This window comes from Quercus robur, chromosome 12, assembly GCF_932294415.1.
Source record: "Quercus robur chromosome 12, dhQueRobu3.1, whole genome shotgun sequence".
Lineage (NCBI taxonomy): Eukaryota > Viridiplantae > Streptophyta > Magnoliopsida > Fagales > Fagaceae > Quercus > Quercus robur.
The window spans coordinates 33,630,508-33,702,100 of record NC_065545.1 but is presented as its reverse complement, the minus strand read 5'-3'; the positions used below and the strand labels follow the sequence as shown (position 1 = coordinate 33,702,100).

Sequence of the window (71,593 nt, the reverse complement as noted above, 5' to 3'; positions counted from 1 at the left end):
ATTGTTGACTTTTCCCCGTGAACAGTGCACCTGTGCACTGTTCACAAGGCCCACAAACTTCACTTTTCAGTAACTTTTTCATTTAAAATGGGTCCCATGATACTATTCATACATTTAAAAATTATTTTGTTAGAGTGTTTTTTCAGCTATATCCAAACAAATCCAAAGACTACTAAGAAAAGACCCCTCTTGGACTTTTGGGAGCCTCATCATGACAAAACTTTTTTAAAAATAAAAATAAAAATAATAATAGGGTTAAATACTATTTTGATCTTTAAATTTTATTAAAAATTTTTTCTTCATTCCTAAATATTAAGAAATTCATTTTTCATCTCTATATTATTGAAAACTTCATCTTTCATCCCTAAACTATTGAAAATGGTTTATTTATATCCCTAAACTTTACTAAAAATTTGTTTTCCATCCTTAAACTATTAAAAAAAAAAAAAATTTATCCCTATTTTTTGTCTCTAAACAATTTGAAAAAACTCTTTACAAAGTTTAGGGATCAAAAAAGAAATTTTTAAAGTTTAATGACGAAAAACAAATTTTTGTTAAAGTTTATATTTTACTCTAATAATAATAATAATAATAATAATAATAATGTATATCCACCCCTTTTTACTTTAAATTAGTCTTTTCTTGCCAGAAATAATCTAATCTTCCAGTCATGCGCAGATAACTGTCAAGCAAGCCTGTGCTGATTTGATAATCGTATATCGTCTTTCAACTAAGCAATCAACCCGAGACGAATTTCACCAATGGTGACATCATGATTTTTCTGACCCAATGAATAGTTGAATACACAAAAGCAAGTTTTTTTTTTTTTTAATACAAATACAGAAAAGCAATTTGCACTACGCTGGCAATTCAATTTATCTTTGGGCCCAATTGAGATTTTGGGTAGGGGCAGCGGGTAAGACGTATCACTCCGAGCATGACAGAATCTTTTAAAAAACGGTAGAGATAAAAATATCTCTTCAAAGATCCGTTAGGTTCGTCTTCACCTTGCCAAGGTGCTGTAGACTGTAGCATGGATACCGCATCCAATTGATTGGAAAAAGTTTAAAGAAAATTATTAAAAAAATTTTATCTTAAAAAAAAATAATAATAACTATTTTTTCGACAATTTTTTATATTTCTTATAAAAATGGTATTAAAAATTTACTAAAACACTAGTTAACTAGACCTTTAAAACAATAGACCCTCAAAAAATAGGGAGGTCAATGACAAATATACACTGGCAATGTTCATTCCCATCACTTGAAAGGTTTTTTCTTTTTTGAAAAAAAGGTTCCTATACTGGACCATTATGGTCACCCGGCTTAAGACTGATGCGAGAATATGATGAGCTTCATGAGTCGAACTAAAAAGTCATTCCCTGCACTTTCTCTATCTTTGGTTATTTTCTCAAGTTAGATAGAATGGAAGCAAGGCATATATTATATTCCCTTGGGAATGTAATATTGGCAATTATCCAGCAGGAGCTTATTGAGACCTTAATGAATTCATCAAGTGAAAACTGATAATCATACAAAAACCCACACTTAAAAAATCAATACAACCACCACCCCCCCCCCCCCCCACCACAAGAACATAATCAAACAAATATCATGAAACACCATGAATGAGATAACTTGAGCTAGAAATAATTCATGCGAAAATCACTTTTTTAGTCATATAACAATGTGTATATTCATTACCTTGCATAAGCAAGGGTGATTCCACAAGTTCAAAACCTAGGTTCCCAAGCTTGCGTCTCAAGTCTGTGATGGAATTGCTTGCTCCAATTCATCAGGGCTATTCAGAATGAGATTTCCAACTTTGAGATAAGCATGATTGTCTAGAAATAACGATTAATTCCAGATGCTTTCATTTCTATTGCTGAATGCAAATGAATCAACATTGTTAGAAAGAAGAGCAATAGAAAAAGGAAACATATCATCATTTTAATAAACGAAGTCACTGTCATAAGTTTCTAAACTTATCATGTTTGGTGTAAACAGCAAGACCAGGCCAATAGGAATCACAACTGAATTTCCAATAAATGTGACTCAACAAAGACAGGATTCAGGTAGAGACTTAATAAATGGTATTTGATATCAAACTTGGAAAAAAAGAATGAGGAGACCGGGGCAAATATCCCAGATTAACTGTGTTATTATCTTAGGACTGGCTGGAAAAAGGTAAGTGCTGTGAATTATTAACGAAGGAGACTGGGAAGAACGCATCACCTAAGAAAAATGAATAAGCATAGAGTTAAATATTTCAACCATCAGATCTTAAATTACCAAATTCAGGTATATATATACACATACATACATATATATGTATGTATGTATGTATAGAACGTTTCTCCACATGGAGATTTAATTGTTGAAATTACGTATTTCACCAGTCAAATGCAATCTACGATCTGGCATCACTATACATACAATCTATATGGCACAATGGTTAGTTCACCATTGCAGGTAACTCGGGCAAAAAGAGGCCAACATACACAGCATCATATCCAACCATGGATATTTTGACTAGGGACGGGTAAGAAACTAGGTAGAAAGGCAATACTTTGCAGATAAAAGACCACCCCCAACACCCCCAAAAAAAATGCCGAAACTTCGTTCAAGGAAGTCAGCCAGGAAGGAAACCAATGAAGATGATGTTCAATGGTGACACATGAACTTAGAACCAAGTCTTCAAGTTTTAAATGTTACCATCATATACTAGCAGCAGCTAGCTAGCATCTTGCTTGGTAAAATTGTAATAGCGAGAAAATCAAGCATGTAGACAATAGTTAACGGCTTCAAGGGTAAAATATGGACCAAAAAACCATATTAATCAAAAACAATGTAAACATCATTAGGTTGATAAAACTAATGAGCATTTATTTACTCTAAACTTAAAATATATAAATATATATATATATATAATTGCTTACTCAGAAACTTGAAATCCTAATCAGGAAACAGTACTTACCAGATTCAAGCCTAGAAGTTTTATAAAAAAAATACTACCCCTGGAAGATGCCATCCCCAGCATGATAAACGTACAAAAACTAGAACAGAAATCTATAGAAAATTTAATAATAATTTTCCCACCTTCCTAAACATCAGAATTCTTTAAACCCAATATATGCCTGAAATGTTAATCCTTTGACCAATTTTAAACTCTTATTATTGCTCAGAATACTTCCAATCAATGTTAACAGTGGATGTGAATTATGTGATTACCAACATGAAATATGAAAGAATAGAAAAGAGGAATGCAGTCAGTCAACATATAAATATTCAACCTCTTGATGAAGCCCAATTGAAAGGGAGATGGCTCTTCAAGAACCAAGGAAGCAAGCAGTGCCTGCAATAATAAATCTTGTATGGGAATTACGGTTCTGCAAAAAAACTACACCCTTGATACTCTCTGCCCCCCAACGATGTAGGGAAGCCTGTCAAAAGCAACATAATCAGAATTCCTTCAAACAAAAGCACAAATCTCCCAAAATCAAAATTCCATCATTCAGAACGCTTTACAATTTTTAAGAAAAAAGCACTAAAATTCACGCTATTCATTCCACTATATGTTCATGTTTTACAACTTAAAACTACCAACTAAAGCCTGCACCAAATACAGAATAAAAACTTTTATAAAAATAGAGAAAAGAAAAAGGCAAAGAAATTAGGCATTTCTTTTCTTTTTCTTTGTTCATTTTCTTCTATTGACATCTTCATTTCCCTTTTTTTATACAAAATTCAAGGCATTATACCTCAAATCGAGGTGTCAACTTCGCAGGCGCAATTTCTTTCTCTAACCTTACCAAGCTTTCAGAAAATCACAATTTTTTTTCTGTCTGTGTCATATCTACCCCTGCAAGGCCCATCATCAAACCATCAACTCCCATAACAAACATAAACCCAGAAAATTTCCAAAAGAATTGAAAAAACTTTCACACAGAGAGAGAAGGAGAAAGAGTGAACAAACCTTTGTATGAGGAATTTAAGTAAGCAAGCATGAGCTGTGAGCATATCTACCTCTGCAATAAGATAGATACAAAAACCATTAGCATCCAAACACCAAAAAAAAACCAAGAAAACCAATTTCATAGTAAAACTAAAATAAAAAAAGCATGAGATAGAAAGAGACAGAACCTTCGCCGGAGCTTCGGCCAGCCGGTAAGAATCGGCCGTGGTCCCCACCAGCCACAACCCCGGAAAAACACTCTGAAAATCAAAACCATTCAAAAAAAAAAAAACTCAGCCACCAAACCAAGAAATCAAAACACAGAGAGAGCGAGAGAGAGAGAGAGAGTTTTAGTGTTAAATACGTCGAGCTGTTTCTGAACATTCTTGGGCCGTTTTCTGGGGCGGCGAGCTGGGCGGGAGCCAGTCATGATGAAAACGTCTTCCTCAATTTCTTCCTTAGAGAGTGCGATCCAGAACTTGTTCTTCTCCTTCTTCTTCTTCGTCTCCGTACTCTGCGACTGATCTCCTCTCAGCCTCATCGACTTCGGATTCTCGTTCTGCGCCTGTGGAGCTGGAATCGCAAGCACCGTAGTCACCGTCGTCGTACTCTCGATCTCCACCATCGCGCTCCTCTGCACCGCCTTCCTCGGCCTCAACTTCCACGGCTTCTGCACCCCTTCCTCCGCCTCCGCCGCTGCTTCCACATCCGCCACGTCATCGGCCCCCGAATGCTCTGCCGCCTGCTTGTTGCTGTTGTTGTTGTTGTTGTTGAAAGAGCAAGGAGAGAATCCGAATCGGTTGCGAGCGGACCGGGATCCGACCCTAGACGGCGGGTCCGAGTCGTGGTGGTAGTCGGAGTCGGGTTCGGACGAAGCAGGAGAAACCGTGCGTCGGCAACGGGTTGTGCTGTTGGTGTGGCTCTTTCCTCCCCATTTCAAGAAGGGGAGCGAGAAGTTGTGAAGTGGCTGAGACTTCACTGGTGCGGTCGCCATTGCACGAACTCAAAACCAAAACAAAACCTTCCTTAGCTTCCTATACTCACTTCTCTTTCTCTCTCTTACCTAGCTACTACTAGTCTGAAACTCCTATGCTACCTTGAAAAGAAAAGCCCTAAACATCAGAGAGAGAGAGAGAGAGGTGTTGTGGATGTGGAGAAGAAGGGTATAGAAACTAGAGAGAGAGCCAAAGAGGTTTTTTGTGTGTGAGAATTACTGAATTTCTCTCTTTCTTCAGGCAACTACTGCTTATATAGTACAGAAAAACAAAAAAAAAAAATCAAAAAATGGGCCAAGGAGTTGGTTTATACTATTCGTCTACGGTTTCGCTCATTTTTACCCATTTTGCCCTTGCTTTCTTGTTTATTTCCATCGCTGTCCTCCACCGGGGGGCGTGGGGGGGGGGGGGCCAGCAACCGTCAAGTGAAACACACAGAACCCTGCTTCCGTGTATTGTACGTTTGAAGCAGCCCCGGCCCTTTTTTATTTTTAAGTTGTGGTGGGGTAACTTATTTTTTGTCAAATTATTTTACTATTTAGTTTATTTTTGCTATTATTTATGGATTTTATTGTATTTTTAATACTATTTATGGGTCTCGCTATACTATTTCAGCTAACTTTTATCTTTATCTACAGTACTTTCAACAAAAAGTTTTCAGTTGCAGTAAAATAAGCGAATCTCAAACAAATCTTAGTCGTCTCTTCATCCTTATTGCACTTTTTAATACTATTTATGAGTCCCGTTGTATTATTTCAGCTAATTTTTACCTTTATTTACAGTACTTTCAGCAAAAAAATTTCAGTTTCAGTAAAATAAGCGAATCTCAAACAAACCCTAGTCGTCTCTTCATCCAAAATTGGTATGGAATTTTGGCATTCCTTTTTAAATCAAATTATTTGTAATTTACAAGCTAGATATTATGATATGTATTTGTAAGGACTCAATTCACGACGGCCCCAAAATAGTGTTGGGTTCGCACGTTGAGAGCCCAAATAATATAATTTGTAGAGCGTGGGTTTGAAAGGTTAGGCCTTGGTCACCGAACGGTGGTTAGTCGTGGTGTTCATACAGAATTAAACCATGTTCACTCGAGGAGTCTTTCTCCTCGAGACGGTCTGAGAGGCTCTAGTTCTTGACCTTTTTTCCCAACCCCTTTCTTTGGATTGCTTATTTTTCCTTTTATACTAGCCTGTACCCCTCATCCAACGTCCACGTGTAGGTTCGACTTTCCAGGACTGATACTTGTCCCATCAGCCCATACCCAAAGTGGTTGGAGGCGGTTGTAAAAGCTGAAGAGCATGGTTCTGTCGAGTGCAGAGTATTCAATAGCAGTAATGGCAGCTTTCCCTTTGTCCTTTGTCGCCATACTGCCCAACGGTCCTTTCTCTATCAACGCAGATATTTTAGGTTTTTTCCGAAACCGTTCCTATACCGTTCTTGCCCTTTCTTTCAAGAGGGCCACGAGGATGCCGAGGACAGAGTCATCCTCGGCTATGTCTCAAGATTACTTGGACTTTTATTATATGTTCTCGGCTGTATCCCTCCTCGGCTCGGACCTTGGGCCCCAATGTAAAAATGGGCCAGGGTTACAAATTATTGGGCCCCACAGTATTAATCTATCATTTCTATTAGCATTTGTTATATTCTGCTTCTCAAAAAAAAAAAAATGTTATTATCTTATTGTTTAGTTCCTTTGAGAATTGCTTATTATTTATAATTTATTTGCATAATTTGAGAAAAAAAATTAAAAACAAACTTATTTTTAAAAAGTTGAACCTTATATTATTTAAAATAATGATCCTGTTAATGGATGGCCTTAGGATATTTATAAATGTACTATACCATTTATAGGAATTTTTTTTACCATTTTCATGGAGAATATAAAAACTTGTAAAAAAAAATCAAAAAAAAAATTTCCTATAAAATTTTTTAAAAAACATTTATCTTAAGGGAAATGTTAATGCCATAACATTTCCCTTAAAAATAAAGTTTAGACAAAAAGTAGTGTAAGACCTGCAAACAGCAAATAATTTAAGCAAAAACTAACTTTTAACTGGTTGTCAAATGATAATTGATTTTAATCTAGTTTTTTTGCTTATTTGATGTATTGTTTGTAGGTCCACACTGTATTTTGTCTTATCTCTATTTTAAATAATTTAGGTTTCCACCTCATCTAAAAAAAAAAAAATCAATCATTTGAAAATAAGCTAGCTATTAGTTTTTTGTCTAAAATTATGTAAATAAGTTACTAGAAATAAGCAATTTCCAAATGGGCACTTAATTTATCTAAAATGACATCGTTATAAGCTTCGTTTGTTTTAATAGAAAATTTAATGTGAAAATATTTTTTTTTGCATTTTCCCATGTTTCATTCTATGTCCACAATATTTTCACAACAAATTTTAAGTAGTAAGTTGTTATTGGTTGTTATAGGTGAGCAAAAAGGTAATTTAAGTTGTGGATTCAAATTAGAACCAATAACAACTTATCCCCTATGATTTGTTGTAAAAAAAAGTTGTGAAAATGTTGTAGGGCATAACACTTTTTTATAATAAAAAAATGAGTCAAAGGAAAATTATCTCTTAACTTTCTTTATTTAGTTTGATATGAGATAGAGTTGTTTTCCACTAAAATTTTATGGCAAAACAACTCTATCTCATACAAAACTAAATAAGGAAAATAATTATATTTCACACCAAGCTAAATAAGAGAAGTCAATATATAGTTTTCCAACTCATTTTAAGGTCACCGCAAAATATAGAAAAATGAGATAGTTTTCTATAAAACAATTTTTGAAAATTGATTCATTTTCAAGGGATGTTAACATCTAAACAAACGGGAGTAGAAAATAAGAAAGGAAAAAAAATGATATCATTTTTAGGTGGATTTAAGGTAAAAATGTGACCGAGAGTATAATGAAAGGGGCAAATTGACATTATCATTGTTATTTGAACATTCGCATCAACTCGTGTAAAATTTTATATCTATTTTAGCATAAGAGCTTACTTTTTTTTATTTTACACAATCACTTCTCAAAAACACTTACATCAGATTATCTATTTTACACTCCATTTTATTTAAATAATCATTTATGTTCCTTTTTTTTATTTTTTTATTTTATTTAATCTTTCTCTAAGTTTTATTTAATCTCTCTCTCTCTCTCTCTCTCTCTCTCTCTCTCATCCCAAACCCACAGCCTCTCACCTCTCAGTCTCAGTTAGCCATCATCAATGCTCTGCTTCTTCTTTACACATTTTTCTATTAACTGATGCAAGTGCTAATAGTGTAAATTGTAGGTTTTCAAAGTCAATAAAGAGATTTAAAAACAACGAGGGTGTAAAGTATCTTTTAGTTATAAATAAATAAAGTCTGATACAATTTTATTCTCCAAACAATAAGATATTGATCGGTGTGGATGCATGTGTCGTGGTCGTTGTTCAATTAGGCCGAAGAGGAATTGTACCTAAAGGCCGCAAGGACTTGGGCTTTCTCTCATTTTGCTTGAACATAAATCCGACTGCCCTTTGATTATCTAGGGATTTATACCAAGCATGGAAATCAAATTGATGGGAGACACGTCGAATTTCGTCAAAAGTTGAATTTCATAATGTTTGCAGAGTTGGCTATGTTACAATCATGATATAGGAAATCATGTGGGTGAACCCAATGAGAGAGATGAGATGTACAAGCAAGACAAGTAAAGGATTCAGAGTTGTAAGTTGTAACCATATTCACATAAAATAATTTTTTTTATAAATAAATTTAATCATATTTTAAATTCCTAACGCGATACATATACACAATATAAACAATTAAAAAAGTTCCAATAAAAAAAATAAAACAATTAAAAAAGTATCAACATTATTCAATATCTTAATCTAATAAACCATTAAAATAAAAGTTTACTCTCACCACACAGTTGGGCTAGTTAGTACTAGGGGTGTCCAACCCATCCACCCAACCCAATCGTACACAACCTGCCGCCACTTGATTCGATTGCTCTGGCAGTCAGACATGGGTCCTGACCGACCTCCAAAAACCCGACCCCAACAAGTTGATTGCAGATCTCTTCTTTCAAAACCCGTGAAACTCGACCCGCCTGAAATACATCAATTCTGAAGATTTCCCAAGCTTTTCGGTGATTTTTCAGCTTCATTTAATGAATCTCGGCAAGCAACACAACTAGACCGATAAAGATATGCCAAATTTGGAGAGCTCTCCGCACGATTTGGTGAAAATCTCACCAAATCCGACGAGATCTCCACCAAATCTGGCTAGATCTCACTGGATCTAGTGAGATCTCGCCATTTTTCGGTGAGTTTCAACTTCACCCAAAACTGATCACCACTCGACGGAAACCTGACCCATGAAATCTAACACTCTTATGGGTTAGTTGTGGGTTTGGGAACTCCCTACCTGTTCTGATTAGGTTGGTTGCGGGTTAGGCACAAACTCGACCTGAATCAACCCATGGACAACCATAGTTGGTACCTCCTAGAACAAGGGAGAGAAGTGGGTTTGAACTACTGGAGTTGCATCATATATATCATACAAGTATTTTTAACCAATAAAAAAAATAGTCCATTCTATTTTTTTATGTGCTTGGGAAGTCGGCTTTCTTGTATATTATCTTGTTAGCTTCCTTGTGCCTCTAAATGAAGCTACATTTGCTTCTATTTATAGGCGGGTATTTACATGAAATCATAACTTTTAGTTGTTAAAGATCTGATGACACTCATTAGCAGATTTAAGGTGGTCATGTGTCACAAAGATACACTTATCAATTATTACCCATTTTCTCACTCATTCAATACCAAGCGCACTAAATAGCGCAAAAATCCTATAGACCAATGTGGGTACATTTTAGGGTTAATTGGGAAAATTTACAAAATTACTGTAGCTATGTAAATGTGTTAGGGTTATATTTTCTATATAATTGGCTAATCATTTGACAAAAAGCACTTTACTTGCAATTTGGTAAATCTAAGTTGGGTTTAATATATCAAGGAGTATGTTGTTCAAATATATCAAGTGGTAGTGTTAAAGACATGAAGATTGATCCAAGAAACAAGTGAATAAAAACTTTTCATTAAGTCTCGACACTAGCTCGATTGATACTATTATTGAAGATTAATGGAGAAACTCAATCTATCAAGATCTACAATTTCAAAATTTCCAGATCTGAAATTTGGTCCATGATGACTTATTTGATTAGGGTTTCTTTTCTTACAACCCTAGTCATATATAAGGTTTATTTTAATAGTCATCAAGTACGAAAACAGAGACCTGAAACTACTGTGTTTGTACGCCTTAAGATTTTGTAACCAAGTGTTTCCTGATCTTCATCGTTTATGAAGTAAATAACTTTGCAGCCAACTACAATCATTCAAGTTGTTGAAGTTAGTCACATACCGGAATCCATATAAAGGAGTTAATCACAGATTGGAGATTTGTGCAACAAAGGAAAGAAGGCTGCTACAAGATCAAGTCCAATTGGATATTGAAACAAAGGTTCAATTGTAGGTTGGTATTTTGGGATAGGTTAGGGTAATGGTAAGATTCCTCATATTTGTAACCGCTTGATTATTGATTAGTGGATTTTTAGAAGTGGTAACCTTAAATTTACCCGGTGGAGTTTTTTCCTTGTGAGAGGTTTTCCCCATTTGTTAATAAATCACCGTGTCAATTTAATTTCTGCTACATTTAGTTTATTTGGTAATTTGTTAGTGTCTCCACGATTTGCACATAATTTGACCTAATTACTCAACTTGGATAATTGAATTTATTAACTGGGGTCAATCTATCTTAATACAACAAAATGAATGTTTTAGAAATTATTTAGATTGAAGCTAGTGGTTTTTGGTTGAGAAAGAGAGAGATGATTTGAGATAATAATAAAAAAATTTGATAAGGAAATAGTATTTTGATGAAATGTAATGTAAAATAAATAATTTGATATGGAGTATTTTGAAAGTAAGTATATAAAATAAAATAAAAAGTAGGTTATTATGGTAAAATAGACCAAAAAATAAAAGAATTGCATAAGCTGATGCAAATGCTCTAATGTAGTAAGTAACAATATTTTGTGTCTTTGTCTTCATTAGTAGATGATTGCATTATAATGTATTATGAAAAAATAAATTTATGTATTTGTTTTTGTTGATAGTTTGTTAATACTAAATAAATGTTTATTTGAAATTTCATGATTATTTTTACTTATACTCTAGCCCCCCTAATTCTAAATCCTGGATCCGTCCCTGCTGGTTATAAAATTGAGAGAGTGCGTGGTACCCGAGTCCATCAAGCTCGGGTACCATTCTGTATTGGCCGGCCAATTTTTAAGGAGTTAAGTCCATACGCAGGCAGTACAGAATGGTACCCGAGCTTCATGGACTCGGGTACCATGAACAGTACTCGAGCTCACCAAGCTCGAGTACTAAATGGCCAATTTTTTTTTTTTAATTAAACTTTCCATGTCAGCAGGCCACAGTGGATTAAAAAAATATGGTACTCGAGCTCACCAAGCTCGAGTACCAGAAAAAGTGGTAGATTGCTACATTGTTCGAAAACAGTGTTTATGGGCAAAATATTTCCAAAATTAATGGTAATGGGCCATTTTGCCCTGACATCCACTCTCACAACTACACGTGGCAGTGTGTGAGGAGTATATCTACGGTGATGAAATACAATCGATGAGCGGTGATTTACTATTTTCATTTAAAATTTATTGTTTGTTTGTTTTTGGGATAATAAAAAAACAAGTATTAAATAAAAAGCATTCGGATCATTTTTTTTAAATGTTTATTATTTAGTTATTTTCATGCTAATTGTTTATATTAATTATAAATAGCATGCAAATTATATAATGATGAATTTATATGTTAAATGCGTATAAAACGTAAATGATTATTGGTATGAAAAAAGGTTCTAATTATATATAGATATGTATATATTTGATGGGTTTAATTTTATGATGATATATACTTAAATCCATGATTATTTCTTAGTCAAGTTAAAAGACATGGTTGTTGCTACTTGGTGCAAATGTAATCGTTACAAAGTAAGTCCCAATATGATAATAGTAATTATATGTTTATATCATTCTTGGCATATGCATATTGTTAAAAATGTTGGAATGAACACAATCTAATTAAGACGCTAAATTCTTTGCAAAAAATATATAAATCATTATGCTAAATAAGAGAAAAATATCAAGAGTTGACTTGATAAGTGGTATGGTTGAATTCATATGGTTCTCCCATCCATAAATTTTCGTGAAATTAAGTTAAACTTTATAATGGCCAGTTGTAACTATGGATGGCCATACTCATTGGGTAATGGATATCCAACCCTACCCGATCCAAATATTTCGGATAATACCCGATTCTTCATGTGTAGAGCTTAACCGGGTAGGGTATGAATATTACCTAGATTATTCAGGTAGGGTATGGATATTATCCAAACCCAACCCGTATTTAAAAAAAAAAAAAAAAATCTAAACTTCTCTCACTCACCATCACTCACACTCTCTCTACCTCTCCTCAGTCCTCATCGACACTCTCATTCTCTCAGAGCTCTCCAGTCTACGGCTCTCCTCGTTGTCACTCTCTTTGTGTTCTCTCTCTTTTCCATGGTTAAGCTTTCGAACCCCACAGCTACCATGGACAACCAGAAGAAGAAGAAGAAGACGAAGTCTTCAGGACCAAAGGCCAAATCCATGAAAGTATCGGAGCCTCCAAAACCAAACCCATTCGAGAACATTTGGTCTTGAAGGAAATTCGATATTCTCGGAAAGTAGTGAAAAGGTGAAGAGCCCTGCATTGGTCTCGCTCGCTCTCTCGGCATCCAGAAGAGGAAGCAGACTCTGCTCAAAGAGTACAAGCAAAGCACGAAGTCTTCAGTTTTCAGCGCTTCCCAAATTCGATAAAGCCCTTCTCCGCTCTTAGTGCCACCACCAGGTTAGGGTTCTTATTTTGATGATCGAAATTGAGACTTGTTTGTAAAGTTTTCAAATTTTTGGTTTGGTTTGGTTTGGTTTGGTTGTTGCAGTTGAAATTGGGGAAAATGAGCAAGTTTAATTTAGAGGAAGAAGATGGTTTTGGTTTAATTTAGAGAGAGTGAGATTTTTGGTTTTTATCTAATAAAATTTCAATCTCTATCTCAAAAAAAAAAAAAAAAAAAGAAAGATGCAAACTAATCAATAATTTTTTTTTTAAATTTTTTTATTGATTAGTTTTTTTCTTTTTTAAGATAAAGCTATTGGTTAGTTTTTAAGTTAAAATGATTTGGATTAAAAAAAAATTAAATGGGTTTTGGGTTTCAGGTAGAATATGGATATCCATGGATAATAAATTTGGGTAAGATTCGGGTATGGATACTAATGGATATTGATATTCGAGTATCCATGAGCAAACTTTTCAGGCAGGGTATGAGTATATTCGATCCATACCCTACCCATGGACATCTCTAGTTGTAACGAGAGAGATGACTAGGAGCATAATGAATTTTCAATATATCATGCTACTTGAACTTTTTAGATTGACGCAGCAAAATTTATGGGAATGTGTGTGCATACTACATATTTAATAATATTCATGTACGCATTTATATGCAGTGATATGGCTTCTATAGGAATTATTGCATTCTTGGTTTTTATTTTTTATGATTCTAAAGGGATTATTGTTCTCTTAAATAAAGGACAAAAATTGGATGAGTAACTACAACATTTGGCATTGTAAAGTTCAGTATGTCCTTGATAACAAGAGGTTTTGGAGATCCTGACCCAATCGTTGACTACTCTTAATAATGAGGATAATAGTTTAGGTTAAAAAAATTGTAATTTGCCTTTAAATTAAAAGAACAAATTATAGGAATGAACCTTCTAAAAAAGATAATAATAATAAAGGAATGAATGCAGGGTTTGGTTCATTTAAAAAAGATTAATCTTGTCCTAAATAATAAAATAATGGAATTTGACTTGTACTGTTTGATTGACTATTTGATTTACTGCCTAATTGCAGACTGCTGATATATATATTTTTTTGGTTGGTAGAACTGGAAATGCATTAAATAGAAGCTAGAGAACAACAACTGGTTTAGGACATTGCCTGTTTAAGTACAAACTATTCAAATCCGAGTTGAATATTTCTAACAAGTTCATAGTCGGAAACAACACAAAATCACTAACTTGACGCTAGCCAAGCTCGCTAACCCATCAGCACATTTATTAGTTTCACGGAAGCAGTCGCTAATGCAAGCTTGGAGAAACTGAAAAATCAATAGCATGCAGTCATCCACCATGGCAGAAAATGCGGTGCTTGAAATGTTGGCATCATTGTAGTAATCGTGTCAAGGCTATAGAGAGTCCAAATTGCATGGTGGTTTTACGGCAGTGCAAAGGCGAGCGTGGCGCTATATTGGGCCCAGAGATAAGGACCCACCCACAATCAGGGTAGATACAGAATTTCAATTTTTCCTTTTCTTCTGTTCCTCCCATCGCTCTCAGTTCTCAAACCTTGGATTTTAAAAAACGAAATATTCCATTCAAGTTTGAAATAAATATTAAATAATGTATGTCACCCTCTGCATCACTGTCATTTAATTTTACTACCATTTAGCCAAAAAAAAAAAAATAATAATAATTTTACTACCTGTATTTCACTGATAATAAATAATCGATTCATAATTTTTACCTACTGTTTTCTTCGAGACATTCCTCATATATATATATATTTTTTAGGAGGGAACTTTGAATCTCTTAATTTGGGTCTACAAAATTTTACTACCAGTATTGCAAGTAATTATATGCATAATAATCTATATAATTTAGAAAATCAAACCATGATCACAAATTGGTGGCGGAGCCAAGAAATTTTCTCGATAGACCGGTGAATACATTTTTGTATAATTTTTAGATTTATTACCAAATGTAAAAGAAGATTAAGGGTCTGTTTGAATACCACTTATTGTTAAAAATTAAAAACTTTTTGTTAAAAACATTGTTGCAAAATAATTATATAAAACATTCTTATAAAATCAATCTTACTCACATGTAAAATCTACTCCGATTAAAATAACATAACTATTTTATATCCTCAATTTTGTTTTTAATGTCTATAAAATGACAATAAATGCACTAGTCAACGGTTCAACTTTCTGTCATTTGATTGAGGTTTGACTTATAAAATTTTCTCAATTTTGGTTGGCACATTTGATTGACTTTGGATGAATGATTTTAGCAGTTGAGTTTAATTAGCATATGTTTAGGATCCACTTATTTTGTAAAATAATTTTTAAACTATGAATGGTGCCCGTGGGACCCAGATTTATTGTTTCTTATTGCGTTTTCTGTACTTGCGGGTCTCGTAAATAGTACGTGGGACCTAGGGAAAAATGCAAAACACATGCCGTGTTTGCTACACAAACGCACGCTAATGAAAATTTTCAAAAGTTAGGAGAGGCCATGGTCCCCTTGACCCCCTTAACTTTGCCTATGATCACAGTGAATATACCACTGATATTTTGTATTGGTAATGAATTTATATAAACCATCTATTCTTATAAAATCAATCTTACTCACATGTAAAGTCTACACCGATTAAAATAACATAACTATTTTATATCCTCAATTTTGTTTTTAATGTCTATAAAATGACAATAAAAGCACTAGTCAACAATTCAACTTTCTCTCATTTGTTTGAGGTCTGATTTATAAAATTTTCTCAATTTTGGTTGGCACATTTGATTGACTTTGGATGAATGATTTTAGTAGTTGAGTTTAATTAGCATCTGCTTGGGATCCACTTATTTTATTGAAATTGAAAACTTTTTACTTAAAGTACTGTAGATAAAGGTAAAAGTTAGCTAAAATAGTATAATATGACCCATGAATAGTACCAAAAAGTGTAGTAGGACCCATGAAAAGTAGCCAAAAATAAGCTAAATAATAAAATAAGCTGACTTTTTAATTTTTTCCAAACACACACTTAATATGATCAACATGCTGGGAGAGAACATGCATTGAACCCAAAGTAATGTGTCTTGAAATTGTTCGATCAAGCTCGGTTGATGAGATCACGATTTCTTTTTCACATCCATAAACAACAATATGAGAGGACAAGTAGAGAAAGACATATATAGCAAGTCCAGGACATTTTAGACCATCAACAATGCTACTCTTTGCAAAACATTTTCGTCTATTTTAGAATAAAAATCTACTTTTTCTATTTTACATATTCATTTTTCAAAATACTCCACATCAAATTATCTATTCTACACTAAATTACATTAAAATATCAAATTTTCTTTATATTTTAAAATTGTTTCTCTTTCTTCACATGTAATAGTCACTAGGGTTGTCCACGGGTCAGGCCGGATCAGGCTTGTGCCCAACTCAGACTCGACCCAATAGCATTGGGTGGGGGAAATTTTGACCTGAAACCAACTCGAATGGAGTTTCGGATCAACCGGATCAGGTTGTATAGGTTTCAAGTGTGTATCAATTAGTTTTGGGTTTGCAAATCTTGCCAAATTTTGGCCGAAATCTAGCTCGATCTCGTCAGATCTGGCTGGATCTAACGAGTCTGACCGATATTCCTCCAAATCTATTGAGATTAAGCCAAGATCTTGTTGGATTTTTCGAGATTTGGCTAAGATCTCCTTATATCAGCAGAGTTAAAGTTCGGGCTTATCGGAGTTTCGGCCGAAACTCACGATTTCTAACGAGGAAAGAACCAGTCTTTAGGCGGGTTAGGTTCGTTGGTTTCTTAGACAGCCAAACCGCCACTCGAACCGATAGCATCAGGTGCTGGCATTGGTGACTTGCAGCCGAACGAACCACCGCTTGGATCAGGCGGTTATAGGGTGGAGAGCGTTGGGTTTGGGCGGGTCTTTGGGTCTGGGCAGGTGGTGGACAGCCCTAATTATTATCATCCACTCTCTTCCTCTTCAACATAAGGATACGTAAAAAAAGAATAAAAAACTATATGCAAAGTAAATAGTGTTAGTGTAAATTTATAAAGTTACTGTAGCAACTTTGCAAAAGATAAAGTACACTTTACTACCCTAAACTATACTCCTAATTACACTTTACACCCTAAATTTTGAATTTTCATCTAAGATAATGGAAAACCTAATGTTGGGTTTAAAGTATAACAAGAGTCATAGTTTAGGGTGCAAAATATTCATTCGAAAAGTTTAGAGTGTGTGAGAGACCGCGAAAATCAGGTGCTCTAAAAAAAAAAGATTCGGGTGCTTTAAGGCACCTCTCTTTTTGGGTAAGTGGTGTGGAGTCACCACTTATTTTTTATACAAAAAAAAAAATACAAATTTACATTATTGAAATGCTTCATTGTCATTGCTTAAATAAAAAATAAATACAAGCTTGATAAATTGAATCTTACAAGGTTTTGAGTCCTAGTTACAATTTGCCCAAAAATAAAAGAAAGACAAGGCATAGATCTACCTATCCAAAAGAACTAAATTCGGAGGCTAGATTACGGAATGGGAAGGTATCAGGCTCCCATTCCGCCCAGACAGAGTCTAGTCTTCTAGACTCTAATGACTAATATACCCTTTATACATGATATGAATGATATGTTGAATATATGACAAACACTTGACTAATCTTAATTCAAATAAATTTATCTTATGAATGTATCCTCTTTTATTAAAAAAAATTCAGATATGTTTTTGTGAATTAAAAAAAGAAAAAAGAAAAAGAGATTTGATTTATTAAAAAGAAACTGGATCTGTTTTTGTGTAGATAAAAAAAAAAAAGTTTTGTGAAGAAAATCAAATCCGTGTTTGTATAAAGAAAGAAAAAAGTTTTTGTAAAATATCAAGTCTATTTTGGAGCAAAGAAAGAACAAGGTTTTTGTAAAAAATATTAGATATATTTTTGGTGTAAAGTTAAAAAAATGATTTCATTAAGAAAAATCATATCTGTTTTGAATAGTAAGAAAAATGACTTTTGGTTTATATGTAAAAAAAAATCAGATCTGTTGTTTATGAATAAAATAAGCAAAAGACCTTTTTTTTAGAAGAGGAACTACACTCATGAAACAAATCTATGTTACATGCATCACATATTAAAAAATTACAACCTAAAATTCAATCATTCCTTTTAAGTTTCAAAATCTGCAATTTTATAAAGAAGAAAACCTTTTCAGGAAAAAAAAAATTCAGATTAGTTTTATGAGCAGAAAAATATAGATTTGCATTTAAGGAAGAAACATATCAGTTTTGTGTGTGTGTGTGTGTGTGTGTGTGTGTGTGTGTTTTTTTTTTTTTTTTTTTTTTAATTCAGATATGCATTTAAGGAAGATACAAATCTGTTTTTTTTGTTTAAAAAATTCAAATATTTATCTAAGAAAGATACAGATATGTTTTTGTGTTTAAAAAAAATTCAAATTTGTATCTAAGGAAGATACAGATCTGTTTTGTTTTAATAGTCATTATAGGCAGATTTTGAAGTTAAAGAGAAAGAATTGAAATAAAAAATCATCTAAAAACATATTTAAAGAAAGAAAAATAATCTAAACAAAGCATGGCAATTATATAAGAATCCGAAAAGAAAAAAAAAAAAAAATTCTTAAACCTATTCTTGCATCATCAATCAAAATTAATAAAGAAAGCTAGGAAAAGAAAAGAAATTAACTATCTCTTGCATGCGTGCTCTTCTTAGTAGTGAATGAATATTTTAAGGTTCAAAGAAATTTATTCAATTATCCTTGAAACCTAAAATATTTTGCTTATAGAAAAGAAATTCCTAAGGTTAGAACCTCTAGAATGTCTTTAACGTAAGAGGGAAAGTAAAAGAAGAGAAGAGTCAAAAAGAGGGAAGTTAGAGAGCGTGAAAAAGTTTGCTGAATTTTGAGGGACCTCCTCTATTTTTAGAGGTTAGGATGTTTGAAAAAATAGCTAAATGATCAGAATACGAACTAGGACGCGTCCTTATTTCTAAAAAATTGAAAAGGATGAGTTTTATCTCAATCTAAATGCCCTCGAGCCGTGGCCCGTGTTTGTGCCAATCAACACTCTAAAAGTGTCGAATGGCCCTTTTGGGTGTTGGTTCCGTGTTTGAGTTTTGGTCCACTTTGGACTCTTTTTTGAGGTTTTTTGAGTTGAGCCTTGCACCTAGACTTGTTTTTAATCCATATTCTAAAAATTAAACTCTTTTTCTGATAATTCAGGTATTTTCAGCAATGATTATCTTGTAGATAAATACTCCAAAAAGTCTTAATTATCCATAATTTTGTCGTTATCTGATTATCCTCTTTATTCCTATGCATGCAAGCCTATTTTTAACAATAATTAATAACCAATCACAAAATTATTTAATTAATTTTAATTGTATAGCTAATCAGAATTAATTTAAATTAATCATGTATAGTTGGTTTCACTTAAACAAAATGCATGTAGACCGTGCAAACTTGATTATGCAATATCTTTTAATCCAATGGTCCGATTTGGAAATCAGGCATAACGTCGCGACCGTTAAAATCTCAAGATCATTTTTATGATATGCAATGAATAAATTAATGCATGTAATGCAATTATGAATTTTGGGTATATGAATGATCACTCTAGCCATATTCCTTGATTAAATTATGGGTGCAAAATCGAGTGTCTACAAAGTACAAAGTGTAATAAGAGATATAATTTATGGTAGTAAGGTGTAATTTTCAAAAAAAAAAAAAAAATCCTATTATGTAAATATATGATAAAAATTGTTGCACATATATTAATTATGCACTCACCTTTACCTACACGGGATAAAACAACTAAAAAGTCACCATTTCCAAGTACTTTAAACATTCTACTGCTAACGAGCAAAGATCCTCCCTTCCAACAATTCAAATGTTTGTAACCATTAACTAGGCTTTCATATCATATGAATAGATACAATTTTGTTGTGCTTATGCAGAACTAAAATGTTTTTTGCCCCCTAGATATTGTGTTAATGGATCCAGATCTACAAATCACCAAATAGATTAATAGAAAGAGATGGAGTGAAATTCAAAATGTTTGGATTACTTTTTTTTTTTTTGGGGTAAGAATACTCATATCAGCGGGTGTATAATAGGAAAATATGTCAAATTTTTATATATTTTTGCTCAAAAACTACTTACATCAATTTATCTATAACACCGTATATTTATATTTTTGTTATAATAACTATGTAAATATACATAATTACTGTAGATTTATATTTTATTTTTTTAATATTTTTTCTCTCACTTCTTTCCTTGGCTCTCTTCTTCTTCTTCTTCTTCTTCTTCTTCATTTTTTTATTTTTAAGAATACTCTTATTAGTGTGTATTTCATCACTTTATCTACTCCTGCCATATTCTTTATTTTTCAAGGAAACTAATAAAATATTTACAGGAGAGGGAGGAGAATGCTTTCATTGCATAAAGAATTGGACAAGTCTGTTTTACTTATAATTCAAAAGGTGCCTTAGAGCATTCGCATTAGTTCGTGCAAAAATTTATATATATTTTAGTATAAGAATCTAATTTTTTCTATTTTATATACTCACTTTTCAAAATACCTTACATCAGATTGCTTTTTTTTATTATACTATATTTCATTAAAATATTAATTTTCCTTTATTTTTTAAAATTGTTTTTTATTTATTCACACACAACAACTACCACCCACTCTTTTCTTTTATCATAAAAATACATAAAAAAAAGAATAAAAAATTAAATGCAAAATGAATAATTCAAGTGTAAATTTACACAATTACTATAGTAACTATGTATTTTTATACAACTTTACATGATCTGATTTTTTTTTTTTTTTTTTTTTTGAGAAGGAACTTTACATGATCTGATGTATGTGAATTTTGGACTTGATCCACTAAAATAGGTCATTTTTGTATTATACAACCAGTGCTCTTAACATTTTATCTTTCCTTTCTTTCATTTTTCGGGTTTTTTTTTTTTTTTTTTCAAAAAGTTTCTTGGTTTTTGTTCCCAAGAAGACAAGATTACCATCCATTGTAGCAGCCTAGCAGTAGCGGAGGAGGTCTCCAATCCTTACAACAAAAGCAAACAAAAAGTATTCGAGAGTTAAAAAAGAAGAAAGAGTTTTTCCAAGAGAGAAAGCAACATTTTAAAATTCAGAGGACGCTGTTAACATCAAAAGAGCTGCCGTGAGCGCATGTGAAATAAGGATTATGTCAAAATCACAAAGCTTTTTTTTAGTAAAGAAATTAAGCCGACAAGGAAAATGTTTCATATGTGCTCAAGAGACATGTGTTTTCCAGACATATTTCACATTTGAAACTTCCTATATATGTGTGGTTTGTCCAACAGTCCAAGCACACAATGACACAAATTTGACTGCTTCCTTTGGTTAGAAAAGCCAACGCGGTAAGAGTAGAGACCATGGCAACTATGGTCAACAAAGATCATGTCGCTTATTTTATACTTAATGCATTGCAAATGCTCTCTTTTTCTCTACAGTCACCCACTCAACCCCATTGGAAAAAGAAAAGAAAGAAAGATTGGTAAAGAAACATGAAAATGATCATGCAACAACGTTCGCGTGATTTACTATATGACAAGAACACTGTCATTTGATGTGAAAACATGGTTCCCAAAAGAAATAAAAAAGAAGAATGAAACAGATGGGACATGGGAGCACATGAGCAGTTGATTAACAAATATTGGAGAAGAGTTTAATCTGTCTATCATTCAGCCAAAAAAAAAAAAAGAGAAAAAAAATTTGTGTTTGAAGTCCCAAAAGAAGAAAAAAAGAAAAAGAAAAATCACTACAAAGCCTCGATTGGTTGAGGGGAGGCCTGGATTTGAAGGGATTCAAGGGAATAAGGAGAAGAAAATACGGAAGGAAAAAAAAAAAAAAAATCAATTCTTTGATTGTGAGGTTAATGAGGAGGCTGAAGAGAGGACTCAATAAAAAGCACCTCCCCAATTTGACCACTTCTTTATTCTTCCTTCCTAAACCTTATACAATGTATCCATTTAGAATTTTTTTTTTTGGACGCGGTCAAAAAAAAAAATAAATAAAAGGAGTCAAAGGGTTTAAATTAATGTGTCAAAACCATATCTCTCTCTCTCTCTCTCTCTCTCTCTCATAATTTAAGTGAGAGAAAAAAAATTTCCTATTGACAAAATTTAGTAACAAAATTAGTTATTACCTAAAACTATAAACTTATTTAATAAAATAAATATTACTGCATATTTTGAAAATTTAATAGTTGAGTTGCATGTTTTTTACACTCTTAATACATATATCAAATTTTAAGCCAATTGGATATTCTTCTCTATATGATCTATAAATTTATATTTTATGCATAATGTTAAACTACAAAAACTTTCAATTTAAACAATTTATTGATGATATAGCTATTGATCTTTAAATTTGTATAAATTTTGCAAGTATGGAGGATATAAGGGCATCCACAGCAAATGTGTCAAATGTGCCAATATTTGGCATTTGACACATTTGGCACACCAAATACAAAAACAGAGTTTTATCAGATGTGCCAAATGTGCCAAATTTTTGCAACATGCTACAGTACCGTAGCATTTTGCCATGGTATGGACTTAAATGGCATTTGTACTTAATTATTTTTTTATTATTCATCTTTCTCTCTCATCCCACTGAGCCACTCCATCTCCACTTCTCTGAATCCTGCTCTGTCTCCTCCCTCTCTATCTAATTGCCCTCTTTCTAGTGAAGGATGGGTTCCGATGTAGGTATATTCTGGCGTGGGCTCTGGCGTGGGTTAGGTGACAGTGTGGGTCTTGGGTATGGCGGCGTGGTGGGTCGCGGCGTGGTGGGTCGCGGCGAGCTAGGTTGTGGCAAGGTGGGTTGCAGCAGTGGTTGTTGGTGGCTGTTGTTGTAGCAGTGGTGAATGTGCCGTTGCTGAGTTGAGTTTCGGGTTGCTGAGTTGATGGGTTTGGTCCTGAGGAAGGGGTTTTGGGTTTGAGTTTCGGGTTACTGAGTTGTTGGGTTCTAGTTTGAGAATCGGTGGCAGTTAGCTGTTTGGTTGGCTGTTACTTCGCATGGTAGTGGTTTGATGGTTGTGGGATTGAGGTTTGGGTCTGATGGATTGAGGTTTGGGTCAATGGGTTTTGGTTGATTTTGTGCGTTTTGTGGTTTGCATCAATGGTTGATTGTGGTTTGGATCAATGGGTTTTGGTTGATATTCAGAGTTTTTTGGTTTGTTGCGATACTCGGCGATGGTTGGTTGTTGATCATGGGTTTGGTGGTTTGTTGTGAATCATGTTATGTTTGGCGGTGCTATGGTGGTGGTTTGGTTGGTTTGGTATGGGTTTTTGGGGTGGTTCTCGGTATTTTTCTATGTGAATGGTGGTGGGTCTTGGTGTTTTGCTGGGTTTATGGTGGTGGGTCTTGGTGGTTTGTTGTGTTTGTACTGGTGGTGGCTATCAGTGTTGTTGCGGCAATGGTTGTTGGTGGCTGTTGTTGCGGCAGTGGTGGATGTGTCGTTGTTGTGGTTGATGTTGTTGATGGTGATGAGAGGGAGGAGATAATATATTACTTTAATGTGTAGTAAATATTATTTTAATGTATAAAATTGAATGATAAAACATCTGATAAATGAGATATTGTAAAATGATATGGTAAAATAATAAAGTAGGCTTTTGGTGTGTCAAAATGACATTTTTTTTTTTTTTGCAACATCTGCTACGGATGCTCTAAGAAGAAGATATAATCCAATGATGAATTTATCAAATTTTACATTCAATAAAAAGATATTGAGTAAGATTGTGGTCTAAACCTATAACCAATTTTGTAACTAAGCTTTATCCTATATTTATTAGAACCATAAAATATCTAATATTTAATTTTCTACTCGTTAGCTATTATGTCATTTCATTTAAGTCTAAACTCATAAAATAAAGGTCGAATTTTATCAGATGTCATCCCAAAATACCACAATATAGAAAGGTTGATTGAGGTGAATATAATAATTTTGATGCTAACTTCTAGTTGACAAGTTGCGAAAGAGGCTAAAGGAGTCATGTGGTTGAACCTACCTTCTGCCTAACTATCAAATTTTTTTTTTTTTTTTTTGATGGGAGCCTAACTAATCAAGTTAACTAAAGTGTGTAAAGAAAGATTAGGCAGAAATTCCACTTCCAGATGTGAGAAAATTAAATTACTAGTTAAAAGATTATGGGCCCTTAAAGGGCTTTTCCGTACGTAATTATTCCCTACTATCTTGATGATCCATTTAGGTTCAGGCCCAAACAAAACTCCAACTGGGTTGGGCTATGTTGGGCCCACAATTACTGTACCATTTTTAATTTTTTGTTTGATAAAAATATGAATGAATTCATTCCATGGTACCCCTCTTTTTCAAAACCCCTCCAATTCTTTCGCTCTCACTCTTTCAAGCTTTCTGATGTTAACGAGCACCAATGATTTCCTTCACTACTGAGCCCTAAACATACCCATTTCTCTCTCTCTCTCTCTCATTAGGTTTTTGTTGGTACAATCAATCAATCAATCAGCTCTCACAGTCTCCAACAAATGGACCGGAGATTCAACGGCCCAACCACACCTTCTACCTCCACCGACGCCGCCGCCGCCGCCTCCGCCGCCAAATCGACTCCTCTGCCTTCACAACCTAACTACAATAGCCGAGCTGTTAAGGTACTCTTTATTTTTGGTTTAACCCTATACATTCACATCTAATTTCACATACACTCTTAGCTTTTTTTATTTCAATACGTACTCTCTCTGTTGCTTTTCTCTGTTTTCATTCGCTTTTTTTTTTTTTTTTTTTCCTTCCCAGTTAGAATTTTTTTTTTTTTGTTTTTGGAACGTGAAGTGACTGCGAAATTTTGCTTCAAAAGCACTAGAAGTGTTTTTTGTTTTGAAAATGTTATTTCAGTGATCCGTTAGGGTTTTAGCTTTGGGTTTAAGCTGGATCAAATTGTGCTTCCAAAAGCGATGGAAGTGTTTCCGAAGTCTTAACTATTTTTAAGTCTCATGGTTAGTGAAAACTAAGCCGCAATTTCTGGGTTTTAGTATCCATTATTACACTATGAAGTAAAGTGCAATTCTTCTCTGTGTTTGTTCCACACGTATGTTCATATACAATTTCCTGTTCTCACTGTTAAATTATTGATCCCATTTGGGTGGGACCTGTACTTAGTGATGACCCTTACATTTTGTTCAGACTATAGAGCATTAAATCCTATTTTTTTGTATTAGGGTTTTAGGATCAATTACGCTTTGAAACACAATTAGACAAACTATTTGGTGTGGTCTCACTACAATATTTTGGGGTTTTAGGATCAAATACATAGTAAAGGGGTATCAGAAGTAGATAACGTGTTAAGTAGCTAAGAGCCTTGTAGCTCAATTGGCACCTCCTCATGTAACTATCGACTTATCAAAAAATTAGATTACATGTTAAGTATGTCCAAATATATGTATTATGTTTAGTTGAGTCTTTTTTTCTTTCTTAGGTCCCACATTATGGAGATTCTAAGCTTCAACTATTTAGTACTTATCCTTCATTTTATTTTAAAATTTACTAAAGGAAGATAGTCTTCAGTTTGGTTGGGAATCATAGGTGATAAAATATGTGATATACCATGATTTGACCTCATCTTGTTTTTAAAACATAAAAAAAAGAGAGAGAAAAGCATTTAGCTGAAACTAGTTTGTGCTTGTCTCAATTAAATTGAAAGTCAGTTCTGTGAGTTTCTTTAATGCTAAGTGTGTTGAATATTTAGTAGTGTGGATTATGTAAAACGTTGATATGTAATGATAATTTGCCAAGATATGTTAAATTTGTTAATCCTTCTTTAGCAAACCAAAAGTTGGAACACTGTTGGACTGCTGGGTTAAATTGCTATTTTGTTGTCAATATGTATATATTTATCTTGTAGACATCTTAAATAAATCTACATAAAATTTTCAGTATTAAGCAATATTTTACTTAATAAGATGCATAAATTACCTGCCTTTTAAAAGTATAGTACGACCATCTGAGTGATTCAGGCAGTATCAACTGTCTCTTTCTTAGATTTTGTTGTTCATTCAAATTTCCGTTTGTGATTTCTTGAGAGGTGTACCCGTTGTGTACTTGTTTCTTATTTTGCTTCAATGATCTTTTTGTTTTTTAATCTTTATACACACACACACACTCATGCACATGCATATATAATGTTATGTTTAAGTGACGCATGGACTTATCAAAAAAAAAAAAAATGTTTAAGTGACACATGGTATAACTCTTTGTTAATGTTACACCACATAATTACTTTATTGATTCAATATTTTGTCAAGCCCATTGCTGGATTATATGTCCTCCACGCTTATTATGCACATCGTATTTCATGTTAGTTGGATGGTACATATAATAGCAATTATTATTATTATTATTTTAATTCTAATAGCAAAAGTTATAATAGGTTGAACTTGAACCTAACTTAGATATATACATGTGTGTGTGTGTGTGTTTTATTATTTTTTTTTTTTTTAATTTTTTTGAGAGAGAGAGTCTGCAAGGTGTATAAGGGTTTGGTCGAGTGCTGGTTTCTTTTGAACTGGGGATTTAAGCTTTAATTTTGGTGAGCATGTATTTTGAGATTGAGTTGGACTGGAGATGTGCCTGCATATTGTGATATGTTTATGGTGAGGCTATTTACTCTTCCTTTGCGCAGATTGGGTTACTAAGATCCAGTCCTTTACATTTGTAAAAGGGCTGTTTAAAAGATTGTACCAATTTGAATGGTTGAGTTATAGTTGAGTACTAAACTTTAGTCTTACCAAACATGATTTTTTGAGATTTTATTGGATAAAACATCTGCTAGAAATGCTTTGATCTGTGCTTCGAAAGGCTATCCTCAGTTCATTGGCATGGATGTGTTATTAAGATTTTGTTCTTTGCTTTTGTAAAAGGCTATTTTGATAAATTAGTCCAAATTTGGATAGAACTTTAATTTAGAGTGAAGAAAATGGCATGAATGGAATCTGGTTTGATTGATGTTGAATTCTGGGAGTATATAAATGTTGGAACCAAAGTTCTCTGATACTGAATAATCCATTTTGTATAATTTTGAGTTTCCTGGAAGATAATCTCAATCTGGAATTCTGGGTCTGGATTGTACCCATGCAAACATGGATAAACAGTGTATAGTTCAATACACTATTAACCTTTCCAATTTTCATGTATCCATCATAGGGGGTATACCATAACATAACATGTGCTGTTTTTCATTGAGAAGGAAAATGAAATGACTTCTGCTGAATGTAATGTAGTTAATTCGTGAGAAATTACACCTAGCTTCTAATTTGAATTTCAGGAAGCATTGGAACATTTGGCATCTGTTGATCTGTTTGAGTTGTGTGATGAAGCAAAAGTTGAACATTGTCGGGCTACTAGAGACTTGAGAAGCTGTGGACGTTATGTAGAATATGCTTTGATCTCATGTGGACATGCCTCTTTATGTGCAGAGTGTAGTCAACGGTGTGATCTTTGCCCTATTTGTAGAATCCCAATTCCAATGGATGGCAATAGACTACGGCTTCGCCTTTACCATGAATGCATAGAAGCTGGCCTTATCTCCAAAAGATGTGATGAGAGAATTCAAGAGAAAGATGGGGAAAAGCAACTAACTGCTGATGTCCAACGGCTGTATTCTTTGTTTGATGTTGCCTTGGAGAATAACTTAGTTTCTTTGATATGCCAATGCATCCTTTATGGTGTTACTGATATCTTTACTTCTTTTTGTCAAAGGCTTATAGATTTTATTAAAATTTGATACTATTATCTTTGCTTTACTTATCAGAAAATGTGTTTTTAATGCTATTTTCCTGATTTATGACTTTCTGTCAGGAAAATTACTTAGGACATTGTGAATCCTCTTTTTTTGTCATTATTTTCTTTCCCTGAGAATTTTGACTGAAAAGAAAAAACAATAATAAGGTGGATACCTTGAACAAGACATCCAATTTTAATTGAGATGTGTCATTTTATCAAAATTTATTGTCATTCTGTTGGTTGTTGATGCTTCTTTAACAAAGAGTTAACAGATGTAACAGATGTTTGTATGGATGAAAGTGCTGTGTCCAGTGATCCTGTCATCGCATTCTTGTTGGATGAAGTGGTAGTTAAGGATTGGTGCAAGAGGACATTCAGAAACATTGCAAAAGAACTTCAACGAATTTGTATCCTTAAAATTTTGAAAATATTTGGTTATATAAAGCCCTATTTTTTCCCCTTTTTGTCCATGTGCATACTTTCCATAATGTCAGGGTGTGCACTTAACATTTTTCATTAGATAATCTTGAACTAGAGGGAATGAAAACTAGCCTGACTTTACTACTTAAGTTATCCATACAGTTGGCTGGCATTTGCAATGTGCTTGAAGTTTTGGAGTCATCGTTTAAGGACACTCTTTCAGCACAGCTTCATGACTTACACCACCTTCAAGAGAGCATATTGAAGACAAAGCAGGTTTTAATTAAGATTCAGTTTTAGTGGTGTGCGTGCACCCACACACACACTCTTTATAGGTTTAGCTTTGATGGCTGACCTGTTTCTATATGTTTAATGCATTATCTTTGAGGTGATTGTGGCAACAAATTTCTTTCTTATCAAAAGAAATATGTAATTTATGTTTCATATGCGATATTAATTTTGTAGTACTAATGAGTAATAGTTTTATTGGCTAGAAGTCTTAAAAGCCCAGTTTTGAAAAGCCATCCAAGCATGTGAATTCACAGTTGGTGGGATTAAATTTTATAGATTGTAGTTATCGTGTGCCATGTATTTTGATTTGGTTAGCTTTAATTTTTTGGTGGCAAGATTGCTACCTGTAGTTTTCCCAGAATAAACATTTTATGGTCTGGTTGGACTTCAATTAAACTGTAAATAACATTTTCTCTATATCTGAATATTGATCATTTCTCTCAATTTTTTAATTTTTCAGCATATGGAGATTATGATGTGGTGCATAAGACATCAATTTCTTGAGAAAGTGAAATCTCGATATTCTGATTTTTCATCGTGGCATTCTTGTGTCCATGAACGGAAATCGGCTGCAATTAAGCGTTCATGGCCTGATGCAGTAAATAACTCTTCGGAGCCTACCAAACAGGATGGTTCCTTGTTCATTGAAGATGCATTGATGAATCTTGATATAGAACAGGGAAATACGCAGGAAATGGGGGAGGAATCAGAGGTTGCGTCCTTGCTGAAAGATGGAGTCTCATCGATTCTCAGGTCTAAGATAGAAGGGGTGGCAGGGTGCTATCCTTTTGAAAATCTTCGAACTGCAGTCAATATACTCTTTTTATTGGGAAGTTCAGATTTGGTGGTTGCAAAGCAAGCAATTGTATCCTTTGTTTACTTCCACTCATTTTGGATGATTCTGTTGTTCATAAAAAAATGTAATTGTGCAGGATTTTATTGGTTTCCTTAATTTAAAGCAGCTTCTCTATTATCTGTTTGATAGACATTGGACAATGCCTGATGAAATATGGAGACACACTGTGGAAGACTTTGCAGCTACCTTTAGTATAACCAGGCATTCATTACTGGAATCTTTAATATTTTATCTGTTGGATGACCACACACAGGAGGCTCTGCAGGTAACACTTTTTAGATGCTTATTGAGTTTGAATGGTCATTTTTCTCTCTGTCAAAGCATTTGATTTATCATTAAACAAACTGTTTCTAATTCTTTTGAACCTTAAACACCAGATATTGCTATATGATAAGTCGGATAAGCCAAATTCCCCATCCAATTAGATCAGGATTGGATGCCTTTTAGGACATAATTAGATTTGATGCTCTTTAGCACTTTAGCCTTATAAAATCACAAGAATTTGGGGGCTTTATGGTTCCGTAGCCTCATTGGCCCCCTCTTGGAGTGGCAGTTAAATATGCCTCTTTCATTGTCTAGGGAAAGGAAGTCACAACCTACTTTAATCTGGAAAGAGAGTTTTATTTAATTGCTGGTTTGGTATAGCTTGTTTTCGTTGGTTTGTTTTCTTAAAAAATAAGCTGAGCAAAAGTACAGTTGTAGCTAGAAAAAGCTTTAAAATTCTGTACTTAGGTAAGCTAAATAAGCAAAAATTCTTGCAGCTTAATCATATGGAGATCTGACATAGAAGAAAGGTAGTTGGAAATAAGTTGAATTTATGAAAGTTTTGAATTAGATATGTGCCAGAGTTTAGATTTGGCTTGATGCTGCTTGTCTAAGCTCAAATTATTACATATAGAGCTTTATATTCAATATGTCATTTTGCTTTGCTTACTTAAGATGAAATTCAAATTGAACTATTAAATCTCCCCAAGAAGAAAAAAAAATGTTCTAATTAAACTACTACAATTTCTGCCAAAAGGAAAAGAAGATTATTGTTACAACCTAAGAAAGTGCAAGAAAATTATTTTCGATTGGTGCGTTATGTGCAAGTCCAATTCGGAAACAGTAAATCATCTGTTTCTGCATTGTGGCATTGCGGGAAGCTATGGTTGTTAGTTTTACTTTATTTGAGTTTCCTTGTGATCTGCCTAAATCTAGTAAAGGAGTTATTGGGATGTTGGAGAGATGGTTTCAGGAGACATCGAAGTCTGAATGTGTGGAATGCCATTCCTTTGTGTTTGATATGGTGTGCCTCACTGCTTAAATTGAAGACCTTTTATTTTAGAGATCTCTTTGATTGGATCATTGGATGAAACTTTTTTCTTGGAGTTCCTAGATATTTGAAATTTTAGACCTTAGTTTTTAATGGAATCTTATGCCTTGTCCATAAGAAAGAAGAATGGGGAAGACCTTTGTTAGATTAAAATTTCATATATTAAATCATCTCACTAAACTTGTATGGGAGGATTTTATTTTATTTTTTGGTAACAGTAAAATGCAACATCCCTCTCATATTGGTATGGGTCCCATGCTTATGTGGACCACCCCCATGTGAGAGAGGTTGCATGCAACTGCTAAACAAGATACCACCTCATATTGGAGGCTAGGATTCTTGTATAAGGAATGCAGGTGCCTGTGTTTTGTTACCTTTATGCTCATTATCACTTTTTATGCTAATTGTTCTTCATGAATTATATTACTTAGGAAGCTTGTCGCCTTCTTCCAGAGGTCTCAGGACCAGCAATCCATCCTAAGATTGCACAGGTGCTGTTAGAAAGGAATAATCCTGATACAGCCTTGATGGTTTTACGGTGGTCTGGGTGTGATGGTGGATTACGAATGGTTTCACTTAGTGAGGCTGTCACCGCTGTTCGGGTGAGGGTGGAATGTGGACTTCTGACTGAAGCATTTACACATCAGAGAATGCTCTGCACCAAAGTCAGGGATAAGAAGGTGAAGCATGGACCGTCTGTGGATACTTCTCATGATTTTAAAGGTGATTTTAGGAGTTGGGTGCAATGGGTGGAGATATTGGTAACTGAAATCTGTTGCCTTTGTATCCGAAGAAACTTGGTGGATCGAATGATAGAGTTGCCATGGAATTCTGAAGAGGAGATACACATACATAAGTGTCTGTTAGATTTTGCTATTGAGGACCCTTCAACAACTGCTGGAAGTCTTCTTGTTGTATTCTATCTTCAGGTACTGACAAGATTTCAATTTTGATTCAGACTGATTTGTTGGATAAATCATCTAACTTTAGCACTGATAAGTTGTTGATCATAAAAATATTGCTACTCCTACAATTTCAATTTTTTTTCTTAAATCTAAACATCAAACTAAAATTTGACAATTATAAAGTGATAATAAGTGGAAAAGTTTTAGATTTATGATTGCAGGAAAAATTGAGGCATCCACAATGAAAGCTGAAAATCTGTCTATGGATTGAATATAAGGAGGACAGTTTAGAGTTAAATGAATATGAATTAATTAATTAAATGCCATCTAAAAAAAAGTACCTCTTCTGGTTTCTGAAAACCTATATGGTGGAGTTAAAAAAAAAAAAAGTGGACTATATGTTAATTAAAGGAGCTCTCCTTTTTAGCTTCTTGAAACATAATGGCATAATATCTTAGAATAAATAAAATGTTTTAGAAGGATTTCTTGACTAATATTTTTGTTTATCATTTCAGCGCTATCGGTATACTGAAGCATACCAAGTTGATCTTAAACTTCGGACTTTGGAGAAGGAATTTATTACAAAGAGTATTGTTGGTGAAGAAGTTTTATATAGAATGAGATCTGCAAGTGATTGGAGGGAAAGATTGATTGTAAGTTATTTGAACTTTTTAGAATTAACTACAAGGATTAAGAATAAAGCAAAGCAATTCAGGTTGAACTATGCTTGTAAAAGGAATGTTCAAAGGTGGTCTATTTTATAGATTGTTAGAGAGGGATGGTTGGGAAGGGAAGGTGCGGTTTTGCTTAGAAGGTATTGTCTCTTTATCTATATGGTGTATTTAGTGTGAATGCAAAGGAGAACTTCCTCAGGGAAGGAGATGTCTATTCACAAGCTCAACATGGGCTTAGTTAGATGTTTGAATTTTTGTGTTTTGGTTCAAATAAGATTTTATTCTTATTTGTTCTTTAGATTTTTTTTTTTGGCAGTATCCAATTTAAATTTTCTTGATGGTCTTTTTCTGAAGAGCTGCCTAACCCTCTTAGGAAGGGCTTTTGCATGCTTCTTGTATACTGGTGCTTTGTGCTTTTCTTTAATTTCTCAATATTATTTGGCTTTGGACAAAGGATGTTCACTTCAACTGAAATTCAACAAACTATTCCTAAGCACACTACACAGAACACAGCTGCAGGTATTCATAACACATATGAGATGGGAAATAGTTGGTCCTTCAAGTTAGATTCTGATAATAAATCCTGTATATGTTACAAATATTGTTTATGTTCTGCTATGAGCAATACTGTTCAGGAAAATATATTTAATCACAATAAATTTCTGAATTTTTTTAGATTGTTGTAATAAACAGGAGAAAAGCATGGAGCTGCTGCCAGAAGTCCAGAGGCTGCAAGTGAAATCAGGAAAATTGCCTGGAATTGTTGTTAATTCTGGCGAAGAAGTTGGAGTAGCAGCAAAATTTGATCTGGCTGAGGTACAAGAGGCAAGGTCGACCAGTTTATTAATTCCCTCGTCTACCGATTCTTCTCTTGTTCTGGGCACAGACCATACAATTCCTCTCTTGAGACCGTCAAATTTTGAAACTCCAACAAGACTACGTGGGTCTGTCCATAATCAACGCTCTGAACTTGTTAACTATGGTTCCCCATCAATTTTCCTTACTAATTCAGAAAGGGGACTAAAACCTTTAAATAGCATTAGCAAGGGTTTCAAATTGGTTGACACTGTAACTCCTGGAACTCGTCGGGTTAGTCCCATCAGTGCCTCACCTTTGAGAGAAATTAAAGAAGCTACTCACGGGAATCTCCAGGACACCTTGCCAGAAATGGAGGAAAATGGGTTTATTAACCAATTGCAAAATACTAGTCGGCATGATTTGTACAGGGTCACCACTAATCAGGTAAGTACTCCCAGCAGCAAGCATGGCTTGTTTAAAGATTATGCAGAGGACCTGAATACAAATGTGTCTGGTAAAAGGAGCCAGTCTGATAGAGATGGTAGACATTGGAATGTGGTATCTTCAGATGATCCAATGGACATCTCTTCGAGGTAAAAATTATGTTATTATTTCTCCTCACGTTATTTAAATCTTTCCTGCTTTGTTGCTTCTGCAGTTGATAGCTGATGCTGAAAATTGTGATTCTTTTCTTGTAATTTCTTCCCTACTCTTATTTATGTAATTTCCTAAATTTTTATCCATAGAGGGAAGGACTTCACTGTTGAGGACAGCAATATGAATGGTGGGCCAAGATGGAGGTCTGATGAAACCAGTGATGAGGAAGAGGAGCAAAGTCCAGGGAGAAGTATGGGAATGGTTTATAATACAACTCCCGCAAGGAGAAGAAGCAGAAGACTTGCCAATAGGTGAAGATTGCATTATCTATTTTGTAACTTTTGATATCCTTGTCCTTCCATTGTTGCTCCTTAGTATGGTCCGGAAAAAAAGAAACCTGCAAGACCTAGTAATGAAACAGAAGTCTGGTACTTCAAGCGAAGGGATTATGCTGCTTGAGTTCCTCAGTTTCCATGGAAGGGTAAACCATTCAAGTAAACATTATACTGGTTTATGGTTTTGCTATAATGGTTCAGCAAAGGAGATGCAAACTTTGACCGGTCATTTCCTTTTCTCCTTGTTATCTTACTGACTAGAGATCAATTTATAGTCTTCTGGGGGTACAATCTGTGCAGGGTTGGCAACATTTTTGTATTCTTGAGGTAATTCAATGGTTAAAGCTCTCTTTTTTGGTAGTTTTCTACATTTTGCTAAGATGTGTTAATATATTTTTGTGGAACACATCGCTGTCCATCCATTGTTGCTCCTTAGCGCCACATAGTAGTGTTATAGGCAACATTTTTCTTAAATATTTTTCACGATTGCTGGTTGTGATTGGAGTAACATTGTTTTTTTTTTTTTTTTTGAAAAAAAGTAAAATCACTTTCACTTAGGTCAATTACTGATGCAATTTTTATTATACACCAATTACAACATATTATACCAGCAATTGGAAAAAAAAAATTGAAAAATGTTGTTCCAAGATTTATTATTGACAAAATGCATCTTACATAATTGTGGAACATGATAAGGAAGCTCCATATGCATTTTTTTTTTCTCTATCTCATTTACGGTGGACAGTGGACGCTAAGAATGTTTTCTACTTTTCTGTCCAATTCGACAATCAACTTTTTTTCTCTCTTTTGGGCAAAAATTGACAAGATTTTATTAAATGGGAAAAATATACTGGTAATTCAACCTGAGCGAGCAAGAAAGACTCAGAAAACGTGAAGGGATTCCTCTACCCAAGTATCCAACAACCATAGACAACTTGTAGCCCTATGGAGGGGAAGCCCGGCTTGTGAGCATTGGCAAACTGAATGATGCGTATCACTCTGTTTTTATCATTTCAAATCATGGAAGTCATTTACCTTTTCCCATTGTTTCCAAAAACACCGGATAAACATGTTAGTTTTCCAATATCAAATAAAAGTTTTTCACCATAAGTGGTGGAATGGAATCAAAGAACTAGAAAGACATATTGTAAATTTGAAGTTCTTAAGTTTTCATTCATTACACTATTAGTCTATGGGATTTTTAAGACATTTTATGGGTAGAGAGTGAGATGGTTTGAGGCACCACTTCCTTGTAGAAAAATAAAAATAAAATCCTTTTTTTTTTTTGAGGAAGGCAAAAATAAAATCTTAATATGTAGATTTTGTAATTCAGGAAAAAGTTAATAGATGCCTAAAGATATTGGTTATTAAATGTTTTTTTACACATTTTTATATTTTTTATAAAAATGATATCAAAACTTTCTAAAAATAATTTATTAACAAATGATCTAAGGGAATCAATTAATTGAATACTTTGTAACATGCATGGTTTTTTAATATGCAAATTTATAATTTCTTAAAAACTAAGGGTTTTTTTTCAAAGTAAATGGAATGTAGGGTGAAATAATTGGGGGCTTGTAATTTACCAATAATTAAAAAAAAAAAAAAAAATTAACGGCCTAAATTGCGTACACATCTTAAAAATAATAAAATAAATAAAACAACTTTACACAGACTCCTATCAAAAAAAAAAAAAAAAAAAACACAGACGAATTTTTATCTACACACTTTCGCCCGGAGACTAAAAGGAAACTGATTTCGTGCAAGAAGTGGAAGGAGATGACGGAGGCTCTCAAACTCCCTATGATAGACCTGATCTCACCGGATCGCATCTCTACCGCCAATTCAATCCGTCAGGTCCTACTCTTACTCACTTTTTCTATAACAATAATAACAAAATAGCCCATCCTAAAAATTCCCCGTTATTTTACAATGATATCGTTTGGTTTTACTCAGGCAGTGTTTGTTAGTATTTTTTAAATCAAAAGCACTTTCTGGGGAAGTACTCAAAGCAAAACTATGCCTCTTTAATTGTCAATTGCATTAACAATTTCTCTTCTTCCATTTTTATTTTCTTTTTGCACACCGAAATGAATAATTGGATATAATATACCATTTAGAACAGGTTGTGCTTTTTAAACTTGTCGTGAGGCCTTTTTTTACGTGAAATTTGCTGAAGATAATTTAATTTTTATTATAAGTTTATTATTACAAATTAATTGAGTTGTTATTCCAACGTATCACACGAGCTCACTCCTTGTGAATTTCACTTGGCATCACTTGTAGCAAATTTTCAATTGAAACTAAGTCATACAACGAGTGAACATTACGAGTCTCGACTCTCGAGCCACATTGCATTACTAGGTTGGCTTTGATACCATTTATTAATAGTTGTATTGGTTGTCCGTTCTAAATATTGTCACTAGTATCTTTTTAGGCTAATTATTGTTGCACACGTTGAGTTATACACTAATGTACACACTCCAGCTGAAATCATAATTTTAAAAAATGATTTCACAATTATAACTGAAATCGTGTCAAAACGTGATTTCAGCTATGTGCTCATCTTTTTAATGTACAAAACGGACTTATATATATATATATGCAAAACAGCTTCATGTTGTCACAAATTAGTTTGTAGAAATAGTCTGTGAAGATTTGTTTGTATGTATAACATAGCTTCTTTTTAAATTCTCTAAAGTGGAAATGTGGAATGTGTATCATAGGCGTGCATAGACTATGGTTTCTTCTATCTTGTGAATCATGGAATGGAGGAGGAGTTGGTCGGGAAAGTATTTGAGGAGAGCAAGAAGTTTTTCTTGCTTCCTTTGGAGGAAAAGATGAAAATGCCTCGCAAGGAACATAGAGGTTACACGCCGCTGTATGCTGAAAACCTTGATCCCACTTCAAGCTCCAAAGGTTGAGAGATTCTATCACTTAAACTTAATATTCTCTTTTGGGTGCCTATGTGATTAACATGGCGATTGTGTGTAGAGCATGGTTAGGATTGTTGCGATAATTTACTGGTTTAATGAGGAAAATTATAACTTTTTTTAGCTAAGCTGCTTATATGTGCTTTTTGTTATTTTCTTTTATCTATTTTGTTTATTCTAAATTATTGGTTGCGAGTCTTATGACCTGTTGATTGGATGGAAGATGGATTTAAGGAGAAGGACTAATGTTAAGTTTGTTTTTCTCCAAATTGCTTGAGGCTTACATTTTTTTGAATCCAATTGTAGATTTTATGCCAGTAATACGTGTGCTATTTTTTCTCTTAGCTTTTGTTTGGACCCTCATCTGCAACCCATTGAGTGTTTTAACCTTAACTCTTCCTTGACATTGAGATTTGCGAGATTGTAGCCTAAAAGCTTCTTATGTACAAGAAGCTCCTTTGCTATCTGTTTCATAGCTGCATTTTTAATTGTGCTTAATGGAACAGAAGAAAGGAAGTTAAAACTTATATGCCTCAAATGATTTCCAAGCAGGTGACTCAAAAGAAAGTTTTTATATTGGCCCTTTAGAAGATATTACAACTCCAGTTAATTTGAATCAATGGCCTTCAGAAGGTATGTCATCATTAATCTTTCTGGATTGCTTCCAAAGATTATTGTTGTTCACTTCAAGATGTTAGGTATCTTGGGTATTGGTAGAGCATTACTTGGCATATTATTTTGCAAGGAAATTCCAGAAATTTTACCTTCTTGGAGACATATGATGGAAAGCTTCTACAGAAAACTCCTGTAAGTTTATATTGTTTCCCTTATGTTGATAGTTGTGCTGCTGTTTTGTGTATAATGAAAAAGACTAGAAATTAACCAGTGATTCTGTGAGTTAATAGTATTGTTGTTTGACAATATATAGATTTTAGAGAACAAGTACAACTTTATAAGGCATTGGATTTGCTGCCTCAGGTCTGCTGGAAAAAGATTACTTTCTCTGATTGCTCTGGCTTTGAATGTAGAAGAGGACTTTTTTGAAAAAGTGGGGGCCTTGGATAAACCAAATGCGTTTCTTCGCCTTTTGCATTATCCAGGTTGAGTAGCATGATTTGCGTTCTTTTATTTCAGCATAATTACTGCAATTTTTTCCCCTTGATCTTCTTCCTTCTTTCTTTCTTTTTATTTGTTGGAGAAAAAGGAGGAGAGAGGGGGGGGGGGGGGGGGGGGGGGGGGGGGTTGCAAATATATAGACAATCTGTGTGGTGAACTTTTTGTAAAAATTTAACATTTTTTGCCTAGTCTGATTTTGCTAAACTAGGATGTAGTCTAGGTGCAAACTTGAAGTCATAGACTTAAAAGAGCGAACCCTTATGGTCTACAATTTTCATATGCTAATGCTTCTTTTTTAGAATGGAACATTGATTTTTGAAATCAAGTTGTCAAACCAAATAGATGCTTTCATCTAAAGATCAATTTTAAGCTGTGGTTCCTATTGAATGTTGGACTAATACATGGCCAAGTATCCTGATTGACCATATTAAAGCATCAGCAAATTCTAAACAGTGTGGACAGAAACATACCTTACTCACTTTAGATTTGCATGGCCTTCAACATGGAGGCGAGTATACCAAGCAAGTAGCAACTAACTCAACTGAACTATATCCATTTATTAGATCTCTGTATTAGGTTACAATCTAAACTTTACTCAAGTAGATTGAGTAGACTGTAGAGCACTTTCAGGCAAAGGTTTAAACCAGTCATCCAACCTGACCTTTATATGTCATAACAATATGTTCTGTAATTTAATTTCAGGTGAATTGGGGTCTTCTGATGATGAAATATACGGTTCCTCTGCTCACTCAGATTATGGAATGGTCACTCTCCTAGCAACCGATGGTGTTCAAGGACTTCAGGCATGTTTGTTGTTGATCATCTGTAGTGTCCACCTGTATTTCCTATTCAGCCTCACAGCTGTCAATTATCTGGGTTTTTCATGTTGACAGGTCTGCCGAGAAAAATTCAAGCAACCACGGGTATGGGAGGATGTGCTTCATGTAGATGGGTGAGTCCACAAGTGCAATTTTTTATGTAAATGGAAGCATTTCTGGTGTAATGAATGTTGAGTCACTTTGAAATCTTCAGGTAAAAAGTAGCCTTGTAAAGTAGACAGTTACATTTGTTGGTCAAAAAACAGAATATGGAGAATGCCATCTGACGATAACGTGGTTATTATATTTCTTTGTCAGCATTAAGATTTTGTTTATTAAATTTGCAGGGCCTTGATTGTAAACATTGGGGATATAATGGAGAGGTGGACTAATTGTTTGTTCCGGTAATTTATTATTCTTTAACTTGCTATTAACACTTCTTAGAGAACCTATAATGTTTTTAAAATGAAATTTTGTTTCTTTTCATAAATCTAACAAAGATAGTGAACTGGTTTTCTTTCTGGAGGCTTTTCTTCTCTCACCTTCCCCTCCCCTTCTCACCTCTCTCTAATTTGTCACTTATTTGTAGGTCAACGATGCACAGAGTGATGCTGTCTGGAAAAGAGCGCTATTCTGTAATCATTTAACTACTTCCTTCTTAACATCTTTTTCGTCATATTCTGTAATCATTCATGAATTGTATAAGAATTTAGTGAATTCGACACACAGAGATATGTTAAAGGTTTTCATAATTTTGTCCTTGAGTTATCCACTGTGTAGGGTATAATTAATGCTGAGAAGATGTTATGCTTCAGAACCTAGTAGATTGAACAGATGGGAATGGATAATTGATTAATATATATATTGAAAAAAACTTATTTGTATGTCCTAATGGGATGTTTCTGATGAGTATATCATCCTAACAAATAATCTATTAAAGGAAACAAAACCCCCCAGGTCAAGTGATTTATTGTATAGACAGATCATGACAGGGAAAATTTGTTTTTGTTGGATGATCTAATTCAGCTGAACTTTTATCAGGATGTGTAATGGGTTACTTTTTGATATAAAACCCATTATCTTAAAAAGGCGTGAGTCCATAATGAACCTAAAAAGCTTGGAATTTGAATATACATATTGTGGGATAGGAGAATTATAGATATAATTTGCGTCAGATATCTTTGTTTATACATACATACATACATATGAAAAGATGCCATATATATATGGCATCTTTTCATAAGGTCTCAAGACCATAAACCATCCTGTAAAATGGGGCTATTATTATAAGTTGGTCCATTCTTGCAAGTGATAATGAACAATGTTGACCTGCAAAAAACTTTTCTTGTTCAAATACTACAAGAGAGTTTTTTCTTATGCCAGGTACTGTCTACGATTTACAAACACTTCGGAGTTTGATGGTGTCATGAAACATTCAAACTTGCTATAGTTTCTGATGTTAGCCCTCTTTCTTCAAGGGAGTTCCTTGTTACTTTTGAGAATTTTTAAATTGAAAATGTCAATATTTCAGGCAGCTTTCTTCTTGGATCCCAACCCAGACTGCATGGTGGAATGCCTGGAAAGTTGTTGCAGCGAGTCATCTCCCCCAAGGTGTGAAAAAGACTATTTGCCTCTTTTTCATTTTCTCCCTCACCACCACCCCCCAACCCCCCCCCCCCCCCCCCCCCCCCCCCCCTCCGTAGTGTTTGGGAGTTCACTTAGAAGCATACATATTTATTTTTTGAGAGTTCACTTAGCAGTAAACATTTTTGTTTTGAGAATTCATTTAGCAGTATACATCATTAGAGCCTACAAAGGGAAATCATGCTTTTGATGTCTCCAAATTCATGTCTTCTGACATATTAGTCATCGAGGATGTCAAACATTCTGGTGTAAAGGTATCTTTAGACATTTATAATTTAATTTGTAATCTCCAATAGAAGTCTTAGTTGAGACTATACTAATTAGGCTGGTTAACTCTGGACTATTGTGTGTGTGCGCTTGTTGACTTACACATGTTCAGTTTGTTTTTATGGGGCATCACAAATATTCTTGAGTCTTGCTCAGTGCTTATGGGTTTTTTTAGGTTTTATTACTTCTAATTAATGTATATTTTTCAGTATGCATTTCTAATCAATGATCAAAGATGGTGTTTATTGATTGTGTATGCAGGTTTCCCCCAATTCGCGGCGGGGACTACCTGCAAGAGAGGCTCAGGCTTACATATGCCTCATAGGATAGATGTTTGAAGACCTAAAATTGAAAATAATGTCAGTGTACACTGCCGATTTCATTGTTGTGCAAGAATTTGATATTAATTAATGGGTCTGGTTAACGAGTGCTATTAGGACATTTGTTAATGGACTATTTTAGGAAAGTTTAAATATCATTTTTATGGAAAATATAAAAAGTAGTTAAAAATTCAATTACATTTTTCTTTTCCAATAAAAAGTTTCTAAAAATACCTCTTAAACTAATGTCTTTAGGGCATCCATTAACTTTTTCCTTAATTAATAATGATTCATGAATTCAAATGCACGAATCAAAATTGTCTATCCCATTCTCCCTATCCCATTCCATGCTCCACAAATCAAAATATGCCACTTGTCCACTAATTCCTATTTTTTTTGTTATTTTATTTGACTTACCGAAAATAAATTTTAAAAAGAAAAAAAAAAAAAATCCAACGCATTTGCAACCCCACCCCTAACCACCAATCTCAGCCCAATGCCACTGACATGAGTTCGTCGGCATCATCAACTCCAGTCACAACCACCAATTTGAGGTAGATCTGAAGTTGATTTGAACGCCCATGACAACCATCGTCATACGGTGACACCACTAGCAAGGAACCACCACCATGGTTTCTTATTCTGCTCTCCCGCTACTCAACTCCTCCAAAATTAAAAAGGTTTCTAGATAATATATTTCTTAAGAAAGATTAAAATATAGTTGTAAATTTCAACTATTCTAGGACTACCATGACCATGTTCTATTTAGCGAATCAAAACCTTTTTAAAGTAGTGTTCAGGTTGTGTTCCTCAGGGACGTTAATAGCAAGAAAACATGGAGTAGATAGAGGCGGTGGCTTTGGTCTAGGAATAATGAAAAGTCAGCAGTGATGTTGTGTTGGTTTATTTTTTATTAAAAAAAATTATTTTAAGTAAGTCAAATCATAGCATAAAATTAGGAATTAGAGAACAAGTGGCATAAATTGATTTGTGGAGCATAGAATGAGACAGAAAAAGTGAGATAAAAGATTTGGATTCCAAATGCACAGTCTCATCCAAGAGAACTTGTATATTGGATGAGACCTTGTATATTGTCAAAATCTTCTTCGGGAATTTGCTCTAGCCTTTGGAGACAAGAATTGACATACAATCTTTGCTTTTGCAATTTAACACCCCCCACGTCTCTTTTTTTTTGGTCTTCTTGTTTTACTATCTATAATTATAGATATTTGCAGGTTTAAATTGCAGTTGTGGCATGGAATTATGTATTCTCTTTCCCTTTTAAGAGTTACTAGCACTGGAAAAAATTGCTACTTTCATGTTTTATGAAAAAAGAGATTTGCATTTAGATGCTGATTTTTGAGTTACTATGAATCCTCATCAAATTAGTTAGGGTTGGCTATAAATAAAATTTAATAAATTTATAGTAGTTTTAACTATTAAAGTTATGACCACCGCGCACCTTTGGCGCGATGGTTACTCTACGAGTATTAAGTGCTTGTGAGCTTTGGGAGGTAAGGGTTGGAATTCAAGTCTTCAAGAGGGACACATATACACTTAGATTAGGGTAAAGTAGATTTTCTATCTTGTAAAATAATAATAATAATAATAAATAAATAAATAACTATTAAAGTTATGAGATCTTCAAATGTAATGTAGTTATTGTTGCTTGCAATTCATGGAGGCTTAGGAAATGCATGCACCAATTTTGATTCGGAAGCTAAGTTTGCAAGTTGGCAATTCATGAAGTTGATGGGTGCATTTACTTTCTTTCTCTAGCAAACTGAGGATCACATGGCGGTTTTAAAATTATTTAGCATATAGAAACAGGCATGTGATAGAAGGAGTATGCAGATTGCAGACGACTTTGAATGTGGCACAAAGCGACATGCACCGCGTTTTTCTTGAATGACTTTAAGGTCTGGTTGAAGACGACTGTTCAACTTTATGCTTATTACCATTCAAATTCCACAGTTGGAATTTCTAATCAATTGATAGCTGAACCTTCCTAATCAGTACCAACACTGAGGTTACTAAAACCAGTCAACTACTCGACTATGACTCTTTTCCGCTTAAACTACAAATTGCAAAAGGCAAAAATGACTAATGCTAACCCACATTTATAAATAGCCTGAATAGTGATGTAACAGTTACAAAGGTTTTTAGTTTTAGTTGTGAACTTATCCCTGTATACTGTTGGTAATTGTGACTTATAACTCAAATTCAGAATATGATGATTAGTTTTATGGTTTCCTCCAATTTTTTCTACAGGGAAAACTCGTGTTTGAATCTTCCCATCTCCATTTATTTTATTTTTAAATAAATATCTATTGGTGTTAATCATAAAAATATTTAATGTTTCTTATAATTGTTTAAATAGTTTATATTGATGTGTGATTTAGTACACATCTATGCAAGACATACTTTATACATTTCAAATCCAACCCACAAAAAATAGAATCATAATCATGTATTTTTAGGGGTTTTAATTTCCACCGTTCCTTTTATAAATATAAATATAAATAAAAGGCTAAGTTATAAACGATTCAAATTTTAATAGATAATAGATAATAGATACCACATGGTCCACACCTAGATGTATTATATAAGAATTGCCTATTTGATAATATCTATCCTTATTTTTATAAATTATTTGATAATATCTATCCTTATTTTTATAAATTTGATAATACTAAGGACTTTATAGAAACCCCCCTTTTTTTTTGGAAAATTAAAGGGATGCAATAATTTTTTTTAGCCTTTGAGAATTTTTTTTAGAGAGTTATGGTTTTGGGTTTTTTTTTTTTTTTTTTTTTTTTTTTTTTTTTTTTTTTTAAATAATAAATTCCCCCCTCCTTTTTTTTTGGAAAATTAAAGGGATGCAATAATTTTTTTTAGCCTTTGAGAATTTTTTTAGAGAGTTATGGTTTTGGTTCTTTTTTTTTAAATCCCCCCCCCCCCCCCCCAACTCGCACAAAGCCATAGTTTTACGCATGTACTGAATTAGATCTTTATTTTAAATTATACAATTTTTTTTTTTTCTTTTGAGAATAAATTATACCAATTTAAACCTAGAATTTCATTCCTCAATCAATTCTCGTTACATACGTGCTAATTTTTGGTTTTAGATATTTGAATTTGATCATACTTTTATAACAGATAAGATAAATGTGCGTCATCAAAAAAAAAAAAGATTGGATAAATGTGAGCCGTCAATCAAGTATGGGGCCACAAAACAAATGGTGGATCATATTCCTCTATCAACTTTTAGTGGGGTCCAGAAAATAAAATGGTTTGTGGGTTTGGATAAGGTGGATAACTTATAAAAATAATATTGGTCGTAGAGAAAAGATATTCAATAGGGGGGCGACTCTTTATACTCTAGAATATGCGGTAACGGTCCTCGGCCTTTTAAAGTTTAATAGAGCGCACTCGCACCACGTGGACTATCTCTACAAAATTCTTTACTTACCGACCTCTGCTTATCATTCATTTCATTAGACCAAGATTCCTTGATTCTCTGCCTTTGCTCCTAAGACCAATACCTCACCGTCCACGTCTCCTTTCTCACTCTTTTACTCTTTTGTTTTCTAGGCCGACACCATTTCCCTCAGTCTTCGTCACCATATTTTTTTTTACACTTTTTTTACATAGGAGAAGAAATGAATTAGGTTCGTATGAAAGTGACAGATAACTACGTAGAATAATAAAAAATATTGAGGTAAATGTTGTGATTCTAGAATAATCTTTGTTTTTTTTCATCCTTCACAACGTCAGAAACAAAAGTAATTCTAAAACTACAATTTTTTTTATCACAATCCTAACATAAGATACCTTGAGTAGTTATTTATTATTTTCACATAAATGCATTGTTTTTTTCTCACCACCCACAGATACATTAAAGTTGTGACAAAAAAAGAATTATGGTACTAAGTTTTCTACCCAAACTACTAATTTATTTCCTCTAGTGGAACCCTTTTGATTTCAGTGGAAAATGAGTGAGTGCAATGAAATGGATTAAAGTAGATTTAAAAAAAAAAAACAATCAAGAGTTTAATAAGGATGGATGCAGGAGAATGTTCAATCTTTTTTCTTATAATTTCTGTCTATCTTTTGGGTAAAATACAAAAATTACCCCGATGATTGTGTCTAATATCGCGTACTATTAGAAATTGTTAATAATATAAAAGTCGCACTTATTCTATTATGTCATTGACATTGACCATCCGTACACTCTATTTTTTTTTTTTTTTTTTGAAAGCCATCCGTACACTCTATTGTACATATAATTTACCATAATGTAGTTTGGTTTTAATCCAAACTTCAAATAAAATATAATGGAAGAAAAAAAAATGTAGTCAATCCTAATTAATCTTGTTAAAGATTCATAGTCGACTCAAAAAATTGGGAACTAAGATTTTGTTATTCTTTTTGTTGTTTTTATTACAAAAAAAACCATTAATTTCTTTAATAGAATAGAGGTAAAATATTGATTTTTATCTATATTTTGAGATAAATAAATAAATAGTGAAACTTATAATAGTATAATAAAGTATATTTCTTTTCTTTCCATTTTTTTTTCACAAATCTATCTATTTCATTACATTGATTAGAAAAAATCCATAATATGGAGTAACTTGTGGATTTGAAACTAATGAAATATATAGTCTAGTTTGTAACCATCTTAAGTGTAGGGATAAAGGGCCTAGAAATGGATATTGGGCCGTGGGCCGAGTCTGAGGACATTAAATCGTTCGAGGGCAGATGGAGCATACAAGCTAGTAGTTCGAGGAAGAAGTCTGGTTAATGTAGATGTGATACCTGAACAGCAACATTCAACTTTACAGCTACCCACAAAAACTTCACGAAAGTGCTGATGAGACAAGTGTCAAAGCCAGCAACTTGATCTACATGTGGAGGGCTGAGATGGAATGAAGAAGGGGGATATAAAAGAAGAAAAATCCCATTACAATGGTGGGAGGGAGAAGTAGTAGGAAAATCATTGTACACTTAAGAACTGTAATTGTGTATAAGCCCAAGAGAAATATATAAAAACTACCTTTCTCGGACTTTGTTGAGGAGGATTTTCCTTTCACAAAACCGTTTATTCATACTGTTAAGTATCATTTAACCTACTGTGATTATTGTCCAGCTTACTCGAGTTCAGTTTTTAATCCACTCTTTACAAATTCATTGTTTTGGGCTCTTTAGGTCTTAGTCTTTTTCGCTGTTGGGCTTTGCATCCAAATTTTGCCCTTACATTAAGCTTTAGGAATTAATTTGAAACTTTTAAAATTATAAAGTTTGATTTAAAGCTTTTGAAACTATATGATAATATTTGAAAAATATCCCTAAAGTACATGATCTAAATTATAATTTTGTCCAGAATATTAAAAACGTCATGAATGTCATATTTGGAAAAAAATAATGTATATCTTGTCCAAAATCTTGGTTTTATCATCAAAATCCCAAGAAATATATTAGAAATATAAAGTTAATAAAATTTATGATGATATTGGTTACCACATAAAGTACTGAATGACAATCTTGATAAGAATCTTATCAAGATCTCACCAACACTATCTAAAAAACCACTGAGATATTTTTAGAATTTGTACAACTTTTGGCGTGTGTCACTATTTCTTGTGAAGGTGTAAACTGCAAAGCAATTGCAGCTAAAATCTTGGAGTTGGATGGGCGGCTACTAGATTTTGGCTATTAGGAGTCCAATCATTTATTTTATTTTTTTTGATCTAATGTCCAATCATTTTTTATCCCTAGTTGATTCTTGACAGTTCTAATTGAAATAAGTTTTTATATTAAGTTAATCCGAATAATTGAAACAAAACACACACAAGTTGATGATGTCATTTGTCTTGTTTCGTCTCGTCTTTGACAAATAACAACTCTTACGTCTATATTTAATTTCAAATTGATCTTTTATAAACTTTTTTTTTTTTTTTAATACAAGATAGAATTTATACTCTAGTCTAATCTAAGTATATATGTGTGAAACTTTTTTCTTGTATCTAGCTTTTATAATAAGAAAATGATATTTATGCAGAATAGTGAGATAGAGAAATGGAAATTTGAATCACAGATATATAACACTATAAAAAATGTCATTATGATTCTTAAAAAAAGCCACTACCACTGAACTATTTGTAGTTTTGAGATTTCTCAGATTAAGGGGGTCAATATGCTAAAGCTATCTAAAATTCTGTCTTTTATTTGTTTTGATTTATTTGTTGATATAGAACTCTTTTTGAAATATGAATGAAAGTATCAGAATTTTCATTAACAAAATTAACCTTTAGATAGTTTTTTTTTTTTTGTTGATAATATTAACCTTTAGATAGTTATTATAATCTAATTAACACTATTTTATTTTATTTTATAATTTTCTTGCAGACCATTAGAATTTACTTTAGAACTACTGAATCCCAATTGGTACTATAATAGTGTCACGTCGACATTGTAAGTGTTGTCCTTTTTTTTTTTTGTTGGGTAAAGACAAATGAAAACTTTAAGTTATCCCCAACCTTTATTTTTGATAAGCATTAAAGCTATCCCCCCGACCTTGCATTCTTATCTATTATCCTTCTCAGCTATACTATACATGATTATCTGAGGGAGGTAAAAAAAAAAATATTAACACAAAGTCTATAAAAAATATATATATTTTGATAATAACTATGTGAAAAATTTGTGTCAAAGAGAAATTAGATAATGATATTAAACTAATCACACAATGGATTATCTAAATAAATTGTAAAAAAATAAAAGGGAAAAACCAAGTTGACTTATAAAATACATTTTAAAGTCTCAACCTTACTTACAAGACAAGAAGCACGAAACTACCGGATAGAATAGAACAGTACAACAAGAGGATAAGAAAAAAAAAAGAAGGGCTTTTCAGCTTTCTCAGTTTTTTCCTCGTAATTCAAAGTGGACACTTCGCACACACAAATGATCACAAAACATCTGTTTGACCAAGTGGACGGCTAGCATAAAAAGACATCAAAATTTGGAAATGTCCGCGAAGCACGGAATCATTATCCTTTAATCTAGGACCAGATAGTATATGGATAGTGTTTCTTTCTCTCTCTCGCTCTCTCTTTCTTTCTCTTTCTCTCTCTCCCATCTGCGAAAGCTGAAGGGAGAGAAGAAAACCACAACTCTCATCAATATAAGCCTTTCTTGGGTCATAAAAACTCAAAAACCCACAAAGGCCTCTATCTATCGGATCTTATCAGTCGGATCCTTAATCGGATCCAAAACCAAACCTAACTATCTTTTTCTATCCTATCCTATCCTATCTAACATATCATTTCTTGAATTCTAATCTGATTTTGATTCGAGGAAGCGATGACTCGGAGGTGCTCGCATTGCAGCCACAATGGGCATAACTCTCGGACCTGCCCGAACCGCGGGGTCAAGCTTTTCGGGGTCAGGTTGACCGACGGGATCCGGAAGAGCGCCAGTATGGGCAATCTCAGCCACTACGCTGGGTCGGGTTCGGGTCTGAACCAGAACGGGTCGACTACTCCCGGATCACCCGGCGAGACACCGGAGCACGGTGCCGCTGCCGACGGTTACGCCTCTGAAGACTTCGTGCCTGGCTCCTCCTCTAGCTGCCGTGAAAGAAAGAAAGGTTTTTAAAATTTAATTTTCTCTCAAATCGCAAAGGAAGTTATGGTTTCCTTTTCCTTTTTCTTTTTGCATGGTTATGTTTATTGTTTGGGAGGAATTTGAATAAAAAATGAATGTGAAAAAAATAAAGATGAAGATTCTAGATTGATTTTTTTTTTTTTTTTTCATATTTATTTTTGGATTTTGCTTCTTCTTTTTGTGGTAGTTTTATGATTGATTTTTATTCTATTCATCTTAAATAGAATAGGCAATTCGTTATGCTCCAGTTTTGGAATTCTAAATTTTGAATTGAATGTTAACGCCAATGATCCATAAACTAGAAAAAGAGAGAATATCATTTCGAAAAAGTAGTTAAATGCAAAATTTATCAAGTTGAGTTTTTTGGGATGTTGGATTTAGAAAGCATTAAAAAGTATTAAGGAAGCAAATGATCTGAGCTGATATTTACAAAAATATAAGTTATGGGGATAGATGAATTCAATTAATGGAATTTGGGGAAGCATTTTGGTGTGGCTGAAGTGTGAATGAGGGTGGGGGGTGAGGTTTTGTGAGGTATTTTATATTTGGTTTGTGTCTTGGTTGTCAAGGAAAACTGTATGTGTCTGATAAGGATGTGAACAAAATTATTCGAACGCTTAAATATGCAAATGATTTTTGGAAGATTTAATGGTCTTTGAATTAAAAGACATCTTGGAGTGCAAGTGTTTTGAGTTTTATTTATGCAAAAGAGATAATAAAACGCGACATGTTTTTCAAGAATTTAATCATTTTTACATTTAGCTGTCTAGCAAAATGCACTGCGAGCTTGTGTGTGTGTGTGTGCTTTGTGTGTTTGGATGCTCTGTTCAAAATAGTGAAGATGTAAGGCTTTTAATTTAGTCCATTTTTTATCTAAAGCTTTTTCTGGCAATAAACATAGCATTAACTATAAGAATTATGAAGAGACAATTTGTTTAAAGCAAGGGAAGACTGTAGTGACACCCAAATTCACAACAAGCTTGTGTCAACTTGTGCTTGGTACACCAAATCCATTTTTTTTTTTACCAAGGATCCATGGTGCTCCCATGTGTAAAGTATTGTAATCCAATCACATGTTGACATCCAAGCATGTTGTGAAATTGGGTGTCCATATGCAGACTGTTAAAGAAAGATTAAAAAAGTAATGTCCTTTTAGGTCACTCCTAAAATGTGGGATGTGCAGGATAAGGGTCCCTCCCTTTTGATCATTCGATATAAGTGAATTTACTGTCTGTGTGTTGACGTTTTTGAAAGTTAAAAAAATGTTTTGGTTTCGGCGCCTGATAACTTTCCACAATGATGTCTCCTTTAAAAAGGTACTACAGATCTGTCAAAATTTAGCTGTACTGTACAGGAATTATTTGAATCATATGGTTTGGTGAGTTGTAGCTACTAATCTGGGTGCTGGTAACATGTCTGTCTCTTGAGGAAAACTTCTACTTTTTTGTGAAGATGCACTCTTAACAATAAATGCTAAGGAATTAAGGAAAATTTTAAGGTGTCGTGTTAATGATTCCTTGGTTAGAGCAATTAATGCGTCTAGAGTTTTACTTTAGGGTGAAGAGCAGAAACAATAAATCAAGTTGTTTTGTGTGTGTGTTGTGTTTGTAAGGAAGGAGAAATTCTTTTAAGTTGGTGAGTCAGTAACTATATTATAGTATGTATGATGTCTGCAAGTCAACAGTGCAGATGAAGCTTAGATGTTATAGAACAATGACCTAAGAAGCTCAAACATGGCAAAATGCCTCACGTGTCCATGTTTGACATGGACCTGTTGGGGGCACGGTTGCATGTGTGTTTGTGGTGTGTCTGTGTGTATATATATTAAATTTTTTTTTTTTCAAATTCCGATACAGTCAACGTACTGTGGAGACATGGTCATGACATGACTGTTAAAAAATTGAGAAAGAGATCAATTCCTCAGATCTTCGCTTGTGATCTGCTCTCTCCCATTTGATCTCCATCCACTCAGAACAGTTAGATCAGTTCCGATTGAAGTTCATTGTTGATCTCTTTTTTCCTCTTCCAGTACATGGCTGTCTACTCGATTAAAGCATGGGAAAGGATGCGATCCGTTGCTTCTTCCAAATTCTTACTCAATGGGTTGACCTTTAGATCAACCTCTCTCTCTCTTGGCCTGGTACAGCAATCGGCGTTAATCGTTGTCTTACTGTTTATCAATTACTTAACCACTCATTTGGAGCAGTTGTGGCTATAAATGATGTGAGCTCTTATAGGTGTTTATTGTCGTCTTGATCTCACATCACTCCAAATTCTTTTTATTTCCTTTCGGTTTCACTCTAATTCCCTAGCACCTCTTAGTGTTTATAACAGAGATATCCAAGGTTCAAATCTCTCATCCCCCATTGTTGTAACTATTGAATTATTAAAAAAAAAAAGAATAAAAATTCAATATATATATAGTAATTGCCGTGTTGTCATAGTGTTGTGTTCTTATTCATGTCCATATCTGTGGTTCTTAGGCTATGACCTCTTGAGATGCTTTTAATCTTATTTCTGTGTGTTGGTTGTACTGTACTTGCCCCATTTGTCTATAAAATGACTAGTTATTGGTTCTGCAGGTGTTCCATGGACTGAAGAAGAACATAGGATGTTTTTACTTGGACTACAGAAGCTTGGCAAAGGTGATTGGCGTGGAATAGCTCGCAATTATGTTATATCAAGGACACCTACTCAAGTGGCCAGCCATGCTCAAAAATATTTCATCAGGCAAACCAATGTATCTCGGAGAAAGAGACGTTCCAGCCTGTTTGATATTATAGCAGATGAAGTTAGTTCCTTTCTTTCCATCTGATGTTATAAACTAATATGCTGTATCCACATGCATACATTGATACACTAAACATGAAAGGGGAGACAAAAAAGCTGCATGAAGCTTCTATAGGCCTGTAGATAGCATTGTCTGGTATGCACTCACTGTCATTTGTTACTGGCATATAAGTTTTGGTTGGTTTTTCGAACCTCCATGCACCAGAAACTGAGAACTAAAACGGGCAAGGCATATTACATGGATGGGCCAGTTTTTAAATGGTTTTTGTCCTGGAAGTGAGGATATACCCTTTTCCCCTGGTTATTAAAATGATCTTTTACTGGCTTTGTGCAAACAATATGTTTTACCGTTATTTTGTTATAGGATTATTTAGTTGTTAAAGCCTGTCAAACTCTTCCGATTCTCAGGGGTCCAATTCAACTCCATTCTTTGTGTGATTTTGCTATTTGACTGTCTTTAGAGACAACTATTTCCTTTTCCTTATGATGCACACTTGAACAAAATCTTTATAAGTTGAAGTTCCTTTCTTTTCTTTTCTTTTTTTAATATTAATTTTTTATTTTAATTTAAAAAAATATATCTTTATAAACTCCCTTCTAGGTATCTGATATAATTGCTATTAATATGTCTGCAGTCAGCTGACACTCCGATGGTACCTCATGACTTCTTATCTGTCAACGAGTCACAGGCTGAAACACAGAGCAATCCTCCATTGCCTGCTCCTCCTGCCCTGGACGAAGAATGTGAATCGATGGAGTCTATCAACTCCAGTGATGGAGATCCTATTCCTCCGAAGACAGAGAGCTCACAACCTTGCTACCCAGTGGTATATCCTGCTTATGTCGCTCCATACTTCCCCTTTCCTTTGCCATATTGGTCAGGATACAACACTCCAGAGGCAACTAAGAAGGAGGAGACACATGAGGTTCTCAAGCCAACTGCAGTACATTCGAAGAGCCCAATCAATGTTGATGAGCTGGTTGGCATGTCAAAACTGAGCTTAGGAGAATCTATTGGTCATGCTGGTCCATCCTCTCTTTCACTAAAGCTGCTTGAAGGATCTTCTAGGCAGTCTGCCTTTCATGCAAATCCAGCCTCTGGAAGTTCAAACATCAATTCAAGTAGCAGCCCAATCCATGCAGTTTGATGGACAGCTTTTCTGAGCTCAAGATCATAGGTTAGCTCGATGATGGATGAGCTTTACAGTTTACTGTTAATACAGGACTGATAATGTGCAGTTTGGTTTGGTTTAGTTTTGGACTAATAAGGTTGTTTTTAATTAAATTAATTAACTAAATTCAGTTCTTAGCTTGTAGGTCACAGCATCTTAGTGTATCCACCATTAGAGACATTGTTCGAGTCCTTGAATTTTGTGTCTTATATTATTTGTTTTTCTCCTCAGTACTTAAATATTGATCATGTGTGACATTCTACATTATTCAACCATTCGAGTTAGGTGCATGGTACTGCTACTAAACATCCGAACATATAGATGTTGTGGCTAATTTTATGTGTAATTCACAGAAAATATATTTAATCCATCTCGCTGTGACTAATTCAATTAGCTAGTAACACAAATATAAAAAGAGTTCTTGGACTAGGGAGTCAAGTGTAAGTGAGGCATTTGCAAAGTTTAGGAAAGGATTTGCCCGTTGTATATTGGGACTTGGGGGAAATGGTTCTGAAGTTGTTCCCTGGCTGAATTCCCAGCCGAGACTTCTGCACCTAGTAGGATCAGATGCGGTATTTTTTATGGCACTTCAGTTGTTATTTCCTTACTGAAGCCATTGGAGAGAGTTTTGCCTTGTGGCCGGTGATGTATTTTATTTGGAAACTGCCAAAACAATTCTAGCGTTTGGAAATTGGATTCCGCTCCCTGAGCCATTGGGATAAAAGGTATAATTCGAAGTTTACGCATCGAATATATGGTTCCAAATATATTTCGTTTGCTTTTAAAGGTGAAGACGTGAAATACTGAAATTCTAGAGTATTCGATGTGCACATTTTAAAGGCATTCATGTAATTTGAAGTTTGAACGTTTTTTATGGAGTTCCTTGAGGTTCTCCCTAACCCCCAATTCCGTGAGGGAGAAGGAATTCAGTGGCACTAGTTGTACAGAGCCGCCAAATGAATGGTGGAGTACAATATAAAGCCCATTGGATAATTTGGATCATAATGCTGTGAGGATAAGTAGCATACTAGCATGTAGTAAAGTAAAAGAAATAGATAAGATAAAAAATCTATGCATAAAGATAATATAGATAGAATTCCTTTATTCAAGTGGTCATCTATTCTAAACTATAGATTCTTAGATATCACTATATCTATGTATCACAATATAACTCATATATTTATAGAGATTTGACTAGTTTTTGATAGTGAAGCCTGGCTATTTGATTGGTAAGAGAGGGTGGCAAATTTGATTGGCAAGAGGGGTGGCAATCTTGATTGGTATAAAAAAGCAGTACTACATGTTTATATTCATAATACTTCTCCTTCTTAAATGACCACTCACTAAGAATATGCCTCATTAAAACCGGATTGCTTAATTAAAACTTTGCAAAGTAAAATCCTTATGGAAAAAAGGTACAATTAGCACATATTCTTCAAAAAATGTACCCCCCTCATGAGTACGTGGGGTCTTAATTTTTTTTATGATTTTTGGGGTTTTGATTCTTTGTTTGATCAGTGGGTGAAGGGAGAGCTTGATGATCTGGGTTTTGATTAGTGGCTGATGATGGTGCACGGTCTGCAGTGGCTGTGCTTGATGACGGTGGATTGATCGTTGACGGTGGCTTGGGTTGTGTGTAGAGGATTTTCAGAGAAGTGTGAAAGGTGAAAGAAATAATAAAAAATCGTAAAAGAACGAATGGAATGTTTTATTGAATAAATATGTAGAATAGGCTAACTGACACGTGCGTTTTGTAAAAATAGGCTCGCTTGTATTCCTATACGATCCTAACGATATCAAAATCCACCACCTTAATTTGCCGCTTGCCACCTTCTCTCCGCTTGCCGCCACCACCACCTGAGCCATGAACCACCTCCTCAACTCCAACAGACCCACCCCTAAACCATGGCCCCTTAAGAAACCCTCTTACAGATCCCCTCTCCTCTCTCTCTCTCTCCTCACTCTTCTCTTCTCTCTCCTCTTCTTTCTCTCCTACTATTCCCTCACCCCCAATTCCCACATCTCACCCTCTACAAAAACCCTAAATTCCCAATTCCCCCAATGCCCCATTTCCCAATTACCCCAAAAATTCCTCTGGTACGCTCCCCACAGTGGGTTCAGCAACCAGGTTTCCGAGTTCAAGACTGCTATCTTAATGGCCGCAATTCTCAACCGGACCTTGATTGTTCCTCCGGTTCTCGATCACCACGCTGTTGCTCTCGGAAGCTGCCCCAAATTCCGGGTTTCCGATCCGAATAAAATTCGGGTTGACGTTTGGAACCATGTGGTTGAGCTCCTCAGGACTGGCAGGTTAGTCAGTTTGGTCACTCGCTCTGTTTGTGTGTGTGTGTGTGTGTGTGTGTGAATTTGATCAGATTAGAATGTGGGTTCTATTGGGTTTATTTTAATTTTCATGTTTGTGGCATTAATAAAAATTGTTGTTTCTGTTCAACTTTTTATTTTGGTTGGTGAGAGAATGAAAGTTGAAACTCTCTCCATTACTAGGACAATGGTCTTATTAGGGTTAGTGGAATAGAGGTTTTTGTTTTCTAAAATCTAAGTAAAAGTTACCAACTTGAGTCTAAACTTGGTTTTAACTGTGCATTTTGAAAAACTAGAATTTGGGTCTATTTGGCATTCCCTTTTGCTATCAAATTTTATGTTTGGTATCTATTATCGGATAGCTTCCTATTTTTATTATCTTTTTGTTAATTATAGCTTTATATGAACCTCTTGTTGCAGGTATGTCTCGATGGCTGACATTGTTGATATTTCGTCGTTAGTGTCTTCATCTGTTATTCAAACGATAGATTTCAGGGTTTTTGCATCCCTATGGTGTGGGGTGAAAGATTTTGATTGTTTCATTGAATCAAATGAGCAGTTGTCTTTGTTTGATAGCCTTAAGCAATGTGGATCTCTACTATCTGGGCTAAATGGTAATGTTGATAAATGTGTACATGCAGTAGGTGAAGATTGTAGGACTACAGTTTGGACTTACCAAAATGGTGAAAAGGATGGGGTATTAGATTCATTCCAACCTGATGAACAGCTTAAGAGGAAGAAGAAAATTTCATATGTTAGGAGACGAAGAGACATATATCAGACTCTTGGACCCAGTTCTGCAGCTGAATCAGCCACTCTGCTGGCATTTGGAAGTCTTTTCACCTCTCCATATAGAGGTTCAGAGCTGTACATCGATATTCATGAAGCTCCAAGAGATCAACGGATACAGTCTTTGATTAAAAAGATTGAATTTCTTCCTTTTGTCCCTGAAATTTTGAGTGCAGGAAAGGAGTTCGCTGATAAGAACATAAATGCCCATTTTCTTTGTGCACAGCTCAGATTGTTAGATGGGCAGTTCAAGAATCATTGGAAAGCTACTTTTCTGAGTTTAAAACAGAAAGTAGAATCTTTGGGACAGAGTCCACTCCCTATTCATATTTTTGTGATGACTGATCTTCCCGAAGGTAATTGGACTGGAAGTTATTTGGGGGATTTGGCTAGAGATTCACATCATTTTAAGCTGCATTTTCTGAGAGAAGAAGATGAGTTAGTGATAAAAACAGCCAAAAAGGTTGTGGCTGCTAAGCATAGCCTGAGGTTTGCATTTGTTCCAGAGAGAATGGGTGGTCTAAAAGAACATTGCCCTTCTGAGAGATTACCTGATGTACTTCTATTCATAGAGGAAGCTGTTTGCAGCTGTGCTTCACTTGGTTTTGTTGGGACTGCGGGGTCTACTATTGCAGAGAGTGTAGAGCTTATGAGGAAATTTGGCACATGTGCAAGCCAAAGTCTGACTGCATTGTGACAGGTGGTATTAGTTTATGAGAAGAAATTTCTCTGGTTAAGGGTTGTAAAAGTATGTTACAAGCCTTCCACTTGAATTGTCTTGCAGTAGAAGATGATGGGACCAGCAGTCTTCGGATATTTTTTATGCTTTCTCGTGATTTTTGTGATCCAGCCAGCATTTCATCCAAATCTTCTGTTTGTTGAAGGCACAAAAAACTGTTAAAAGGAAGAAATTTCCTCATGTCAGGATTCAACTCCACTGAGGTTGCAGTTTATTGAAGGTCAATGTAAGTATCTTAAATTCTCAAGGAGAAGAAAGAGGATGCTGCTCAGATTTGAAAGTTTGTTTGATATAACTGACTCAATTAATTAATTAATTTAGATGGAGCATTTATCATTGAGGACTGACTTCTCTTAGCACTTAATTGTGCCTTTTTGTTTTGTAGAATTATTTTTTTTTAGTAGTTTTGTAGAATTATCTGAAATTGCGCATTTTTTTTTTCCCCAAGAAGAACATGGGGCGATTCCGAGTGTTCATTCATTGTAAGTGACAATATTTACATATGATGTCATGAAGTTCTCTTATATATGTTATTTTTCTTACATAATCTGCTATGATACCAGAGCATATTAGCAATCTCAAAGAAAACTATAGGCCAGTTCTCACTTTGTAGTTACGAAGATTCATTAGGATTTTTATCTGAATGAAATACTAGCTTGATGAAATTGGAAGATATGCCCTTCCTGATCTGTTTACCACATCAGAGTCTCTATGCTGATTGTCGATACTGTAATTTGTTTGGTCCCGATTAACGCATCAAAATAATGTTTTAAAACTCAAACTGTTGAAAGTTTTAAAGCCAAAAAGTTGGGAATAAATTGCAATAGACCAATTTACCCTAATTGGATGGCAGACCAAAAGTTACGACCAATTTAGTCACTTTTGACAAGAATTAAGACCAAAAACCCTAATTAGGGATGGTAAAAAAATTGACTTTTTGATTTGACTGTTCAATCGGATTAAATTTTAGACCATCTTATAGGTCATATTTTTCCCTTTGAAATGACAGTTCATGAGCCAAAAACGAAATTAAAACAGATGAGATATCAATAAAATTTCGAAACCCTGATTAAATGTTTCACTATTTTCAGGTAAAAAAGAGTTGTTTTGGGGGCTGTTTTTACACAAAAACCTATACCAACTGAGCAACAATTGGAGCAATCCATCTGAACAAGATTGAAGTATGAAGTCCCAACTACCTCTCAGAAAAAGGGCTCAACGATATCTGCCATGGATTGAGAGAAATGAATTTTTTTCAAGAAAAGTGTTGCAGAATTTCCTACACTGTGTCATCTCTCTTCTAGATGCGATATCTTTGCGACCGTAATTCCAAATCGAACAAGGTCGGAGTCTATGGAAACTAGACATCTAGAGCTTTCTAGGTATATCAAATTTGAAGAAATTGGACCTCAGAAATGCCTCCAAACTGCAACATGGAATTCAGACCAAAACCAAGAAAAATATGAAATAGGAAAACTTAAGGAGTAAGTAGGGAACAATATAGTGGTGTTTCCAGAACACCACCACATATAGAGTCAAGAAAGAGGACAAATCAGAAAATTGGAAAAGAAGAATGGAGAAGCTTCTAGAGGCCCCCACTCTTGGAAAAGGACACTAGGAGACACAAAAAAAATCCTACAAAATTCTCTAGGCTAGAATTCTCTCTATCTCTCTCTCTAGATTCTCCCTAGGAAACCCCTCTCAAAATTTCTAGTCCCTCTTTTCCTTCATAAGAAAAAAAAAAAAAAAAAAAAACCTTTTTTTGGGTAAGTGGGTAAGTTGTAAAGGAATGGGTTAGCTTCTTTATTGCTATACCCATTCCCCTTTTCTCTTTTCCTTGTAACGTCATAACATTGTATATATAAAAATGCTTCTTTTATTCATTCTCTTTATATTCTTGCTTTTAAATTCCTTACTCTATCTTTATATTGCTTGCCTTTTATATATTGCTTTAATTGTATATATTACTTGTTGTTTATTTGTTCCTTTATTTATCTTGATGTTCATATCTATGTGTATATAATGTTATATTGTTGAATGCTTGTGGGTTTCCTAGATGGGTTTTAAACCTCTTCCTAAACACTGTGTGAGAAGTACCCTAGGGGGAAGAACTCATCTTTTCTAGGCATCTAGGAACAATTTATTTATTTATTTTTTTCCATTTACATTGTTTACATCTACTTGTTTATTTACTTCTTGCATTTATTTATTTGTTCATCCTTATACATTGTTCACCCCACCCCTTTAAAAACATTTTCTACCCATTTTTCCTAAAGGGAAAGGATTTGCTGCAAACTAAGTTGCAGCAACTCCTGCAAAATGCACATGTGTCAACACCTGGTAAGGGTAAGTGGGTTAACAGAAGTTTTCTTTAAGCAAAAGTCCTGGATAGGTGTCTCTCTAAGGCGTTGACACGTGTTCATTTTGCAGGAATTGTTGCAACTTAGTTTGCAGCAAATCCTTCCCCTTTCCTAAATGGGTTCTAAACCTTGCTTTAACCACAATATGAGTATCTTACCTAGAGAATGGTGATGACTTGTACTCCCATTTCTTCTATTGGTAAAGAATTCATAAGGCTTTGGCAAGATTAGAGCTTATTTAGGAGAAATCCCTAAAAAATATATTTTTCCAATAAACATTTACTTTCCTTGTCTTTAAATTCTAAGCAATTTACTTTCCTTATCTTTAAATTCCTAGTGTTCCTCCAAAAAAAAAAAAAAAAATTCTTTAAATTCCTAGTCATTTACTTTTATTGTCTTTAAATTTCAAGCAATTTATTTTTAAGTCTTGTATTTAAATTCCTTTACTTTTAAGCACTTTACTTTCTTGTCTTTTAATTTTTAGCACCTTTATTTATTCTTGTTGCTTTACATTCTTTCTCATATGCAATGTTGCCATAAAATCAAAGCTTGGGTAAGCAAATCTCTAAAAGTGCTTTCTCTAAAAAAGATGGTTTCAAAAACTACTCCTTTTTCAAAAAAAAAATTGCTTTCAAAAAGTAATCTTTTCTCAAAAACCCTAATAAGAGTTTTTTTTTTTAAAAAAAAAAAAAAAAAAAAAAACCTTTTCTTTCCTAGAATGATTTTCTTCTACAACGTTTTAAAAAAAAAATTAAAAAAAAAAACTTTTGAATGAGTAAAGTTTCTAGGAGGAAATAATCTTTTTAATTTCACCATACCTTTTTTAAAAAACAATAAAAACCCATGGGACTTTTGGGATCAAAATCTTTTTTACTAAAAAAAAAAAATCCGTGGAAACTTTTTTTGAAATATTTCTGTAAGGACGCGATTTGCAATGAACCTTAACAGTATTGGGTTCGCACGTAAAAAGGCCCAGACAATATGATTTGTAGAGCGTGGGTGTAAAGAACTAGGTTAACTGTGGTCTTTCTTAAAAAGATTCACTCTCACGTATATTAAAGGTCTAAAGTTGGTACAACGATCGTTTTCTCTAGTGATCAATACAATTCCTTTTCTCTACTTTTTCTCTCTTCCTTTTTGTCTGTGTTTTTCTCCCTTTTTCTTTTTCTGTTTCGATCCATCTTTCTTCATGCTCTTCTTTTAGTTTATATACCCCCCTTTGTGTTCCATCCTCACCGCACACGTGTAGGTTGGGTCCGGAGGATTTCTTTTTGTCCCATCTAGCACCTCCTGGAACTTCCTATGGGCAACTGTAAGGCTGCTTCCTTACTGTTCAGGTATCACCTCCACATTAATGCGGCCAGAGAGTTGGTTGAAAGGTCATTAATGCGGAGGTAGCTGTAGTTATAGATATTTGTTTGTCTTATCTCTTTCATCCTTGGTCGGTTATTCTATCCTTTACGGTGACCTAATTCTGAGGTCTGGTTGCAATAAGACCACGTCCTGATCGTCCTCGGACGCATACTGCCGAGGAGTATGGTGTCCTTGAACGGATATGCAGAACCCTACCCTTGTGATGTTAACTACCATCCCCTTCAGTAACTACCTTATGACCTGACTTGGCTTCCTCGGACGGATATGCATCCTCGGATGGGCCACGGACCCAACAATCCTGAATCAATTCTGAACTTTATGGGCCTATTGATCGAACGGTCCCCACAATTTCTTTTCTTAAAATTCCTTTGGTTCAAATTTTTTTTCCTTACAAAAATGTTTTCAATACAAGCTTCCTTTTACTATAAAAATAATTGGATTTTTAAATCTAACCATATGTTTGGTTGGGGTGATTTTAGGGAGGATGGAAAATGAAGGAAAGAAAAGTAGAGAGAAAATGATGTTTTTGGTTGTTTGGTTGAGGGTGGAAAAGAGGAGAGATTTTGGTGGGGTCCACAAGTTTTCTCTTCTCCCCCTTCAAAATACAATCTCTCCAAATTGGGGAGAAAATTGAAATAAAAAGTAGGAAAAATATTTGGACAAAACTGCCCCCACCTCTTTTAATGTTTCTGGCTTTTTTTTTTTTTCCTCTTCTTTTGACTTTTCCTTTCTTTGGTAACGTGGGCTTTTTGTTTTTGTTTTTGTTTTTGTTTTTTTTGTTTTTTTTTGTTTTTTGTTTTTTCTTTCTTTGGTTTTGTTAGGACGTGGTGGGTTATTCTTTTTTTTTTTAAATTTTAATTTTAAATATTTTTTTAAGAAAACACTTTTGGATGATTTCTTATGCTATTTTTTGAAATGTTCACTTTCATCTATACACAATTTAAAAAAAAAGTATAATGTATTACTTTTTGTTTTATTTAAGAAGGACAGATGGTAAATTTATACAAATCTTATTTTCAACCAAATCAAAAAGTTTTTCATCCCTCCACTTTTCCACACTCTCAACCAAATACAAATGAAGAAAACTAAAAACTTTTCTATCATCTCACTTTTCCATCCTCCCTTTATTTTCTATCCTCTCACTTTTCCATCCTTCTAACCAAATAGACCCTAAATCTTTTTTTTCTTTAAAAGAAAAACCCAGGAAACTTTTTAAATCAACTTTTTGCCCCAAACTCTTTTTTTGAAATTAATGCTTTTACCAAAAAAGAGATTTTCAAAACAAACTTTCTTTCCCCCAATCCTTTATCATCAAAATAAAATCATGGGATTTTTAAATCCAAACCCTTTTCCTTAAAAAGAAAAATCCACTAAAATTTTGAAGCAACTTTCTTCTATTTCTTTCAAAATTGGTATTTTTTACAAAAAAGATTTTCAAAACAAACTCCTTTTTCTTAAAAACCATGGGAATTTTCGGATCCACCATTTAAAAAAAAAAAACCTATGGGAACCATTTTCCTTTAAGCCAACCCTTTTCCAAAGCCTTTTTTAAAAAAAATTGTTGTTTTCACAAAAAGTTTCAAAATCCAAACTTTGCTTATTCAAAAGAAAACCCTGTGTCATTTTTAATGAAGTTTAAATTGAAACTTCTTTTCTTAAATTCGGATAAAAACCACGGTTTCCAATTGAACCATGGAAACCCTTCACTCAAAATGAAAAGGCTTTTAATCTTTTTCTCTTCTATCTAAAATAATGTTGAGGTCTAAAAAAAAAAAAGATCATAGTAAAATAAGCCCAAAAAAGAATAAGCTAAGCCCAAAAAGAATGAGTTAAGCCCAGAAGGAAAACCCAAGCCAAGTCCAAAGGGATTATACGAAAGGCCCAGAGGATCCCGAAGCCCAGAAAAGAAAAGCATCCAGAAAAAAAAAGATCACGGCAAAATATAAGAAGCAAGGATCCTCAGGCACCATCAATAGGCGCGGATCCTTTCAGGCACAAAGAAGAAGGAAGATTGGGACAGCTCGATAGAAAGAAGACAGAGAAAAGAAAAGAAGAAAACAAGAAAACAAAAAGCGTGAGCGACTTCTCACGGCACAGACAGAAGAGTCCTCGGGGAACCATGACAGAGAAGAAGGATGACAACAAACGATCTTTAAAAAGGCAGGACGAGATTCCGTCCAAATAGGAAAGAAAAGGAAAAGCAGAAGGCGCCAGAAGTGGGGATGCCGAGAAGGGCATACCTCAGCACTCCCAAAGAAGATAGCCAACCAGAAGCTTTCAAAAGGATCAGAACTGAGAGAAGGAAAGAATGAGAAGAAACGGAAAAGGGACTTACCAAGACAACAGGGACAAGACGTGCTCTGTTCGCAAGAAAGCAAAACAGGGGAACCAATGGTTCCCGGGGACACCCAGAAAACTCCATTATAAAAGGAGGGGATGGGTTGTGAAGAAGGCAGCGCGAAAAAAAAAAGAAAGAAACACAAGAAAGAAGAGATTCTCTAGGAAAAAACTATCAGAAAATCTGTGCAGAAAGAAAATACTAAGGGAAAACAAATACTGCTTCCCGATATCCTGTAAAGGTCACTATGGCACATACTCGGATTCAACGAGAATCAAACTTCGCAAGTTTTGAAGGCTGAAATAGCCATTCAAGGCTGCAATTTTTGAGCTTGATTGGACCTTGTATCACGTCCTAGTGAGCTTTCTGTAATCAAACAGATAATGTCTTAATGAAATACTGTTTCATAATTCCCAGGATCCCCACAGCACTCTTTTTTTTATCGTCTTGCTAATCCTGTTTTTTTTCCTGAACTTACGTTGTTAATTTTTGGCACTCTTCGATATCCTTGTTTGTCATTTTTTCTGTCTGTTGTCAGGAGTATTCTCTGCATTCACTTGATTCTTAAACAGCTTGTTAGCTGCGGTGAGTCAAGGCCCGGTCCACCAAATCCTTTCCTTTTCATTCAGGCTCAGGATCCTTGGGCCTGAGTATCCCGAAAAAGACACTCTCACAAATAATAGTAATGAAACTTTTCTCATAGAAAAAATGTTTTTTCAACCTCTTTTCTATAAAGCCAACATTTTTTTTTTAATTTATAAATATATGTTAAAAAAAATTGGGCCCTTTTTATGAAAAAAAAAAGAAAAAAATCTTTCACGTCTTTAACTTGTTTTTCTTCAAACAACCTTTTTTTTTCCAAACAATCTTTTTTCTCAAAATAATTTGTGCATTTTCTTTTAGGTAGGTCCTTTAAAACTTCTCATTTTACACATTCAAGCATTGTTGTTTTAAAAACATTTTTTTAGAATTGCATCTTTTAGAGATTTGTGCCTATGGTTCAATTTCATTGAACCAATAGGCACCAATCAAGCTTACATGATTCTCTCCCCCTTCTTGGCACTAATGTTTCTTTCTATTGTTTTTTTTTTTTTTTGGTGCATGATAAATGAGAAAAATGTAGTGGATGAAAACAATGTGTTATTCTTCCTACTCCATCTCTTTTATTTGTATATTGTAAATAATCAAGTTAAATATATATAGCATATATTCATATGCTAAATACATAGTGATGATGCCGAAAAAGTCACCAGTGAGACACACGATACTCGCACACTCGAAATAGCACATGCACAACACAAAAGAGAAGACCTTGCAGAGAGCACTGGTGTGGTGCAGGCCAAATACCCTCCGAAGGTCAAGTTAGAACTTCTCACAACTCTAGAGTGCTAGAGAGGGGTAGATTATGCGTACCTTGGCTAGTGAGGGTATTGGGGCTTTTATAGTAATAGAGGGTTGGCATCTTTTTCTTACTATAGAAGTCTATTCCTTATAGGAGTCTCTTTTGAGTGTATTTGGCGGGATCCTTTCCTTATAGGAATCCCTTTGAGTAGCACCTAACGTGGAGGGCAAGATTTTTCTTATATATGCAATCGTGGGCACCAAGCAAACTGTTATAGAGACCGTCAGCCTATCGTGCTCCCTTCAGGTTTACAAGTGTCAGCATATTGAGACCGTCAGTCATTTGGTTCAGTCAACCGACTCCCTTCACTGCCCTTATCAGATCTCTCTTTGCCATAAGCTTATAATGGAAATTGACGGTTTTGCTTGCTTTTTGCCGTCAGCTTACAATAGAAGCTGACGGTTTTGCCTGCTTACTATTTTTGCCCATATCACATAGTAAATAAATACTCACATGTGTGTGTCCATACAAACATACATACACACACACACACACACACACACACATATATATATAGTTTATATAAAACTTTTTCCAAAAACCAAAATGCCAAGTATCTATTTTCTTCACTAAAAAGATAACGTTAGAATTAAATTAAAATGGGGTACTATCCTTTGGATAGGCACAAGTATTTACGTAGTGAACTTAAAGAGTGGGAAACATAATTTCCTCACCTCGCGTGGCATCACTTCAAGAAGATCTGTCATTAATGCTAAGCGATCCTAATTCAGATTAACTACGGCTTGTGTAAATACTTATCTACAACACAAACTTAAGAAAATCTAAATCTACAGTAGAATGTGTGTAAATATCATCCATAAGTTTCTTGTTTTCCACATTTATTAACATCTAGAACAGCACAAACAATTACTATGGTCAATCCTAAGGAAACTCAAACCTGGGTTTTATATATATACTAGCATTATGTCCGTGAGATGAACGGCTTAATCAAGAATCACTTGTAAATTAAAAAAAATATTTTATTAATTTAATTAAAAGTAAATAATAGGGTTTTATATATATACACTAGCATTATACCCATGAGATGAACAGCTTAATCAAGAATCACTTGTAAATTAAAGAAAATATTTTATTAATTTACTTAAAAGTAAATAACGAAATAGATAATAAAACTAAAGTAAAGTTTTTCTATTAAAACAATCATATATAGGTCTAAAATTAATTGAATGGAAGATAATTATGTAACTAATATGAAAGGAGATGTCTAATAAAAAATAGCTTGATTAACATTTAGATAGGATGAAAATTAAGAAGTTATACCCTTTGGCAAGGTCCTTCACGCCCAAATTTCTCTCTCTCTCTATATATATATATATATATACACATAAACGCACCTAGGAAAAAGCTATAAAGTATAAATCATACATTAGGGCATCCATAGGAAAAAAAATTCACCAATCACTTGATGTATACTAAAAATTCAAAAAAGTAAAATTTTCTCATATGATAGAAGTAGAAGCGTAGAACATATAATTTTTAATTAAACATGAGTTGTATGGATATATTAGCAATAAATATGTAAACCACGAAGAGTTTAATCCAAATAATTCTTTAGTTATTCATGTGAGGTCCAACAATCATTTAACAAAGTATCAAAATAATCATGTGATGTTGCAACAATCATTTAACAAAGTAATTAGGAATAATCAAGAAATTCATTGTTAGGAATACTCTAATAAATTAATCTATTTCTATTGATAAGACATACTTATAGCATTAATAGGTATAGACAATGGTTCATCCAACCTAGAACTTCATATTTAGCACAAACTTTGATTAGAATACAATATTTACAAAAGCAAGCAACAAAAATCGTTTAAACAAACCACAACGATAGGATGTAATTGTGCAAATCATCCAAATCAAAACATAATTGTAAGCCAAAAAAAAATCAAACTTCAATCAACTATGTTTTCAAACAGTTTGAATTTTATAATTAAAAACCGCAAGAAGCATGAAATGGAAGAAAATAAGTAAAACCCCCTAAAAAAAGTTTTTCTAAAAAAGAAGAGAAATGCATACCGGCTATGTCTTGGGGAGTTATATATTGGCGTGAGTTTCTCATCTCCAAAAAATAGATGATATCAACTTGAAAGAGGTCTAACTAATGTAGAATTTTAAATTATAATGAGATTAAGATTTTTAATTAATTTAAAAATAATAAGATAAAGAGAAGGTATGGAAATAGAGAATTTGGAAGTCAAGAGAAACCTATACCTAGTAAAATACTAATAGTGTAAAAAAAAATTGTATAATAAATTATATTAATAATAAAAGAATTAGATGAAGAATTTGGATTGTAATCAAATTAAAATTTTTTATCAACTTAGAAATTATAAGAGAAGAAGATAAGAAAAAAAAAATTATATCTATTTTTTTTTTAATTCTATAAAAATTTCTGCAATTTGGTGAAGCCACTCGGTGCAACAATGGCTTTTAAGCCTAAACTTTTATTTTATATATATAATAGCAAGTAAATCAAAAGCAGATCCTCAAGATAAAGTAAACATGTTGACTCATTGCCTTTCGTGACAAAGTGTCACCTGTTTGGATTAGCAGCGTTAGCTTATTTTAATTGGCTTATTTATATTAGATTAGCAACATTTACTTAAAAAATAAGCAGAGTAAAAAATAAGTTGTACCTAAGAAAAGTGAGGCTTTAAAAAACTTGTAGACTCATTGCTTTTCTATAAGCTTCATGAAAAAAGCTGTCAAAGCCCATTTACCAATCTCAAGGGGTGTAGTACAAAAATACATATAAAAAGAAAACTAATATAATGAACTTCTCAAATTTACAGCATGCTAATATGGTGAACAAGTTTATTAAGTTATGCAATAGTTCCAATTTAATGAACATGGAAAATTATTTCAAAGCACTTCATACATCCTAATAGGCAGCTAAAATGCACTACAAAAAAAAAAGGGTCTATAGCTGCGTTTAAAAAACGCAGCTATAGACCCCAAAAACGCGGCTATAGGATAGAGTCGCGTTTCCTATAGCCACGTTTGCAAACACGGCTCAAACAGCGCAGCACAAAGCCTGTAGCCGCGTTTTCTAACTGCGGCTATAGGATTCAGTCCTATAGCTGCGTTTTGAGAAACACAGCAATAGACCTCGACCTATAGCCGCGTTTCTCAGCTTTGAGCTGCGTTTGGCAACGCGGCTTCAGGTTGTTCCAATGTCGCTGAATAAGAGTTTATAGCCGCGTTTAAAATGCAGCTCAAAGCTGTCCTATAGCCGCGTTTTTAAAAACGTGGCTACAGGACTGGTTTGAGCTGCGTTTTAAACGCGACTACATGTTTTTTTTTTTTTTCCCCTGCTATCATAACTTCCTGCTATATATACAAGTGAATCACCTTCACAACTCCCTACTTTCACAACTTATTACATCCCAAGATCACAAGTTCCATAATCATCACATGTTTAAGCTTAACTCATTTAATAATTAAGCCTAGTTGGGCTTGAATTTGGCTTGTTTACTAAACAAACAAACATAAACAAATTTAAATTCAAGTCGAGTTCAAATTGTTCATAAAAAATTTGATTTATTTATAGTCCTTGTAGTTCCCCCTCCCCCTTGTGATAGAATAAAATATTGAAATTTTTTCTAAGTTTTTTAGATGTCGACTTAATTGTCCTTTATGGTCAAGCCATACAAACATTATAAGTGTTCATTTGGATTAGTTTTAGTAGCTTGAAAATGTACTTTTTGGGGGTAGGAAAAAAAACAAACAAACAGCAATTTCAAAAGGCAGTAGTGCCAAGTAGTAATGAAGAAAGATTGCTCGGGCAGAAAGCTCTAGTACATCATCTTCAATATATAGTTTAAATTGTATGGTACACAAAGTTTGTTCAACTCTCTCATTTTATACTTTACATGATAAAAACCTCCTAATATAATGACATCGCAAGCCTTAAGGATCATTTGCCTAATGATTAGGGGCAAATGTCCTTCTGGTTAATCAAGTAATGGTTAGATGTGCATCCTTTTTCCTTTTTGTTAAAATTTTTTCAAGTCATATTGGATTTTCTTAAAAAAAAAAAAAAAAAAAAAGGGCCTAAAAATTTAGACAAACATTATTAATTAAGGGGTGTTAGCTGAGTACCAAGTCCAAGTCCAAGTCAGATTTTAATTTTTCAACCAACTTAAATTTAATCTAAAGTCCACATTTTTGTCAGAAGAAGGTATATTATACAGAGCACATTAATAATTTCAACATCCTAATCGGAACATGCAAGACATTATTTAATACAAATACATTATAATGAATTTTTTTTCTTGGGATAATTACTAAAAAGTTCACATGTACAAACAATCAAAGTCTTCTTCCTATGAAGAGCCATTAATCTATAACCGAATGAAAGAGTCGTCCAAAGTTTAAACCTCATCATCTAAAAGAAAATTGAAAAAATATATATATATATATATATGTATGTATGTATGTATGTATGTATGTATGTCGTATAAGTGGAAGGTGTTGTTAACCTAGTTTATAAAGTCTTTTAAATTTTGGATGTCAAAAAATTTAGATTTGTAATTGCCCTAATTTTCTTTCAACCATGCATCTTGTTCATTGACGTTCTTAGGGTTTTAGAGACCTCGATTTATTTCTGCTTAGATATTTGAGAAGTCCCCCTAGACGAAAGAATAAGACAACATTTTTTTAATGAAAAAAAGAAAGAAATAAAGAAGGAGAAGAAACAAAGGATGCATAAGCTTGATTAATGAGTCACCAACGAATTCTATCAGGATGAAAAAAAAATGGATGGCTACAACTACTTAAACTGGTTTAATTAATTATAACCTTTTCAAAAGGAAAAATAAACTGGTTTAAGCCTTGAAGTTGTACAAAAATCTTAAAGCACAAGTAAGGGTGAAAGATCATTGCTAGAGCCTAGCGGGTTTTTGTAATTCTCTAAAAGAATGGATGGCTACAACTACAACTGAGTGATAGCAACCAAGCTCAAAGCTCATAGTTATTGTATGACAACCGTTAAGTCTCTTGGAATGGAAGGATGTAACTTTTTTTTTTTTGAGAAGAAAAGGATGGTTAGGATTAGACAGCGAGGATGAATCACGAAAGAGCAATTAACTTAGTTGGGTGAGTTTGTTACTGACTTTTCAGAATCTTAACAAGAAAATTAAATGTACATGACAAGTCGTTATAAGTAATGCTAAAGAAAAAGAAATAAAATAATGAAAGGAAAAAATTGACTGAAGAGCAGAAATTCCTTTATTGTTCTTATTTTCTTTAGGTTGTTTGCTGTTTTTTTCTTTGGTTTTCATTTTCATTGGTTTTTATGGTGGGTGCAAAATTGTACAACTTTGAACAAATTCATGTTATGGTCTATCTGATCCCAAAAAAGAAAAAGAAAAAAAAGAATAGATTCTTAGAGTTCACACTCAAAATGAAGGTTTAGCAGTAGTCATGATACTGCTAAACCTTCATTTTGAGTGTGAACTCTAAGAATCTATTCTTTTTTTTTAGTAAGACCTAATGGGTTCTTCAGCAACCAAATTGAGTTTTATATGAATTTATTGTACCATACAAAACATTTTGCATATATAAAAATATATATTCTCATCAATCGTTAAGAATTTATGATGCAATAACATGATTTAAAAATAAATTAATCTAATCACTCAATTTTCTGAAACATATAATTACAACATGTATACAAAATTATTTTACAACATGGATACTAAAAATTACTAAATTTTGCAAATTTATAAGTGTGTACGTGTGTTTTTATGGGAAAAGGAAAATTGCAAAAATCTTATGACCATAAATAAACTCTAGTACAGATAGGAACTTAATCTTCAATGAACAAAAGGCCAAGAAACTCAAAAGATCCAAGCTTGAGTTTATGTCTCCAATGCTCTATTATAATATTAACTTCTTGCTTACAAATTGTTGTATATAATTCCAAGTTTGAATATTTATTCTAATGACGATAACAACGAAGGGAATGCAAGTATTGCGATGTTAAGTCTTATCATGCTTGAGGTGGCTGTATATATGAATCCTACTTGAACTCCAAATTAACATGAAGAAAAATTGAAACTAAGATTATGAACCTGAATATTAGTCCTCATGCATTTTAAATTCTTTCTTGGATTTCATTGCTCTTTTAAATTTTCAGTTGTAATTTATTGAGAGGAAGTTTTATAATATATCATGTGTGTTTTCATCACAGCCACACATAATATCCCATTCTTCTGATTTCACAAAAAAAAAAAAAAAAATTGAAAGGTAAAACACCACTCTATAACCCAAACTTATAAGATTCTAACTTATCCCGGACCAAATTGACTCACTACCTTAACCTCATCTTGATCCATTACTCAAAAAAAAAAAAAAAAAAAAAAAAAAAAAACCAACTTTTGCCAAAATTCAAAAGCATACCTTACTGATATCCCAAAGATCAGTCCTTGCTTTGTAATCGCACAGCTTAGCTTGGTGGCTACAAATCCAATATAACAGGTTAGCACCCCAAAATTTTATTTAAACCAAAAAGAGAGAGAGAGAGAGAGAGTATATATTCGTAAAAATAGAGAGAATGTGCTGAAATTAGGCAAAAACGATAAAAAATGAACCAAATTAAACTGGAAATTTTAGAGAGAGAGAGACGGATGTTACCTGTCTTGTGTTAGCCAAAAATACCTAAAATGGAACCAAATCCTCCTTTCTTTATTATCTATTTCTCTATTCCCCTTTCAATCTCTTCTAACCTAAAAAATTAGAAACCCAAGCACCTAAGATCAATACATAAACCTAAAAGACCCAAATTAGCAAACAATCAAATATTGAAACCCACAAGGAAACAAATACAAACACAGATCTTAAGAAAAAATAAATAAATTTTGATGAAATGGAGAAATAAAAGAAGAAGAAGAAAAGATATCCCCCTTTCTTTATTATCTGTTTCTCTATTCCTCTTTCAATCTCTTCTAACCTAAAAAATTAGAAACCCAAGTAAAAGTAGTTGCAATTTAATGGAGGAACTTTTTCTTAATGCTATTACTCATTTCATGCCAACAATAGCACCTGATTCTTTGAGACCTAGAATGTAAATCACTATGATATATACTGGAACATGATATGACAATTAGCTTAAACAGTGGAAAGGAGTATGCTTTCATCTAACTTTTTGTACTTGTTCAATTTTAGTAAGAATGAAATCAGTAAGATATAAATTACAGTCTTCATATTTAAAGCATCAATTACTGGAAAGCACTATGATCCATATAATATTTGGATAGTATTGTCTTCTTCCCTTTTGAAAATAGTGAAATAAAAGAAAGAGGACGAAAGTTTGGATTATCATGATCCATATGATCAAATTGGTTACACAATCATAGATGAATGTGACATGTAGAACTACCAAAGAAAGGAAGAGTAATAATTGAAGTTTTGCTCTCACAATCATATTTTGCTTCGGATATAAACTACCATAAAGTTTGTAATCTACATTACTTATTTTTGTTTGCAATAATAAAACACAGATTATTTCTTATTTGATATGGTCGATCCTTTGACTAAACAAAGCATAAGCCACACCAAATTAATTAGATAAATCACGTTAATAAATTTC

The 71,593-nt window shown here is 33.8% G+C and overlaps 5 protein-coding genes across 6 annotated transcripts; 4 read left to right on the top strand and 1 right to left on the bottom strand.

Moving 5' to 3' along the window:
- Window positions 1-3,529: 3,529 nt before the first annotated feature.
- Window positions 3,530-5,196, bottom strand: LOC126708830 (uncharacterized). The gene is made up of 4 exons (XM_050408793.1): window positions 4,319-5,196; window positions 4,143-4,214; window positions 3,976-4,027; window positions 3,530-3,861 (listed from the first exon to the last, which is right to left on the bottom strand). The coding sequence occupies exons 1-3, from the start codon at window positions 4,946-4,948 to the stop codon at window positions 4,022-4,024; spliced, it is 708 nt and encodes a 235-aa protein (XP_050264750.1). The 5' UTR covers window positions 4,949-5,196; the 3' UTR covers window positions 3,530-3,861; window positions 3,976-4,021.
- Window positions 5,197-24,288: 19,092 nt separating this feature from the next.
- On the top strand, window positions 24,289-34,280 carry LOC126710611 (E3 ubiquitin-protein ligase HOS1). Its single transcript, XM_050411161.1, has 10 exons — window positions 24,289-24,605; window positions 27,272-27,659; window positions 28,002-28,136; window positions 28,250-28,425; window positions 28,901-29,305; window positions 29,403-29,561; window positions 31,043-31,540; window positions 32,032-32,169; window positions 32,884-33,581; window positions 33,735-34,280. Exons 1-10 carry the CDS (start codon window positions 24,483-24,485, stop codon window positions 33,898-33,900), a joined length of 2,886 nt encoding a protein of 961 aa, XP_050267118.1. The 5' UTR covers window positions 24,289-24,482; the 3' UTR covers window positions 33,901-34,280.
- A 1,328-nt stretch (window positions 34,281-35,608) lies between these two features.
- Window positions 35,609-41,216, top strand: LOC126709560 (2-oxoglutarate-Fe(II) type oxidoreductase hxnY). Its single transcript, XM_050409850.1, has 11 exons — window positions 35,609-35,777; window positions 36,647-36,839; window positions 37,406-37,486; window positions 37,609-37,660; window positions 37,832-37,953; window positions 38,672-38,772; window positions 38,863-38,921; window positions 39,135-39,191; window positions 39,377-39,422; window positions 40,319-40,398; window positions 40,960-41,216. Exons 1-11 carry the CDS (start codon window positions 35,700-35,702, stop codon window positions 41,021-41,023), a joined length of 933 nt encoding a protein of 310 aa, XP_050265807.1. The 5' UTR covers window positions 35,609-35,699; the 3' UTR covers window positions 41,024-41,216.
- Window positions 41,217-48,125: 6,909 nt separating this feature from the next.
- LOC126709708 (transcription factor KUA1) lies at window positions 48,126-52,881 on the top strand. Its single transcript, XM_050410036.1, has 3 exons — window positions 48,126-48,672; window positions 51,272-51,480; window positions 52,115-52,881. Exons 1-3 carry the CDS (start codon window positions 48,387-48,389, stop codon window positions 52,625-52,627), a joined length of 1,008 nt encoding a protein of 335 aa, XP_050265993.1. The 5' UTR covers window positions 48,126-48,386; the 3' UTR covers window positions 52,628-52,881.
- A 908-nt stretch (window positions 52,882-53,789) lies between these two features.
- LOC126709705 (O-fucosyltransferase 30-like) lies at window positions 53,790-58,384 on the top strand. Of its 2 annotated transcripts, none has more exons than XR_007649465.1 (3): window positions 53,790-54,961; window positions 55,394-56,727; window positions 57,593-58,384. XR_007649465.1 is itself a non-coding variant. In XM_050410035.1 (3 exons), the coding sequence occupies exons 2-3, from the start codon at window positions 54,516-54,518 to the stop codon at window positions 56,457-56,459; spliced, it is 1,512 nt and encodes a 503-aa protein (XP_050265992.1). In that variant the 5' UTR covers window positions 53,790-54,315; window positions 54,415-54,515; the 3' UTR covers window positions 56,460-57,048. The 2 variants fall into 2 exon arrangements, 1 of the variants encoding a protein (XP_050265992.1); XM_050410035.1 differs by lacking the exon at window positions 57,593-58,384 and having other exon boundaries at window positions 53,790-54,315; window positions 54,415-54,961; window positions 55,394-57,048.
- The last annotated feature ends 13,209 nt before the right edge of the window (window positions 58,385-71,593 follow it).

Bases quoted from the DNA above. Each gene is read 5' to 3' on its own strand.
- LOC126710611 (XM_050411161.1), top strand. From the start codon at position 24,483: ATGGACCGGAGATTCAACGGCCCAACCACACCTTCTACCTCCACCGAC. The intron at 27,660-28,001 runs GCATCCTTTATG...AAGAGTTAACAG, and splicing joins AGTTTCTTTGATATGCCAAT to ATGTAACAGATGTTTGTATG. The intron at 29,562-31,042 runs GTAACACTTTTT...TATATTACTTAG, and splicing joins ACACACAGGAGGCTCTGCAG to GAAGCTTGTCGCCTTCTTCC.
- LOC126709708 (XM_050410036.1), top strand. From the start codon at position 48,387: ATGACTCGGAGGTGCTCGCATTGCAGCCACAATGGGCATAACTCTCGG. The intron at 48,673-51,271 runs GTTTTTAAAATT...TTGGTTCTGCAG, and splicing joins CTGCCGTGAAAGAAAGAAAG to GTGTTCCATGGACTGAAGAA. The intron at 51,481-52,114 runs GTTAGTTCCTTT...ATATGTCTGCAG, and splicing joins TTGATATTATAGCAGATGAA to TCAGCTGACACTCCGATGGT.
- LOC126709560 (XM_050409850.1), top strand. From the start codon at position 35,700: ATGACGGAGGCTCTCAAACTCCCTATGATAGACCTGATCTCACCGGAT. The intron at 37,661-37,831 runs GTAAGTTTATAT...TTGCTGCCTCAG, and splicing joins AGCTTCTACAGAAAACTCCT to GTCTGCTGGAAAAAGATTAC. The intron at 39,192-39,376 runs GTAATTTATTAT...ACTTATTTGTAG, and splicing joins TGGACTAATTGTTTGTTCCG to GTCAACGATGCACAGAGTGA.
- LOC126709705 (XM_050410035.1), top strand. From the start codon at position 54,516: ATGAACCACCTCCTCAACTCCAACAGACCCACCCCTAAACCATGGCCC. The intron at 54,962-55,393 runs GTTAGTCAGTTT...CTCTTGTTGCAG, and splicing joins GAGCTCCTCAGGACTGGCAG to GTATGTCTCGATGGCTGACA.
- LOC126708830 (XM_050408793.1), bottom strand. From the start codon at position 4,948: ATGGCGACCGCACCAGTGAAGTCTCAGCCACTTCACAACTTCTCGCTC. The intron at 4,215-4,318 runs GTATTTAACACT...TTTGATTTTCAG, and splicing joins ATGTTCAGAAACAGCTCGAC to AGTGTTTTTCCGGGGTTGTG.